The sequence below is a fragment of the Lynx canadensis genome, chromosome C2 (assembly GCF_007474595.2).
Source record: "Lynx canadensis isolate LIC74 chromosome C2, mLynCan4.pri.v2, whole genome shotgun sequence".
NCBI classification, from domain to species: Eukaryota; Metazoa; Chordata; class Mammalia; order Carnivora; family Felidae; genus Lynx; species Lynx canadensis.
In genome coordinates this window covers 156,281,180-156,349,796 of record NC_044311.2, presented here as the reverse complement: position 1 = coordinate 156,349,796, position 68,617 = coordinate 156,281,180, and the positions used below count along the sequence as shown (strand labels likewise).

The following is a 68,617-nucleotide window of genomic DNA, read 5'->3' as shown; positions in this document are numbered from 1 at the left end:
AGTCCGCTCTGATCAGCCATGGCGCCGTGGCGCCAAGGGCACGCCACAGGCTCACAGGTCAAGCGGCACCAGGGAGCGCCCGCCTAAAGCTGCGCCCCGTCCAGAGGTGGGAACATCAGGAGGTGTGGCGACTGTGAGAAGCCTGGCGGATCTTCACGCAGGTCAAGGAGTCACCTACCGCCCGGCCCAGCAATTCCGTCCCTTGGGTACGCACCGAGGAGCGAGAGCGGGTCCCCGCAGAAGCTCGTGCGTGTCTACAGCGGCACTAGCGGTCACAAGCGCCCCGCGCACAAACGGTTAACGGAAATGCGGTGGAGGCATCCTCCGCTTCGCTTTTATGAAACACCTACGTCAGTACCAGTTCTTGCTAATCAGACTCAATCTGAAGACTTCTGCGTGTAGGGAAAAAAAGACAAAAAGCGGGAAGAGCGTCCAGCACTGGTTCCGCAGCGAGCTGTAACAGAGGCGGCGCGAACCCCAGCAGCCGGCGCGGCCCCGCCAACCTCCTTCCCAGGACCCGCGTCAGCCGCCAGCTGCCAGGGCTCTGAGCTGTGTCCGTGAGCACCTGGGCTCGATCACGACTGATTTTGGGTCTCCATTAGCAAAGTAAGTCCCGGGGAGTAGAATCACAAGAGATTTGGGGTCTGGAAACGCCCAAAAAACTTTCCACGTAAATTAACGGTAACTGTTTTGCTTTATGCCGTTTCGGCTGAAGAAAGGTCTCACAGGAACACTGTGCTTTCGGACAGCAGGTGACACTTGGGCATCCACACGGTGGAACGTTACTCGGCCACACAGGGAATGGAGTCCTGGCCCGGGCGACGTGGGACAACACGGATGCACACAGAAAAATCCGCACCAAAAAGCCGCACGCAGAAGACCCACACGGGATGATTCCATCTACATGGAAAGTCCAGAACACGCAGACGGAAAATGGGTGAGGGTTGGCCAGGGGCTGGGGTGGCGGTGGGGGCCGCGAGAGGGCCAGTTCAAGGACACTGGTTTCTTTGACAAAAGGCTGGAATGCGGATGGTTACGTAACTCTGACCCACGGAGCCCTACGCTCGATGGAGGTGACTTATAATGCCTGTGAGTTACAGCTCAGTAAAGTGATTCTAGAAAAAGAATACACAAGTAATAAACACGTCCTCTTCTGGACACAGGCTCTCCTGGGGGCACTGGGTGGCGGTCACCTTCCGTTTCCTCGAGGTTGCCCTGTTTGGCCCAAGGAGAGCCCGTCCTGACAGGGAGGGGCGACCGCAAGCCGCCCACAGCTGGCCAGCGCGCCAACGGTCACATCGTCCACACGACGCGGTTGGTAAGGGAAGGACCACAGCGTGGCCGGAGAACCGCCTGGAAACAGCACTGAGGAAGCCACAGATCCTCTGGTTTGAGGGCTACGATCTGGTCGGATTTTCGTTTCTTCACAAATTCCGCATGTGGCTGTTTCCTTACCTTTTGACCAAAGAAATTTCGGCCGAGACAACAGAGCACAGGCCGTCCCCGCCACACACACAAAACGGCACCAATGGCTAGGGAAGAAACAAGGCCTCAGCAACGTCCGCCTGGCCCCTGCCTGGGCCCGAGCTCTGGGTGGGATGTGCTGCTTTTCCAAATCACTTTGCACAGCAGGAACCGTGCCCTCCAGGGTCCAGGGGCCCGCCCCGTCGGCCCCTGGCTCTGCCCACCCAGCTGAACTGACTGAACGGGGCCACCGGGGGCCACCGGCCCTCGCATGCAGCAGGCTTAAGGAACCGGGGCTCAGTGAGAGACTGTGCGGTCCTCTTGCTGGGCTCACCCACACACCTCAGCTCAGCAGTGACCCGGCGGGCCGACCCAGATGGTGCCCACCTGTCCCCTACGCAGCCCCGAGCCCGGAGGCCACCAGGGACCCACGTGGCACTGACTCACACCTACGGTCCTCCTAATCCGCATTCGTGGGCCAGGGGCTTCTCACAGCACCCTGGTTCTGGTCAGGGTCCCGGTCACGTTCCAGCAACACACGACTGCCTCAGACCCACCAGGATGAGCAGCAGGGCCGACGCTGAATTTAAAGGTGCTGAAGGGAGACGGGGGCACCACGGGTCCACCCACAAGTCAGGGCTGAGGGATGAGCAGAGCCGACCTCCCTGCCTCGGACACACCAACCAAGCAGTAGTCGGCTCTGTGTCAGCCCGGCTGCTGACTGTCAGCTCCAAACACAAGTATGCGAAGAGGTCGTCCAGAAAACCACAATTAACGCTCGGTGTCCTCTCCCAAATTTCGAGACGTGTGTGAACTTTTTCTCCACAAAACGGGTACGAGATACAAACACTACTGGGAACAAGCACCTAGCAGTTTTCCCCACTGGAACCCTTCCTGCACGAATGCACCAGAAGCGGGACTCTGCTGGAAAGAACTGCACAGCATTTTATTCATGGACGCCCCGGGGTGTGGCGGGTCACTGGCCCAGGGAGAGGGTCTGCAGGGCACTTTCACGTCTCGGGGGTTCCTGACCAAGGTCAGCACGGCGCCAGCACTTTCGGGCCTGGGGCACGGCCACCGAGCAAGGGGCCCGACCCTCTGCCGACACAGCAGGTCAGGAGCCGCTGCCATGGGGACACAGTCTTAGGAGCGGGGCCCTGCGGCCCTGATCCCCCGCTCACCTCAGCACGAGACGGAGGGGCCGCAGGGAAGGGCCTCCCCGCACGTGCGGGGCCTGCCGGGGTCACTTCCCGCTCCGTGGCGGCTGCCGCCTCCTCATCCGCAGGTCCTGGCAATCGGTCACCTTCGCTCTGGCCCCCGCCCGAGGCCGCCGCCGCCGCCTCTTCCGAGCCCCTCTCCCAGCAGGGCCCCCGGGCTGCTCCTGGGGCCCGGTGCGCTCAGCCCCCGAGCCCTGCCGCCTCGCCATCCTCTCAGCTCCGGAGCTCAGGTCTGGACACGAGTCCTCCTCGCCGCCTTTCCCTACAACAGCAAGGCCACGTGAACAAGGCGCCGGGGCCTGGTTGCCTCGCTTCCACCCGGACCAAAGACGCTGCGGCCTCCAGGGCCGCACGCGGGCCACACAAAGGGAGCCCACACAGAAGCACCGACGGGCTCAGGAGCGTCCCAGCAGCGTGGAGGTCAAGTGCCACAGCCATCGGGCACCCGCGAGGCTATTTATGGTGGCTCCCGGCCGGGCAGGAGGACCGGAAGCAGACCTCCAGGAAAGCCAGCAGACAGACTCAGGAGAGAGGAGGTGGCGACAAACACGCGACCCGAGGGGTGAGGAGGCCCGGAACGCAGGATGGGGCAGGCTGGGTCCGGGGCCCAGCCTAGCATCGCTGCACGAGCTGGGCCACTGACTGCAGCAAGGGCCCGGGCATAAGCCAACACGGGGGGAGGTGGCCTGGGCACGGGCAGAAGCAGTGGCGACCCAGGACACCCTTCAAAGGGTAGATGCCAGGACCTGAGACGGTGAGCACCGTGGGTGAACACCAAGGTTAGCACCAAGGCACGAATCCTACCTGCCTTGTTCTGTAACGCAGATTTGGGCAGACGCTTCTTCGTCTTCCTCTCCCGCCTGTCTTCCTGCAGGTTCCTGCAGGCTTTCTCCGGAACGTCATCCTCAGGGAAGAGCCCTAGGGACCAAGGCAGGTGATCAGGAGGCAAAAGGCAGGTTGCGATGCTGTCGGTGCGCGTTCAGGACCGCAAACCACCATGCAGGGTCCACCTCCAGGCGCCGCGAGTGGGAAGACCGTGTTCATGCCCCCACAGCCACGACCGGCTCGAAGCCGCGCCAGCAGGAAGTGGGGGGGGGGGGGGTTCCTGCAGCGCTGATGGTGGGTCGTGACCCATTCCCTAAAAACCTCATGCTGAAAGGGAGCCAAGACCGCCCTCCGGGCCAATGGCGATGTTCTCTATGCTGACGGGGACAGCGCCTGTGACACCCAGACGTATGCAACACGCACGCACGTACGTACGTGCATGAATTTTACCTAAAAATACCACACTTCAGCTCACGGTGCGCCCAAAGTAGTTGGGGCTACGGTGGGACGGAGGAAGAGGGAGACATGTGACACAGCAGGGACAGTAAATACTGATGGCAGAACTGGACACCCTCCCGACGTCGCTCTGCGTTTAAAAGTTCTCACAGCGAAATGGACATGCCCGTCTCCAGTCATAGGCCGAGAAAACACCTTTCAGAAGAAGCCTCATTACCAGCCCCCTCAGCCACACACTGAGAAGTGCTACCGTCTGCCACACAGCGTGCCAGCAGCAGGGCAGGCCTGAGAACTCACTAGAAATGCAGGTTCTCGGGCCGCCGCGCCCGGGGGGCCAGCAGAGCGTCACAAGCCCCCGGGGCTCTAGCACACGTGCAGGGCTGACAGCCACAGCATTGGGCTAGGGCGAGCGCAGAACCCCTCGGGCCCCCTCTTCCCCAGACAGAGCCCCGCCTCCGCAGACCAGTCAAGCCGTGAGGGTGACCGCGCGAGCCAGTGCACGCCCAGGAGAAAGGCCGGGGTCCTGGCGCGAGATGCTCACCTTCAGCGAGGTCCTGCAACCTGCAAGGAAAGACAGGCACTCAGCACGGCCACAGCCGCTGCCCGAGGGCGGAGGCCGCGCCCGTCTCTGCACGGGGCCGCCCGCGATGAAGCCCCCCACCCGTGCTCTGAGGTCAGGACGGAGGGAAGGCGCCAGGCCAAAGGAGCGAGGGCAACGCCAAGGACAGAGGGAAGGGCAACTTACTTCCGGATCACTTTGTAGAGGCGCTTCCTGTTCTGGGAAGGGGTGTCCTGCTGACTGGCCGCCGCGAACAGTCTGCTGGCCACAGCCTCATAGTCAAACTGTTGCCCAAAAAGAGACACCAGTCACCTCCCAGCTGCTCTGGGAGCGGAAACCGAGCAGAGAGAGCACGCAGACCACATGCAGACTCTCCGACGGGGTCACAAGGACGGGTCCTGATGACGTCCTCCCGAGTCCCCTCCGCTAACACCACGTACAAGGCATGAGGCAGCGAGCAGGACCCCAGCGCTGCTGACAATGTAAAGGGCCCACCCAGGCCAGCCTCTCTGTGACCCGCCCGCCGCGCCCCGGGCAGCCACATCACGATGAGCAGAAAACACTCGTTCAACTCTGACAGATGCTACTTAGGCCATACACCTAATTCCTACTCCTTTAACAAGAAGTCAACGTTTGAAAAGTTAGTAGGAAGTGTACGTTTCCAATGGGCCTGAAGTCACAGGTCCTATTTGCCGGGTTCTGACCCCGAGCGCAACACAAAAGGTGACCCATCGGCAGTGCTATCTCATGGGTCTAGTGCTCCAAGAGGCGAACAGGGCGCACACCGCTTGCGAGGACTCCGTGACTCGGCACGTGAGGGGCTGGAGCGCCCGCCTTCCTGGAGAGCAGAGGCGGAGCCAGGCCCCGAACACAGGCCACCCACCTGGAGGACGGGGCCCATGCTGTCCTCGCCATCTCCTGCTGGCTCCTCGCTCGTGTCAGGTGCGGCCCCGTGGAGAGAGCCTAGAACAAAAGGGCCTCCGTGAACAGGTGCACATACCCAGCGTGCAGAGGACCCCAACACAAACACCTGGGAACCTGGAGCCCCGTGCACCAGGGCCCAAGACCTGGGCAGAGGTAGGTGCAGGCTGGGGTGGGGGTTCACACCGAGGGGTGAGGTGCCACTGCAGGCCTGGAAACGAAAGCAACGTCCCAAAGGCGGCGGGGCCTGAGCAGTCCTTAGAGCGAAACTAAGAATCACGAGCGGGCGTCTTACACAGCCAACGTAGCGTCAGAAGTTCCAGAGACAAAGAAGAGGGGTGCTAGATGCCACCACGGGAGAGCCCCGGATCAAGGGGCCGCAGAGACAGTGTTCAGATCGCTCGGGGCTATGATGTCACGGCCTACCTACGGCATGGTTCTGGACAGCAGGCAGGCACGCGGGACAGAGAAGGGGGACGGCAGGGCCACAGGCAGGCTCGGGGGGCCCTCCAGGAGACTACTAAACCTGCCTGTGTCGGGGCGACTCGGCTACAGAGGAAAAGGATGGGCAAGATACACAAGATGGCCGGATAAAACGCTGGGGGCACAAACACAGCCACCAGGAGAGCTCCACTGGGGGCGTGAAGAGCTGGCGGGGGGGGGGGGATATTAACCCTTGAATCTACGTGGTCAAATGACCTTCCATAAGGGCTCTAGAACCACTCACTGGGGAAGGACAGGCTCTTCAACACATGGTGCTGGGAAAACTGGACATCCATGTGCAAGGGAACGAAGCTAGGTCCTGACCTCGCACCATAAACAAAAATCAGCTTGAAGTAGGTGAAAGACCCACGCGTAAGAACTCAAACAGTGTAACTCTGAGAAGTAAATAAAGCAAGGCCCTCACGAGACTAGACGCAGCGAGGACTTCTCAGGTGTGGCCCAGAAGACACAGGGAACAGGGCAATTGAATTTTATGAGGATGAAAACTTCCGTGCATCCAAAGCCGCTACCCAGAGGGCAGTGCACAGAGGGAGAAGACATCTGCGAATCACAAACCCGACAAGGCGTGAGTGTCCAAAACACACAGGGAGCCCCTAACACTCAGCGGCACAGGGCACCCTCCCCTGCCCAAAACAAAGGACTAGGGCAGACCCATCTCCGGGAAGACGCGCAGACGGCCACCAAGCGCATAAGGGTGTTCACATCCCCGATCATCAGGGACACACAGACCAAAACCACAGCGAGACACCCCCTCACACCCACGGGGATGCTCCCGCCAGCAAAACAGGACATGGGGCCCCTTGTGCGCTGTTGGCAGGAATGCAAGGCGGTGCAGCTGCTGTGGAAACATCATGGAGGGGGGTCCCCCAAAAATTTTAAAAACAATTATGTATGATCCCACAATCCCACTTCAGGGCATTTGCCCCCACGAACTGAAAGCAGGGACTCCGAGCAATCCCTGTTCACCCATGTTCACTGCAGAGTCCCTCACAGTAGCTACAATGTGCAAGCAACCCAAGGGTCCCTGGATGGGTGACTGGACACCCATAACGTGGTCTATGCACGGTGGTGCACTATTCAACCTTAAGAGAAAGAAAAGGAAAGAAACTGACACGTGCTCGAGGACGTGATGCTGAGTGAAATCAGCCGGCCACAAAAGGACAAATCCCGTGGGACGCACTTATATGAGGCCCAGAGCAGTCAGCGTCACAGAGACAGAGAACGGATGGTGGGCGCCATTGGCTGGGGAGGGAGCGATTGAGGGGAGGGGGTCAGTGTTTAACGGGGACAGAGTTTCAGTATGGAAAGATGGAAAGTTCCAGAAAGATGGTGGGGACAGCTGCACAACAGTGTGAACACGCTTACCACCACCGAACTGAACACTTAACGATGGTTAATGTAGCAAGCTTCAGGTAACGCATATTTTCGCACAAGAAGAGTCAGAGGCAGGCAGAGTCCTAAAGCTGGCGGCAGACGCACGCCTGCAGCCGCAGGCCACAACCGAGGCCACAGGCCACCTGAGATCAACTGACGTCCCACAAGGACCCACATGAGCATCGAGACGGTGAACAGACCCCAAAGCCCTTCCCCGGGACATCCCCCGTGACAGGTTTCCCCGTGGTACGCTCCATCCACTCACTCACCCACCCCGGCTCGTGGGCACCTCGTCTGTGCCAGGTGCCGCTCCCGGCACTGGGGACGCAGCTGTGATCAACAACCCTCGCCGTCCTGGGGGAGCCCACGTCCGGTGGGGAGAAAGGGCCACAAATGACAAACGTCATTTATCTAAGTGATTTATCCCAGAAAATGAGATGTGTTGTGGGGAAACCCAGTGAGCGAGCCAAGGCAGGGGCTGGGAGGCTGTTTAAACAGGGTGGTCCGGGTGGGCCCAGTGATGGAGGGTTGGGACCGGAGAGGAAGGGTGAGCGGGGAGGAACCGTAAGTCAGAAAGGAGCCAGGGAGTCAGGATCGCATCCTGGGAAAGGGAGGCCGGAGGGGAAAGACACACGTGCTTGTTTCTGGAAGTCAACCCGGCTGCCGGGCCACGGATAAAAGCTGGGGGTAAGCTCAGGAACAAGGGGACCAGGCCAGAGGCGAATGCGGGAACCCCGGCAGGCACCGAAGCTTGCCGGGCCAGGACGGGTGCCGGCACACCAGATGCGCTGTGACCCTCACCTCTCCGTGGCTCCTTGGACGGCACGTCCTCCTCCCGCTCGTCCTCCGGCGTCCCCTCCTCCTCCTCTGGTGCCTCCAACTCATTCATAAGGTCCTCGATGGCAAACGGGGCCTGCTCCACGATCGTTTCAAAGACGCCCCGAGTGATGTTATGCAAGACCAGGGAGCTGAGGGGCAGCCGCACAGGAGCAGGCCAGTTAGGTCGCGCCCATCCATCCAGCCCCGCCCACGGCAGCCACCCTCCAGTGGCCCTGTCATGCACCCGGACGGGACTCAGCCTCTCTTCCCGGAGGTGGGCATCCGGGGAATTCGGCGAGAAAGAACCGGCCGGAGGAAGCCCCTGCCACTCACTCCTTAGTCTGAGCGGCGATCGTGCAGAAGGGCTCGATGAACTTGAGGTTCTGGTCCGCCGTCAGCTACGAGGAGAGACGGGCGTGGCCTGAGGCCCTCGTGCCTGAGCACAGGCGAGGGGCTCGGCCGCCACCCTCGGCCCGCCGCCCTCACCTCCGTGGCGCCCACTTTGCTCAGCTCCTCCAGGAAGATCTCAAGGAAGTGGCTCTTGACCCCGCTGGGGGCCTGGCTGTCAGGGTGCAGGATCTCTGTCGTCAGCAGCTCCAGCAGCCGTTCCGCCTGCCTGAGGAGGGAGACGGGCAGGTACAGCAGGCGGCCACAGCCGGCCACGAGCCAGTGAGGTCCCTCTACCTGAAGCGGAACTCTGACGGGGCACGGTGACAGGCAAGCGCCCATCCTCCCAACGTGCCGCTTTCCGCCGGTGCCGATCTGGTGACCCGGGCGGGTCTGTTCCAGCACAAAGGACTCGTCATTACAGACGCGGGACCACTGTCGGCACCAGCACACGTGGCAAGACAATCTCAGCTACGAGGGCCTTCCCTTCCATCACCACGCCGGGGGCCTGGAGTGACAAGAGGCCGCACCACCACGTCTCGCACGGCTCCGTCCTCAAGGGGAAGGAACGCCAGGACAGGGCAAAGAAAGGAGGGGAGGCCAGCGAGGGGGAAGAGCCGCTTCCCCGGTTCCACTGCATGGAGTACGTGGCCCGGGCAGACCACGTCTGCCCTCCCCTAGCATGCTGCTTTCAGTGGTCTGAGGCCTGGGGCTCCAAGGTCAGAGAGCCCTGGCGACCAGCCTTCGATGGTCCCGATGCATCGAGGTGCAGAGTGACGTAGCGTTCCCTTCACCTGAATTGTAAAACGCGCCTTCTTTAACGAGCTCCGCGGCTGAAGCGGACGCTTGGCCGCACGGGGACTCGCTGGCTAGGAAAGGATGCTGTCTGCGGCTCAGCCCCGGGACCCCTCCTCCCAGGCCTGTGCCAGTAACGAACGTTGCCAGGCAACCGGCGCCATCCGGCTGTGCGAGAACGGGGACAGGCTGCAAGGACAGCCGGGGCGGACAGCACTGGTGACCCCAGGCCGATGGGAGGCTACCAGCTTCTTCAAGAGGACCTCTGCATTCAATTCCCCACAACGAGGCTGGAACTACTCTCGCAACGATAAACCGAAGAGTTAACCGAAATAAGACGTCCCTTTAACATGCCCCTCTGCTCAGGCACCAGCCACCTACGGGGACTGAAATCCTGAGTCCCGTCGGGTGGGCGCCTGACCCCGGGCACCCCCCCCCCCCCGGAAGTAAAGGATGAAAATCACTCAAAAGCAGAGGCACCCTTGCCCTAAACAGGAAGTCACGCATAATCAGGGAACTACGGTCCGCTCCTGCCGATCCGTGTTTATTCGGGAAAACGCGGGCCAGAGACAAGGACGTCCCCTCACTCTCCAGAAGACGCGCCGCCTGGGCTGGGACACACGCCTGGTGCAGCAGCCAGGCCAGTGGCACTGGTTTTAGGGTCCGCATGCTTGAAGTGAGCACTTTAGCATACATACGATTCTTAATCACGAAACCACTCAACAGTATGTTGTTTCCGACCCTCCCCGCTCCCTAGACCTTGCAGCAGAACACGGGACACAGGGGGCGTCTTCGATGCATCATCAGTGAAATAAAAAAGCGCTCTGCAAATGTGGTGTTTGCTCCACGCCCCTCTGTGCCCCGCACGACCTTAAAGGTCGTTACCTGTTGCTGTTCAGCATCTTAAATGTGTTCTGAGTTCCTATACAGGGAAGTGTCACTCTCACAATGAGAAAAAAGTGTAAGGAAACAGAGTTTTAATTTTAAAAGCTTTAAAATGGCAGCTCAGAAACCCATCTGGAGCCGCAGACCTCGGCCTGCCTCCTGAAAGTGTAGACAGTGGTGCCATACCTGGGAGGCACGGCCCAGGTGGCCTTGCCGGCCGTGGTCCCGGGGGGCCCAGGAGGGTGGAGGAGGGCTGGGGCTCGGCACAGCCCCCGAGCCCGGAGCCCGGGGGAGCCCGAGGCCGGCCACAGACCGAGGGGGCCTCTTAATGTGGGGGACGCGGACTTCCCTCATCACAAGCACCACTGTCAAAAGTGACAAGTCTGAATGAGTCAAAAATTTCTGTAACTGGAAGCAAATACCACTGATAACAGAGCCAACTATGCCACCCCATATGAAAACAAAACAAAAAACAAAAACAACCACCTTGGCTGTGCGTTAACTATATCGAGAAATGACACTACGTTATTTACAATGAGAGAACTCAATTGGGATTCAGAGTAAGAACTCACCATCGAGGCTGAAAATGTTCACTTCTGAGAACACAAGAACCAACTATGATGTTACAAATGCCTTCCTATGAAGCACCACTGGGTCACCCTTTAACGGGAAGACTGACGTCTCTTTATGACAAACAGCTAAAGAAGAGGCACGTGACCCAACCCCCAGGGAAGGAACGTGGGCTCGCCCCTGAGAAGCACAGCGGCTCTCAGGATGCACCATGAGTACCAACCTTTCTTCCCACCCCTGCATCTTCAGGGCCTTCAAGGACTCGTTCAGGACCATCCGCATGAGCTGTGGCATGAACAGAGACCCCCGTTAGTGGGAGCAAGGCCCCGACTTCCCAGAATCCCCTCCACCCTGGTCGTCTCTGTGGCCCAGAGCGCACAGCAGGCCCCCCAGAGCTGCTGGTGGGCCGGACACCAAGCTTCAGGACCCTGAGTCCAGAGGATACGCCGCTGCCCCCAGGCTGGGATGCTCCCACCTTCCAAGAGCACCCGGAATTCCAGCTCACAGTGGACACATCCGGGGGCACCGGCAGCACCATCAACAAAAGCCAAACGGAAGTGTCCTCGTTTCAGGGGTGGGAGCAGGGAACCAAGCGTGGGTCCCCCCTGGGGAGGCAGAGCGCTTTGGGAAAACCAGGTCTGAAACGGAGAACGGCCCCTCTGGGCCTCCCGAGGGCTGCTGTCCCGACAGAATGGAAGCATTCGCTCGCTCTCTCGTCTTCACATCAGGTCCCGGCCCCCCCCCACAACTCCCCGCTTCCCACTGCAACAGCCTTTCCACCCGGTTTCCCCACCGTCCAGAGGCCGAGCAGCACGCCCGCAGAGGGGTCCGGCAGTGGCAAAGGGACAGAGGGTGCACAGGGCACAGCTGGCAGCCAGAAGACCCGTGCCTAGGAACACGGGGTCTCATGTGACATCACTCCTGGGGCCGGCGGCGCCACCAAGAGGGCTGGCCTCTACAGGGGGCTGTGCTGCTGGGCGCGCTCACACGGGCCCCCACCAAGCAACAGAAGCCATCCTTCCAAGGTCGCGGCAACTGCATCTCAGGGAACGGGGAGCTGACTTACACAGAAGCTCCTCTGTCTTGTAAACCTGCATCTAGTGCACGTGCACAGCTCGGGCCCTGGCCCCACCCCGACTGCCCTAGCGCCCACCCTCCTTCCTACTTGGGCTCCGGGCCTTGCCCGCTAGCTGGTCCTCACCCTGACATCTGAGATACACAGTGTCCACGCAGCCCTGGGCCAAGTCTGAGCTGGCAGCCGATCCCGAGTAACTACAGCCCCACGGGGCCGTCCTCAGTGAGGCCCAGCCAATGCCCTACTGGGTTCCCACTGGGTCCCCTGCTCTCAGACGGCAACACTGCCCCAAGTCCCAGCGGATACCACGGTAGTAACGAGACTGCGGTTCAAATGGGGGGGAGGGGAGTGGACGGCAAGACCCTGAGTGCGTAAAACTCCACTTGTCCTGCATTTCTGAGAGCAGACAAGTAACCGAAGTTCGCAGGAATGCAGCACAGAAAAGAAAAAGGGGATTCTGCACACAACTATCACATGAATCGTCCTCACGCAGAGGAAAACATCACAGGCTGGAGCCCACCGTGGACCCGAGGTCTGTGTCTCGGGCACGAACCCGACGGAGGCTTGCTGGCTCACAGGTCCACGGCCTCTCCAGCAGGGATGCGATGGCTGCACCACCGACTCTCCCCAGACGGGTGACTCTGACACCCCTGCCTGAGACCGAAGCCCGTGCATTACGTTCTGAACCGTCTGCACGCTCACCGACCCTGAGATGGGGCAGACGCTGTGGAATCGCGGGCCCGTGCTCCCCCCGAGGGTCACAGTCCTCAGGGCCACCGCGCTGCCCAGGCAGGGCAGGAAAGGCTCAGAGGCCACATCTCTCGGTGCCGTGCCCCCAGCTCTCCCCCACCTGCCCTCATGCCCACCGCCGCCGGCACGGCGGGGCCCAGAGAAGAACGCAGAGCCTCCTCACCATGTAGAACTTATCCAGGCGCAGTCTGTCAATGCCCGTCCACTCGCGGTTCATGGTTTGCCAGAATGTTTGAAGGAACAGGTGCTCTGAAGGAGAAAGGCCAGAAGAGAATCACAGGGGAACACGGATGCTGCTTTGCAAAGTGGGGTGAGAGAATGTGGAGAAACCCGGTCAGGACGCCACGCGCAACCAACCGCTGGGGTCCTTGCCCCAGGCCGCGGAGCTCACAAGCGGTGTTAGGAAGCGAGCCTAGAAATGGGACCAGGAGGGACCTCAGAAAGCAAGCGCCCAGCTACAACCTCAAACCGCAGCCACGTTCTCTGAAGAACAGGCACAGAAAGCTGGCAAAGCCGGCAGCAGAGAAGCAGCTCCAGCCAGTCCCCCCGCCCCCTCCCCCTCCCCGACACCCACGCCCGGCCCCCACATCCCCTAACCCGCTCAGGCACAGAACCCCACCAATGGCGGGAAGTCACACACAGTGCTACGAGCTGTGTCCCCCAAATTCTCGCCGAACCCTAACCCCAGGACCTCGGAATAACTTTATCTGAAGATCGGGTCTTTAAAGAGGGAACGAAGGTAAAATGAGGCGAGCGATGGGGGCCCTAAGCCAATCTGACTTGAAGAGATCAGGACACAGACACACAGAGGGACGAGCGGGTGAGGACACGGGGAGAGGACGGTGTCTGCACGCCCAGGAGCAAGGCCTCCAGGAACCAGCCCTGCCCACGCCTTGACCCTGGGACACACGTGGGGCCTCCCTGATCTCCTGGGACAAGTCTCTCCAACAGCAAAGGTTGGTCAGGCGCTTCAATAACAGACAAGCCCAAGTCCAACTCGTACGACTATCACCAGGCGACTCCTTCTACTTGGCCTTCTGCAGGCTCTCAGAGAGAACAAGTTAGAAAACACAGACCTCCGCTGTCTGCTCAGATGTAGTTACCTCGACTACCTGTGCACCCCGAACTGCAACTACTGCACCCACGTAAGTGTAACTGAACTAAACCCGCCCGGTCCTCACCAGCAACGGCCACACTATCTACAGGGTGACACCGGGCCACCCTGGCTGTGGCCCACCTGACCACCGTGGGGAGGTCAACACTGCCGGCGCCCGGCCCCAACGCCAGAGCCACATTCATCTGGACCAGGTCTAGACATCAAGATTTGTAAAGAGGCCCCAGTGATCACAGCGGGCAGGCAGCAGGGTTGAGAACGACGCATCTTGGGCAGGACAAAAACAGAAGCGCTGGGGAAACACTGAGGGAACACCCCAACTATCAGGTGACTCAGCCAAGCAATTTGGCAACCCTGCACTAGGTCTCCGTTTTTATTTTAAAACGTTACGATACCGGCCCTTTAGACTCCAGCTGGGTCCGCGGTGGATAAACAGGTTAATACCGTCGGACACCTAGAGCAGGGTTTTGCAGTTAAGCACCAGCAGACGCCAGGAAGAACGGGGCCTCCCTTTTCTCTAGGTCTCAGGACGCAAGCCTCCCACGTCCGGTAGCCAACGCTCAGCCGTTCTGCCCTTACCCCAGGGCAGGGATACTCACGTGCCTCTGTGGTCTGAAAAGCATGGATGAGCTGGGAAATGGTCCTCCCTAGTTCCTCCTGCGTGGTAAACAGTAAAAACCGCTCTCAGACCCTGAAGAAACGTGGTCTTACAACAAGAAGCATCAGCAGAGAGGGGCGCCTGGGTGGCTCGGTAGGTTAAACATCCGACTTCGGCTCAGGTCACGTTCTCGCGGTTCGTGAGTTCAAGCCCCACGTGGGGCTCTGTGCTGACAGCTCGGAGCCTGGAGCCTGCTTCCGATTCTGTGTCTCCCTCTCTCTCTCTGCCCCTCCCCCATTCATGTTCTGTCTCAAAAATAAATAAACGCTAAAAAAATTTTAATATAAAAGGATGTTTATTACAATATTGGGTTTTTTTGGTTTTTTGTCTACTCACTCGTTATTTTTCAATTTACATCCAAGTCAGTTAGCATATAGTGCAACGATGATTTCAGGAGTAGCTTCCTTAATGCCCCTCACCCATTTAGCCCATCCCCCTCCCACAGCCCCCCCAGTAACCCTGTTTGTTCTCTGTATTTAAGAGTCTCTTCTGTTTTGTCCCCCTCCCTGTTGTTTTTATATTATTTTTGTTTCCCTTCCTTTATGTTCACCTGTTTTGTCCCTTAAAGTCCTCATACGGGTCAAGTTACATATTTGTCTTTCTCTAATTTCACTTAGCATAATACCCTCTAGTTCCATCCATGTTGTTGCAAATGGCAAGATTTCATTCTTTTTGATTGCCGAGTAATACTCCATTGTGTGTGTATATGTATATATATATATACATATACATATACACACACACATATAAATATATATATGTAAATATATATATATATATATATATATATATATATATACATATACCACATCTCCTTTATCCATTCATCCCTCGGTGGACATTTGGGCTCTTTTATACTTTGGCTATTGTCAACAGCACTGCTATAAACATGGGGGTGCCTGTGCCCCTTTGAAACAGCACACCTGTATCCCTTGGATAAGTACCTGGTAGTGCAATTGCTGGGTCGTAGGGTAGTTCCATTTTTCATTAAAAAAAAACCAAAAAACACAGTTTTTTGTTTTTTGTTTTTTTAGCAAAAAATAAAAAATACAGCATCGAAGCTGTGAAAGTGCACCCAGTGTCTGAGGCTACCTTAAATGCCCATCTGTCCTCCCACTGGCACAGCTACTCCGGCTTCTCCTGCTACCGCCTCATACGCTCACCTGGAGGAGGGCCTTGTCCTGCATCCACATGCAGTAAAACAGTCCTTTCCAAACCTTCAGCAGCTCGTCATGAGTGAAACCACCTGCACCAGAAACAGCAACACTCGAGGTAAACCAAGATTTTAGTGCCGGGAACAAAGCCAGAGAAATGTGACTGCCCGAATTACATCAAAGCCTCTCACTGTAAAGGTACCTGGCCCTCTCCTCCAGCCCATCCTCTCAACTCAGAACCCGCTGGGACTGGGCCTAGTCTCCCAGGTAACAGCCATTTCATTCATCCGATAAACAAGAATCTACAAGTATCCATATTCCATTTCTGGACTCTCAACACTGCATGCGTCTGTCATAATGCATTCAGCTCTACACTTGGGATTTGTGCATTTTTGTGTTAAGCTTCAAATTTTAAATGAAAAAGTTAATTCATTCAAACTAGTAAGGGAGCTACAGAAAAGCACTTGAAATATTTACAGGGGTCCTAAAAATGTGCCCGGCACTCCGTTCCTGAAGCAATGGTTCTCAGACTTTAGCACTAGGAATGGAATCACTTGGAAGGTTTCTGACTCCTTAGGGCTGGAATGGGACTCAATAATTTGCATTTCTAACACGTGCCCGGGTGACGCGGAAGCTGCTGATAGGGGCCACATTTTCAGAACCAGCGTTAGAGAGATCAGTTCACAAGAAGCACGTTCTCCGCCCCGGCAGAGGCCACACTGCACCTAACTCAGACCACAACCCAGTGACTACACAAAGAGAAAACTACCAACGGCAACAAATGCCGCCCTGAGGGAAAAATACCGAGTGCCCGAACACCGGGTAGCAGAGATACCAGGACACACGGTCTGATGACGACGCCGGTTCCCAGGGGGAGGGAGGTCTGAGCTGGGAAAAGGAGGTAAGGGCTTGGGGGGGGGGGGGTGTCCACGAAGAGGGACACGTGGTCACCACCACCACCTGGAGGAGCCGCAAGGGGCCGGAGAGGAGAGGGGCGCAGGGCGAGAGCTCGCCGGGCAGGACAGGGGGGCCTGCACCACACGGAGGCCGCGCCGGCCCGGCCACGTGGAGGTCCCGCGTGGTTCGGAGGTCCCACCCGGCCCCGCGCCTCCGCAGGCCTCCGGCCGCCCCGCGACCCCCGCCGCGGTCCCACCGCCCGCAGGGCGCCCACGCCCCGCCGGCCCACGCCAACCTGCGGCCCGCTGAGTCCTGGCGACGATGTATTTCCGGAGCCTCTTCACCGCCCGGTCCCGGGTCACCTGCTCGTTCCCGGCCAGGCGCTGGGCCAGCTGGATCTCCGGGGGGAGCGGCACGCGCGGGCCCATGGCGAACGCCCCCGACCGTCGGGCGCCGACGACCACTTCGCTTCGCCGGGGCGCGCGCGCGCGTGACGTCACAGGACCGCGCCGGCCTCTCTGGGGCGTGCGCGTGACGTCATCGGCCCCGCCCGTCTCTCTCGGCGCGCGCGAGTGACGCCTCCCGGCCGCGCGGGCGTCTCTCGGGGCGTGAGCTCCCGCCGCCTGGTGGCGGGTCCGGGATGCCGCTTCGCTGGTTCTGCGGGTGGCCGTTGCCCCTGGACACTCGGGGTTAAAGAGAGACCATTATGGGGCGCCTGGGTGGCTCGGTCGGGTCAGTGTCAGGAGTCTTCATCTAGGCTCAGGTCGTGATCTCACTGTGGGTGAGGTCGAGCCCTGCGTGGGGCGCCATGCTGGCAGTGCGGAGTCGGCTTGCAGTTCTCTGCCTTTCCCTCTCTCTCTCTCTGCCCCTCCCCTGCTTGAGTGCGCGTGGGCTCTGTCTCCCTCTCTAAATAAATAAATAACTTTAAAAAAAAAAGAGGAAGAGGTCGTTAAGCGTGTGCCAGTCTTTGGGGGGGCTGTAGTTCACCCTGTAAGGGTTAAATTGTAGAGTAGGGCTAACGCTTAGCTTGAAAAATAACAGCGTTGTGTTGACACTGAAGGTTAAGCGATAACAGCCTTGCTTTGCTCTTGTAAACTAGCTTCATACTCTTGTAAATTAGGCCTCACCAATTAAGGAAACAAAAGTTCAAAGAAAAGAGCATCGGAGGCAGGGTCAAGGAGACCCACTGGTTGCAACTTAGAGGCAGAAAGTCTAAAATAAACACCTCATTAGGCAACTGTTTCTGACTCATCTGGAAACTTTCTTTGTTCTGTTCCCGGGTGATGATAAAACGATGTGATCGGTTATAAAAACTCTGTACCCCGGCTGTTCGGGGCCGCACTCTTATCAAGCGTGTTGGTCCCGATCGGTCGGCCTTGCCTCTCATTGTAATAAACTTTGTTGTGACTGTCACTGGTGCCCGTAGCATTCTGTTTCAGGAGTCGTGTGGATGCGACAACCCGCCAGGGGGCGAAGGATACCAGAGAGCAAGCATAGGAGTGGTCGAATTGGAGGCAGACCCCGCGAAGCCCCCCATGAACGGTTGGTGCAGGCGAAGGTCATCCGAAAATGCAACAACGGAGGGAAAAAGATGTCACGGGGAGGGGGGTGTCAGCCGCACCCCAAATGTCTGGCACCACCGGGGCACCGTGTACCAGTGTTGCCGAGGGGTCTATCACAGCCAGTAACTCAGAGAAGGAAGGGGAGCCCTGGCGCTGCCCGGTCAACTGCTCCCTCCCAGGAATCGAGGAGCCTGCACAAGTGGAAACACAGCTCAGGGCCGGGTTTGCCAACAGTGTTGTCGAACAAACGTGGATAAACATCTTGCAAGAGAAGCCAAGCACTCAAGAGAGGAGGGTTTGGAAAAGAGAAAGGTAGAAATATACTCTGGGTGCTGGCAACCAGGGGACGCAGCAGGCTCGAGCTTCACCAACCCACCTCTCCACTGCTGGCAAGATGGACACCTAGAGTTTTCTCGAGAGAGGTTCAGGGGGTACGTGCAAGACAGCAGGCAGAGAGTGCGTAATCACGGGTGGGGTTCGGTATGTGCTCAGCCCCTGGTCGTGGGCAGGGAAGGGGACGTGCTGCATGCGGTCCTCTGCAAGCATTCTGTTGCTATTAGGACTTTTCTGGTCAGGCGTTAACGATGGTTTGGTCATTGTCAATGTCTCAAGAGAGTGTAGTAAGAAATAACCGTGGGCCACTACAGTTGAGCAAGAGGGCTCGCTAACACCAGCATCACTTGCAGCCTAAACCTTGACCAGCCTTTAGGTCTGCACCCCTGCTTTCAGGACACAGAGGAAGGCCACCCACAGTGCACGAGAAAACAATCGGGAACCCGGGTCTGGGACAGTTTGCGGGCAGCTGCCCTGATCTCTTCACAAAGTTAATGTCATAAACAAGGAATGAATGAATGAATATATAAAGGATGGGGGGATGAAACATACAAATCTTGATTGGATCCTGGTTCAAAGAAAAAGTTAAAAGGTCATTTGGGAAACAATTGGGACAGCGTGCATACAGACTAGATGTTAGATTATAGTACAGAATAATTGTTTCTTTTTCCAGGTTTATGTAGAATGGGGTTCAGCAGGTTTTTTCTTTTTTTTTTTTAATGTTTATTTTTGAGAGAGAGACAGAGCGTGAGTGGGGGAGGTGCAGAGAGAGAGGGAGACACAGAATCCGAAGCAGGCTCCAGTTTCTGAGCTGTCAGCACAGAGCCTGATGCCGGGCTTAAACCCACAGACCATGAGATCATGACCTGAGCCGAAGTCAGACGCTTAACCGACTGAGTCACCCAGGCGCCCCATCAGCAGCTTTTTTCTTTAAAGGGCTATGTGTCCAGGGACCCCAAGACTACCCCCAGATTCCCTGATTTGCTGGGAGGATTCATGGCTATGACTTATTATGGCAAAAGGATATAAAGCAAAATCAGCACAGGGAAAAGGCTTGTGAAGTGAGTCAAGGAGGAAGCTTCCAGAAGCTTTTCTCAGTGGGGTCACACAGGAGTCACTTAATTCCCCAGCAAAGAGCTGTGACACACACGGGAAATGTCATCTACCAGGGAGCTGGTCAGAGATCAGCACCCAAGGTTTTTACCAGGGGCTAATCACATGGGAACCCTCTGCCTGGCTTGTACCAAAATTCCGACTCCCAGAGGGAGAGCAAGTGTTCAGCGTCAGCCTGTGAAAATTAGCAAAGGGAAACCTCACTCAAATGGAGTCGTGAAGCCAGAAGGGGGATCCCTACCACTCAACTTCGATTACAGGAACAGCTGTCAGTTACAGACCCGACAGGAGAAGATGTACTTGCATATCTCCCACCAGGAATTGGCCACCTGTGCGATTCAGCTAATGAGAAATCACCATCACCATGAACTCGGGCTTTCCTCCAATGGACTTTTGTTCAAAACAGCCCCTTCCCATTTCCTCCTTCTTCCCCATGAAATAAAGTTTCTCTCCTCTGTTGGACTAGCGTGTGGGGTTTTTAGTAGCTTGCTTGTTCCCAATTGTAATTCTCTGCTATTCCTGAATAAACCCATTTTAGCTGGTGACATAATGGTTTTATTTTTAAGGTCAATGAGCCCATCGTTGATACAAATGGTTTTGGCCCAGTGAGGCACTCTCATCACAGGGTGGTAGGAACCCTCTTGACATCCACGTTCCCAGACAGCAGCCAACCATATGAGCAGGAGGTTCTAAGGAAAGCAGTCAAGACTTAAGTCAACTCTTTTCTACACAGTTGTAAGATGGTAAATATTTTCAGAATTATGGGCCAGACCACTGCTACTGTGGTGCAAAAGCAGCCATAGGCAACGTGTAAATGATGAGCATGGCTGTGTTCCAATAAAACTTTATTTTCAAAACCAGGTGATATATGCGGTGCCTGGCTGGCTCAGTCGGTGGAGCGTGCGACTCTTGATCTTGGGGTTGTGAGTTTGAGCCCCACGTTGGGCATAGAGCTTACTTAAAAAAAAAAAACAAACAGGTGGTGTGATGGATTTGGGCCATGAACCATAGTGAAGTGTCGCGATATCTGGAAGTTAATTCAATAAATAAATAAGCATGCGCAGTACGTAAACAAACGTGGCAAAAATGTTAACAAAGGCTGACATTGGCAAAGGAGGGGTCAGGAGTACAGGTGTGTGGTGCTGTATTTTTCCAACTGTCTCTATTTTTGGATATTTCCATGAAAAAAGTTGGGAAATATTTTAGAAACTGGCTTTAGAATCGGAATGTGCTTTTCCACCCGCTGTTTAGGTCCCATTGATAAACAGTGACGCAATGAACAAGACAAGGTTGGTCAATGAAGTCGCACATCCATGCGCTATCCAGACAGAAGGCAGGAGACAGCCAAACCTGAAGAAAAGGACAATTTTTAAAGAAAATTTTTAGCATTCAGTTTTGAAAGACAGAGGGAGACAGAGCACGAGCAGGGGAGCGGCAGAGAGAGAGAGAGGGAGACACAGAATCCGACAGAGTCTGAGCCGTCAGCACAGAGCCTGACGCGGGGCTCGAACCCATGAACCATGAGCTCATGACTTGAACTGAAGCCAGATGCTCAACCGACTGAGCCACCCAGGCACCCCAAAAAGAATAATCTTAATAAACACACAGTGTATTTGTGAGGCAAAATTTCACCAACATCATGCAATGAAGTGCACCAATGTATAATTTTAAAATAGGCTTTACCATATATACAGCTAGTAGATGCTGGCACCTAATGAAAGGTTTGCATCAGTGTACCAGTGTACCAAAAAAATAAATGTGCTCTGTCCTAAATGCAAAATTATCCCTCTTTAGGAAACTTTTCAGTTTGCTGTGCTTTGCAGGCAAGAACCAGCAATGGATACGAAAATTAGAGGCAAAGTATGATAGGGACCATGATATTTGCATGGTCTCATAGGTACTCGGTTACAATAGGAAAGTGGTGACTTTATTCAGGATGGAAGTCAACGTCACCAGCGATGAAACACACAGATACCAGGTACCTTCCCTAAGAGGCACTGAAAGGGCACAGCATCACTTTGGTGGTGATGAGAGAGGAACCCTCTAAGGGCCTGATTTACGAGGGGGGACCAGTTTAGATTTCTCAGTCAGCACGACTGTAGGGAAAGTCTGTTTGGACCCAGAGCCTGATTTTCAGCCCGCCGCCCCTGCACCGGGCGCCTGCTCTGGGAACGACTACGCTAGAGGAAGACCATCTCGTCCTTGACGTACTGATCAACTTTCCTGCTCCCCACGTTCCTTTACGACAAAACCCGTGACTCCTGCCTACACGCTGCTCTACGATCTCCCGAGCTTTCACAGGATGTCAAAAAGGATACAAATGTGGGGGCACCTGGGGGGCTCCATCGGTTAAGCCTCCAACTCTTGATTTCGGCCCAGATCGTGATCCCACAGTTTGTGAGATCGAGCCCCACATCAGGCTCTGTGCTGACAGTGCACAGCCTGCTTGGGATTCTCTCTCTCTCTCCCTCTCTGTGTCTCTCTCCCTCTCCCTCTCTCTCTCTGCCCTACCCTCCCTCAGGTGCTCTCACTCTCTCAGGATAAACATTTTAAAAAAGCATATAATTCTGGTAGAAACTGTTCATTCTCCAGAGCACTTCCTTCCCTGTGAAGACCGTGTTTCCTGGACAGCTGTCCTAACCCTGGTTCAAAGAAAACTCTCTTTCTTTCTTTTAGAGATTCTCAAGTTTTGTTTATCTTGTACCGACAGTGGTATTCCTGCCCAAAATGCATAACCTCAACCTGATCATGAGGAAATGTCCGCCAGGCCCCAATGAGGATCAGTCCTCAAAAAAGGTCATCTATACTCTAAAAGTATCAGGGTCCTGGGGCGCCTGGGTGGCTCAGTCGAGCGTCCAACTTCTGCACAGGTCATGATCTCACAGCTCGTGACTTTGAGTCCTCATCGGGCTCTGTGCTGACAGCTCGGAACCTGGCTCCTGCTTCGGATTCTGTGTCTCCCTCTCTCTCTGCCCCTCCCCCACTCGTGCTCTGTCTCTCTCAAAATAAATCAACATTTAAAACAAATTTTTTAAAGGAAAAAGTATCAAGGTCCCGAAAGACAAAGGTCTAAGAGCTGAGTGCCCCCCCACCCCATGTAGGAGGAACTTGGATCAGAAAGATAACTTCATGGGGACGATGGTGAATGAGTCAACTCTGTGGGTCAGCTTGTTTGCTGTAAACCAACACTCATTTCCTGCTTCTGGTAACTGCTATTTCTGCTTAGGTACAGTGCTAACACTTAGGGAAACTGCATGCGGAGTTTACAGAAACTACACAGCCTTTGGACCCTAAAATTATTTCCGTGTAAAAAGTTTTAAATATTAGAAAAAGAAAAAAAAAAAGAAAGCCTGATGGGAGTTCGGGGCACAGATGTTTTCCAACTTCCATACACAGTACCGCATGAGGTCCGCCCGCAGAGGCAGAGCCCCGTCTGTCTATCTGCCCACACCCAGCACAGGGTCAGGTGGTGACAGTGTGTCAGAAGAGCTGTGAACACCTCACTGGGTACAAATTAGCAACAGAAGGGCGCTTGTGTGTTCCACAAATAATAAGGACCATGACATTGCCATACAATATCACGTGGACCCACTTCTCATCCTTGTCCCGCTTGTGTTTTGTTTTCTAGAACATAGAAAAACCGGTGTTCATGGATCGTGTGTGTTTTCCTAAGTCTTGTCTTTCAACTCCAAGCTCAACTTGATGGAAACAGGCCCTGGAGCGTGTGTGCGACATCTGTGAAGCGTGGCCGTGCGTCTGTGCTAGGACGCGTGTGGATGACGTGCAGGGAAGGTGTATCAGTTCCCCGGGGGCCGCCAGAACGAGGCGCCATAAGCTGGAGTCCAGAAGTCTGAAATCCGGGGGTCGGCAGGGCCATGGCCCCCTGGAAGACTCCAGGGGAGGATCCTTCCTGCCTCTCCCAGGCTCCTGGCGTGGCTCGTCGCTGCACTGCTGCAAGCCCCGCCTTCCGCATCGTGTGGCCCCTCCCCTGTGCAGCTGTTTCTCCCCGTGCTCTTCCTCCCGTCTGTCTCTCTGTGTCTTCTTGTTTTCTTACAAGGACAGTCATTGGGTGTAGGGCCCACCCTCCCTGATCCACTAGGAATCTCTCTTAACTAATGACATCTGGGAAGACCCTATCTCCAAATTAACATCACACTGCCAGTTTCCGGTGCACGTGACTTTCAGGGAGCTGCTAGCCATCCCACCACGAAAGGGGCAAAGAAGATGAGAGAAATAATAGTGGCTGCCATCTAAAGGCCGCTGCTAGGCGCCTAAGACTTTATGCACACCCTTCGTAAACCTTAAAACAATGCTCCTAGGGAGGCGTGATTTTTGCCATGTTACTTGCGAGCAAATTGGCTCGCAAGTTATCCTTCAGCCCAGAGCCTGGAAGAGACAAGGCAAAGGATACGTCCAGGCTGGCCCATGGTGCCCAGCCCGTGAGAGTCTCGCATCCTAGCTGGGACTGCTGCACAGGTGATCCGTGTGTGTGCCCTCCAGGGGACCCACATCCTCAGGAGGGCTGGTGTGGCTCTGTTGCTGCCACCTTGAAATTCTTCATATTTTTTTATGTTTATTTTTGAGAGAGAGAGAGAGAGACAGAATCCAAAGCAGGCTCCAGGCTCTGAGCTGTCAGCACAGAGCCCCATGCAGGGCTCAAACTCACGAACTGTGAGATCATGACCCGAGCTGAAGTCAGATGCTTAACTGACTAGGCCACCCAGGCACCCCAAATTCTTCATATTTTCTGAACGAGGGGCCCAAAGATTCACTTTGCTCTGGGCCTGGCCAGTTGGACAGCAAACTGGCTCTACATACTGTCACAGCCCAGCCCCCTCCTCCCAGACCCCCCCCCCCTCACCGGAGCCCCGCGCCTGCTGCCCACAGACCTTCTCTCCGGACTCAAACTCATTCACCCCTGTTTCATACGAATGCATCTTCCTCCTGTGTATGCTCTCAATTTTTTATTATAGAAAATTAGGGAAATTAAGGTTAGAGGAAGGAGCCAGACATAGTCTCATGATCTAAAGGAACAGCTTTGCACACATCTGCTTATTCTTTTCTGTGCATAAGACTTTTGTTAATTACATATTAATTAATAAAACTTGCTAATTATATTAACTACACTCTATTGACAGTTTTGAAACTGCTTCTCAATAACATACCTAGCATTTTCCCCATGGCATTAGTACTTTCTCAAGAATATGCAGTATTCCAAAACAAAACAATTCGTTTTTTCTAAAAACAAAATTTGTTTAATTAAAACTTTGGAAAAATACAGAAAATCACAGAGAACTAAGTTATTAAATGCTTGTATCCCACCCTCCGAGATGGCTACTGTTCACGGCTCAGAGAACATCCGTCAATCCCACAGCGCCCGGGTGCCACTGAGCCGCCGGGAACCGGGGTTGCCAGAGAGAAGCCTGGGACTGGTACTTCGGCAATCAGCCGGTGGAGCCCAGAGCAGGGAAGTGGGGCCATGCCTTTCTAGAAGCGCTTCCTCCCACCTGCCCAGCCCCTTGCTATAGATGGCGGCTGGACGTTGCATTGCTTCTAAATTCTAGGATGGAGATTTTTATAAATTTTCTGTCCATCCAGGAATTTTCCTTAATGCCTGGCATTGAGTTCTCCAACTCTGGTTTTATTTTTTTTTTTTAATTTACAGAAGTGTATGAGAATCGGTTATTTATTTATTGCCTCCTATGTGACAGGTATGAAGGTGAGGAACAGATCAGTGCTGCCTGTCTGCCTGCCGGGGATCCCACTAGAGACACAGGCGGTTAGTGAGAGAGAGCCTCTCGCGTGCCCAGGGCAGGTGCACTGGGCATACCCCCCACCTGGGTCCCAGCCTTCCCTCTGATTCTGCTGACGCTTCTCCACTTAGGAAACCCCCTGCCTGCATTAGCTTACAGCCAGGCCTTCTAAGATTGTATATCTGTTCCCTCCCTTGACGCGTCTCAATTTCCTGCAGCTCCCTCCATCCCTCCGGAGGGGCTGGGGGCTGGCTCCCTTCAAGGCGCTTGGAAGTAAAGCCACAGTCCACTCAGTTTGTAGCGTCCCCAGGTGGCCAGGCCTGTGATGGGAGGCAGGACAGTGCTGCACCTGTTTTTAGGTTTACCTTCGCTATTATTTCCCTTGTTAGCAAAGATGAATTGGTAGCTGGTAACTGCTTAGTTGAGTAAATGCTACATCTTTCCTTTTCTTTCTGTGATTTCTTTCTTCCTTCTTTCTCTCTCTTTCTTTCTTTTTTCTTTCTTTCTTCTTTCTTTCTTTCTTTCTTTCTCTCTTTCTTAGGATTTCTTGGGCTAGAATTTAATTAGCAATGGATTCTGATGACAAATTTTTGCATGAGGGAACACAAGCAACCGATTAGCTCCAGAAACAGGCGTGTGGATCACCTGCCTGAGAACACCAAGAGGAAGGCAAAGGAGCTGTGTCTTGCTGAGGAAGAAGGAACCCTGAGACGCTGAGAAAAGAACACTTTGGCTTCCTTATGCTGGGAAAGTCAGAAACCTCACAGGCGAGGCCTCACAGATTTCAAGCTGAAGTGATGTCCAAGGCCCTGGAGTGGCTCCAGGACCCTGGGTGAGGAGACCTGCTATTTGGTCTTTTTCTCTGGCTCCAGCAAGAAGGGCACCCAGGGCATCAAGGAATGAGAGATAAATGTCAGCATTTTCCAGGGCCTTTGGATAGAAAAAGTTATGCTAATTATGGGAGAGATTTAAGCTAGTGTACTAATTACAGACAGTAATAGTAAGAACACTATCAACTCGCCCTGGGGCTCAAAACATTTTACACTTATTAACTCATTTAGAACTTTATAAAACTCAACACCCTTGGAGATTGGTCACGAGTATTATTCCCACAGACGGGACAGAGCTGTCAGGAATTAGTCCTATGCCATCCAGCATAGGAGGGGAGAAGGGGGAGGAGGGGGAGGAGGGGAGGAGGGAGAGGAGGAAAGCCCACTGAGCTGCAGGATAGGAAAAGGAAGGAGAACCGTTTTCCATTTTTATGGAGTCAAATCTGACTCATCATACATTCATGCAATTATGAATGAATTGTCAGATCTCCCCTTCCTCTCCCCTTACCGTTCAACCACACCTGACCTTTCACCTTTCCTGAAGTTACAAACAAGGTTCTGCCCCTGGCAGGTGTCAGAAAGGCTTGTCTCCCCCACACACCTGCTTCCAGCCACTCCCGCTGGGGCTCTGTGTTGGGCCTACAAGCAGGCAAGGCTGGGCCTGGTCCTGCACAGTCAGCACCCAGTGATGGGAGAGGCCAGTGTCCACTGAGGGTTGGGCCACAGGGCTGGAGGGCCTGGACTTTTCTAAGAGACCAATCCTGTCCAGTCAGCTCCTAGTATGGCCCCCACCCCTGCCCCAAATAGAGTGTGGGACCCCTCCCTTCCCTGGGTGCTTGAATCTGCCCAATCTGAACCCAAATCCTGCCACAGCCTAGCCCTTTCCTAACGCCCTGGATCTGACCACACCCCCCGCCCAGCCTGAAGCCCTGGCAGCTGTCTCCTCCCCATCCTGGGATGGCTTTGTGCCTCCTCTGCTCACACACACACACACACACACACACACATACACACACGAGCGCTCCATTGTGCCTCTGGGTCACAGGCTGGTGACCTCCAGAGTGGCCGGCACAAGTGGGGTGCTGGGCCAGGCCTTGCAGATGAGGGGTGCAGGATAGTTGACTGCACAGGGGCCTGAGGCCGGGCAGGGTCTGATCTTGGACTCCGGGATGCCCCGGCAGCCTCCTGCCCCGGTCCCCAGCTCCTGCAGGTCCTGGCTGGGTACGAGCTTCTCTCCCCTCTGCCCTTCCGCAGCTGTCATCTCAGGTCCAGGTAACCACCTGCCTGTACCTCCGCTCCCCGCACCCGCCCCCTCCAACGCTGCGTCCTGCCCTGTACAGGGCAGACTCCACACAGTCCCCTACAGAGCCCACCCCAACCCCATGTGGGACCTGCCCCCAACTGCTCCCTGCAGGATAGCCCCCACCCCAACCTGACCGGCCAGAGAAGGACGACACCACACCCACATGGCGGGCAGTGGGGGACCCAGGATGTCGCCCGCGAGACGCGCGCCCTAGGGGCAGGTAGGCGACCGGCCGAGCCCCGCCCTTGCCCCCCGCCCCTCCAGCACCGCTCCGGTCCCCGGCCGTAGGCCCCGCTCCGCCCACACAGCCCCGCCCCCTGCCCCGCCCCCAGGGCCCGCCCCACGCCGCCTCTGCCCCCGGCCCTAGGCCCCGCCCCCGCCCCGCCCCTAGCGTCACGTGACCGTCGCCTGCTTTAAGCGGAGCGGGCTCCTCGGGCCGGGGTTCCCCTCTGGCCGCAGCTCCTCCGCCCGCCGCCAGGATGATGTGCGGGGCGCCCTCCGCCACGCAGCCCGCCACGGCCGAGACCCAGGCCATCGCCGACCAGGTAGGAGGGAGCGGGTGGGGCTCCGGAAGGCGCTCCCGGCCGCGAGGCCTGCGGGTGCGAGCCTGCACCTGGGGTCCCCGGGGCCCCGCCTCGGTTTCCCCTCTGCGGCCGCAGGCAGGTGGTGGGAGGGTGGGCCGAGCGGGCCGGTCGGGGCCAGAACGGGCGGAAGCACCCGAACGGCTCCTTCGGCGCGGCGCCCCTCCCCTGCCGCCAGCCCGCTGCCCCCCGGCCGCCCCGGGCCTCGCTCGGGTGGCTCCACCGCCCGACCGCAGTGCGGGCTGGTGACTCAGCCCCACGAGACCCGTGAAATGAGGAATTCGCAGGGACTGCTGCGCGAGCCCCGCCTGGGCCGCGGCTCCCGGCCCTGCCCCCGCAGCCCCTCCTCGCCGGGACCGGAGGGTCCTCTCTGGTCAGGGGAGTTGGAGCGGGTGTGAGGTCATTTGCTCCTGAATTTGGTGTGAAAGTGACCTGTGGCGGAGGTGTTGCTGCTGGCAGGCACCGAGGCGGCCAGCCGGTCTGCTGGAGGTGTCTAAGAGGACAGGGGCGGGGAGAATCCCCACCTCTGCACCTGGTGCTGCCTCCTTTCTGGAGCACTCTGGGGCACGCAAAGGGAGCGTCTGTGACTGACCCCGGGTCAGAAGACATTCTGCGCCGGCCCCCGCCCCGTGAGCAGCGCCACCAGCCCTGGGCGCTTGGGCCTTGGGCCTCTGTGCCCCCTTGGCTGCAGCCCAGCCCGTCTTTCTCCTGGTCAGTTCTGGGACGATGAGCTCCCACTCTGTAGGGAGGGGCCGGGCCTGGCAGTCGAGGCTGCCGCGTTACCTGTTCTGCCACCTGGCGCCTGGGTTTTCTTTCCATTCTTTGCCAGCGGCCTGGGGCTTTCGGCCCCTCCTGAAGCAGACAGAGAGAGGTGAATCCCTCCCAAAGCCCTGGGCCGTTGTGGGGGTGGCACTCACCCCCCAGAACCACCCCCCCCCCCCCCCCCCCCCCCCCCCCCCGTTTCGTAAACTGTCAGCAGAGTCCATTCCCTGCAGACCTAGCGTGGCGTTTTGCACAAAGAAGGGGGCTCCAGGAAGTATTTAGACACAGGTAAGCCCCACCCTGGAGAAAGGCACTTGGCGCAATGAACACCGTGAGTTGCACAGATAAGATAAGGATCAACTTCTGCCCAAAAGCTCTACATCTTTTTTTTTTTTTAACGTTTATTTATTTTTGAGAGAAAGAGACAGAGCATGAGGGAAAGAGGGACCGAGAGCCAGGGAGTTACAGAATCCAAAGCAGGCTCCAGGCTCCGAGCTGTCAGCACAGAGCCCGATGCGGGGCTTGAATTCACGGACCGCGAGACCATGACCTGAGCTGAAGTCGGACGCTCAACCGACTGAGCCACCCAGGCGCCCCACCAAAGGCTCTACATCTTAAGACTCAGTAGGGGCACCTGGGTGACTTCCGACTTCAGCTCAGGTCATGATCTCGCTGTTGGAGAGCTTGAGCCCCGCATCGGACTCGCTGCTGTCAGCTCAGAGCCGGCTTTGGAGCCTCTGCCCCCTCCCCCCGCCCCTTCTCCACTCACGCTCTCTCTCTCTCTCTTTCTCAGAAATGAATAAACATTTAAGAATAAAATAAACATGCAGTCAAGTGCATTTTACCTGCGAAGCCCTGTGCCTGCCACCTCCGGTGTCTGGGGACACATTTGGAGGCTGTAATGCCCTCCGGAGAGGAGCCGCAAAGACACTCATGACCTCTCTAGACTAGAAGGGGAAATTTAAATCTATGACTGAACTTAGTTTAAAATTTCGAATTTTAAGAGGGAATAATTACAGGGGCGCCTGGGTGGCGCAGTCGGTTAAGCGTCCGACTTCAGCCAGGTCACGATCTCGCGGTCCGTGAGTTCGAGCCCCGCGTCGGGCTCTGGGCTGATGGCTCAGAGCCTGGAGCCTGTTTCCAATTCTGTGTCTCCCTCTCTCTCTGCCCCTCCCCCGTTCATGCTCTGTCTCTCTCTGTCCCAAAAATAAATAAACGTTGAAAAAAAAAATTAAAAAAAAAAAAGAGGGAATAATTACATACAGCCTCTTCGTCAAACTGTTCGGCTGTGAACTGGAAAGGAAAACGGGGCGTCAACTCGTACATAGTTGTCATGATGGAAATTTAAAAATCACCCATGCCTAGAACACGAAGGGCCAATGACTTGCTCCAGCACTATCGCGGGAGCCGGTAGACTTAAGGAGCTTTCCGCACTCTATCGGTAGAGCTGACCGTGTAGAGAATGCCCCTCTCCGCTCTCAAGAACGCTCTTGCTGGAGAAGATCTGGAACGGGCAGGCGCAGGAATCCCGTTTGTAACGTTCCGTAGGAGAACTAGGCTGTGTGAGGAGGGAAGCCACTAAGTTCTCCGTTCTGTCCCCTCCCCTAGGTGAAGCCCCAGCTAGAGGAGCAGGAGAATAAGAAGTACACTACCTTTAAGGCGGTGGAGTTCAGGAGCCAGGTGGTCGCAGGGAGGAACTACTTCATCAAGGTGAGGGTCAGCCGTGGGCGGGGGTGGGGGGGTGGGGGGGGTTGGGGGGGCAGGGCCCCGCCCCTATCCGGGGCCCTCCTCATGCAGGCTGGTCCAGCAGGGGCACTTGGGGTCAGAGGTCCTCCGGCCTGCCCCTCACTGGCCTCTCTCCTCTCTGTCCGTCTCCAGGTTCAAGTCGATGATGATGAGTTTGTGCACATTCGAGTGTTTCAGAGTCTCCCGCACGAAAACAAACCCTTGGCCTTGTCCAGCTATCAGACCCACAAAGCCAGGCACGACGAACTGGCGTATTTCTAGTTCCCGCTCTGAACATGGCCCGTCCGTGTGGTTCTGTCCTCTGTGGACACGTCTGGGGTCATAAACGGGTGCCATTTCTTCACTGGGGGTGGGGGGGGGGGTGTCGCGCAGCTCTTCTGACTTGCATTGGGAGAGACAAAGTCAACCCAACCAGCAATCTTAATTACTTTCAAAGAAGGCTTATATTCTCTTTTAAATACATATTTTTAAGTCTTGGCAAATTTATTCCTTCGTTTTGGATTTTTTTGGCTTCGTCGGAAACCACAGTCCCGTATAGAAGCGTCAGGAAGCGTGAGAGTGGCGTGCTAATATGGTTGTTTGACGGCCACGTGACCGCTGTGCCACGTGGCGCCCCTCCTGGGTCACGTACTGGCCTGAGCTGGCCGGATACCTCTTCTACCTACAGAGCTGCCTCCCGGGGGAGTCGCTCAAGGTCCCCCGCAAGTGGATGGTAGACCCAGGACTCCAGGAGCCTGTGCTCCAACCACAGCTCCCCACGCTCAGCTTTGACTGTGTCCTGTCTCCAGGCCTTAGTCTCCCCCATAAAATAAAAGGCTTTGGGCAAATCTGATTCTAGAGCATTAGCTCTGGATGTACTTAGACGCGCTCACACACCACCCTTACGCCCCAGTAGCAACACACACGCGTGTGCAGAGGACGCCATAGGTGTACGTGTAAGTGTAGAATAGTTGTGAGGCCTCACTGAGCACCATCCACCTGGAAGGTTCTTGAACTTAGCCTCTGAGCATCTGGGCAACGGCACATCTCCGGTTTTCGACACAGGGTCCCCCCCGCCATGAGCGAAGGCAGTACAGTGGTTTGCCCTGTGTCTGTTTTGCAAATAAAGAGCACGCGCATCGTTGCAAGAGTAGGGGCTGAGACGTCTGTGTGGTTCAGGTCATGGCAGAAAACCGTCCCCGAGGGTTCGAGTCGGTCTCAAATCACCACACCGCTCTGCATCGGCGGCGTGTGGCGCTTGGTGCCGGGTCGGCAGTGCAAGGCGCGGGCTGTCCAGATGGCGAGGGAAGGAAGAGCACACCAGGGCCGCAGGGTGAGCAAGCAGCTTGAAAGCGGCAAGAAGAGGGGCGCCCGGGGGGCTCGGTCGGTTGGGCGTCCGACTTCGGCTCAAGTCGTGATCTCACGGTTCGTGGGTTCGAGCCCCGCGTCGGGCTCTGCGCCGCCCGCTCGGAGCCTGGAGCCTGCTTCGGATTCTGTGTCTCCCTCTCTCTGCCCCTCCTTCTGCTCTCAAAAATAAATAAACATTAAAAAAAAATTTAAGTGGCAAGAAGAACACCTTAATGCCAGCTGTGTGTGTCCCAATCTCCGTTCTTGAACTAGAAGAATGAAGAGCTTTCCCAACAGGCTCTTGTTCTTGGTAGTGAAGCAATCTGGGGTTGAAATGAAGACCTAACGGAGAGGAGAGAGAACCCCAAGCAGGCTCCACAGTGTCAGCACAGAGCCCGACGAGGAGCTCAATCCCATGAACCTTGAGATCACGACCTGATCCAAAAATTGAGAGTCTTGAGGCTTAACCAGCTGAGCCACCCAGGTGCCCCTCCCCCCACTTCTAAGAGTTATTGACACATTAGCAATGTCTGCCTCAGTAAGTCACAAATATCTTCTCCAAGTTGTAATTTGTTTTGAGTCCTAGATTAAAAGCCCGTCTCCAGACCCAGACTGTAGAGAAACTCACCCGTTCCTCTAGAATTTTAATTTTTTTTTAATTTTTTCTTATGGATTTGGAGAGAAATAGCAAGTGGGGAGGGGCAGAGAGAGAGAGAACCCCAAGCAGGCCCCAGTGCGGGGCTCGAACTCCACGAACCATGAGATCATGATCTGGGCTGAAGTCAAGAGTCGGACGCCGTCCGAGCCACCAAGGCGCCCCTAGAATTCTAGTTTTTTTTTTTTTCAGCCCTTGTATGCTGGAGCCACGGCCCTGCTTCTGCAAGGACAGAAAATGTGCATTAATGCCATTTCCGGGCAGCTCCGTTAGGGCCTCCGAGGCACCCCGCCTGGTAATGACGGATTAGTGACACCAACGATTGTGTCCAGTGCACAAGTTACATCAGTTATCTGATCCTCTATCTCTAGGCCAACGTGCGTCTGCTCCCTTGTGAGCCGGCTGGCTGGATCTGTGCCGGCACCGGGTTCTGGGAGCACTCCGAGACCGGGTGCTGCGGGGTGTGGTCCGAGCTGGGGAGGCTCTGCCAGGGCAGAAGCAGGGCATGCACGGCGCACTGACCTGTTCAGCCTGAGTGGGGGCGTGGGGTCAGGCCTTGGGAAGAGTGACATTCGCCGAGAATCCCAGGCGGAGAGGAGGAGCCTCAGCTGAGGGCGGGGGGGGGGGGGGGGGGGGGGGGAGGGAAGGTGCCCCCCTGCTGGCCCGGGGAGAGGGTGCTTGGTCCCACCCTGGGAGCATGAGGACTGGGGTCTGACTCCCAGCGGTGGGACCGGTCCCTGTAGCAGCCTTCTTGGTCCTGGAGAAACACAACACTCGGGAGTGAGTGGAAGAGGAGGGCTTAGTAAGGGCCCCCCTCCCCCGCTCCTGTGCGCACACTCGCTCGCTCTCTCGCTCTCAAAAAAAAAAGCGGGGCAAAGGATGAAAAATTCTATAGTGAAATGGGCAAAGACCTGAACAGCCACGACAATCTGTAACACGTCCACACAATGAGAAGAGCAGAGTGAAACCACAGTGGGTGCCGGTCTCTGTCCTGCCCCACAGGCAAACGTCCGGACCTGCTAACCCCACTGCGGGCCGGGAATGCAAACAGGTACAAGCCCTTCGCAGACACCCGGGTGACCTCTCGGGACTACACGGCACGCGCCCTTCCCGCTGGCGCTCCCCCGCACGTTGGTCTGTGAGCCCGGATTACTGGTGCGGATATTTTGGTCATTCACTCCCCTGACTTGGCCACGGGCACGGAGTCCCCAGTGGCTGGCACCGGGCAGGCAGTTGACAAAGTGACCAGATAACGCAGGAGGCTGTACTTCTTCTCTAACTCGGGGCTTTCTCGGCTCACCTCTGCAGGGCCTGGGACTGGGCCCCCCTCGCCTGTCCGTCCCGACCTGCCCTGGCCTCTGCCGTAGCGGCTCTGCTCCAGCGTCCAACCCAGTGGGGCCCACACCTGCCCGAGGCCAGGCAGCACACCTCAAAAACCCAGGGGTGCCCGCCCCAGTGGGGTGAACTTCGACCAATTGGAGAAGACGGGAGGGATGCCCCCGCTTGACCACCTGGCCAGCTAGGTCACACGCTGCCATGCATCTTCTCCCCCTCTCCCTGCCTTGTCCCTTTTCCTGTTCTTACCTGCCCCTTGAGAGGGCACCCCCTCCCCCCGTACCACTTAGTGCAAGGGTGGGGCCCGGGCTCCCTTCCAGGAACTCGGCCTGAGGGAGCCCCGGCCAGTGTGGTCTCCAGGGTGGGGCCTGCACCTGAGGCCAGGCTTCCCGCCCTCCCCAGGGGACGTCTGCGGCAGGAATCCTCCTGATGGTTGAGGTTCAAGGCCGTGCGTGTCCTCTGCTGGACATCTCATGCGGAGTATCAGAGAGGGAAAGGTGACCGTGTCGGGACTCACTGGGCTTCACCCCCATCCCCATCACAGGAGGCAGTGGGATGAATAATGTCCCCCCGGGATATCGGGATATCCCTGGCCCAGTGCCCGGAGCCTGTGGATGTTATCTCACAGGGCAAGGGGACTTGTCAGATGTGATTAAGCTAAGGGTCTTGAGCTGGAGAGGTGATCCCGGACTCTCCGGGGCCCCAATGTCATCCCGGGGTCCTCAGAAGAAGAGGCAGGGGTCGGGGTCAGACTGAAGCCACACCACGGCTGTGAAGTCATGAGGGCCCCTCTAAAGTCTGGAAGAGGCTGGGCACGTTCTCCCTGGAACCTTCCAGAGGACCCAGCCCCGCCCACCTATTTGTACAAGTCTGATCTCCAGAGTCGCTTTAAGCCACTGCATTTGTGGAAGTGTGCCACAGCAGCCACCAAGGGTCGTCCACCAGGAGGGCCTTGCGGGCCAGCTACGGGGCACAGGAGTCAGCAGGGGGGTGGAGAGGCGGAGTTCAAGGTGTTCCAGACATGAAGCAGATCCCTCGTTCTCTCCCACCCTTCTCCTGCTTTTCCTTCCAGGGCAAGGGGCCTGGCATTCTGGAGACTGCCTGGGGAGCTACTCACAAAGGTGTGGGTGAATCACAGCGGGAGCACAGTACCTGCCCGGCCTGTAGGACCGGCTGTCACCACCCAGGTGTGAAGGGATTGAAACCCAGGAGCAGTGACATTCATCAGGGATGAGGCTGGTCCTTGGACTCTAGTGGGGGCTGGGGGCGGGGCCTGAGAAAGGGAACCCACCCTCCTGGGATCCCTGCCCGCAAGAGGAGCTTAGAGGCCAGCCCCCAGGGCACAGAACAGAGTGGGCGGGACGACAGGACCTGGGCCACCGTGGGTGGGTTGGGCAATCTCTTTCCCTTAAGACATACATGTTTACGGCCTCAGCTCCCATGCTTTTCAGCTCCCATGCTGGGCTGGCTGGCTGGTGGCAGGGGCTTCGGGTACCAGGGGATAATTAACGGGGGGTTCCTGAGGCGGGAGGAATCATTGCACTTCAACACCATGGCCAGAAAAAGATTTATTTACGGATAATCATAAGTCAGTAGGACCAGCACACAGACACGGCCTCTACAGCGCTGACAGGGACTTTACAAACACGTGCACAGGACGGAGGGCTGGAGACCCCAGCACTGGAGAAACCACCCCCTGGCCCTCCCCCGCAGCCGGGCCCCAGGGGCAACGTGCTCCGACCCGAGGGGGGTCACACAGCCTCCACAGTCTGAGTTAATTTCCAGGAAGGCCCAGGCCAGCACCCGCTGGGCTCTGAGTCAGCACCTCAACCCTCCTGTCCGCCCAGTCGTGCAGTCATTGGCTGGAATCCCAACTAAAATTCGACATCACAAAGTATGCAGCCATAAAGTCAAAAGCACTCAAAACACCATCCACACACTCTTCATCTTGGAGCCTACACGTTGTACGTTAGGAATTCACTTTCAGTTCCCCAAACAGGAACATCTGTGCTACCCGTCAGGACAACAGGCCCACACACTTTGCAGGGTGCACCAAGGCACCTTTCGCTCCCCACCTGTGCTCTTCGGGATGTCCTGAAGGCCGCTGCCAAGCCCGCCAATTCTCCCTTTCTGCCCCTCTCTCCCGCCCCGCCGCACTCACCCCCTCATGCCGGGAGCCGAGTCCCGCACGAGAAACGAAATGTAGTGGCTCTCTGGAGCCAGAGGCCCTGTCCCACAGCTCGGAACAGTGTGGGGGTGGGGTGCGCCCCGCTCCCTCCCCAGACCGCCGGGCTCCGCGGAGCAGACAGAGGGTGGTAGGCCTTCCTCACCATCAGCCCCATTCTGCTGCACCCTGGCCATCCGGCTCCCCAGGACACCTGCAGGGCAACGAGGGACGGCCGGGACAGGGAGTGGTCAGGGGCTTCAGGAAGTATCTTCCCACCACAATGGGCTTCCGGAGGCAGAAGGTGGAAACTTGCCCACCGTGGTGTGGGGGCTGCCCCACCCAGGGCTCATCTGCAGCCAGGGTTCAGCAACTGAACCTCTGCTCTCCTGGGACAGCAGGAAAGCTTCTAGAACAGCTGTTTACTCTGCCAGAATTTAAAGAGAAAATTCTAGGAAGAACTTAACATTCATACAAAGCTTGGAAATATTCTCGAAGTCAGAACTAAAGTTAACTCGTTAAACTCCGTCTTAAGCAAAGGAACATGTGGTGGGTGGTGTCTGTGAGCACGACCTCTTAAGACAGGCAGGAATGTGGTTTGTAAGACCCTGTGCTTTGGTCAGAGTCTCCCCTCAGTAAGACAGGAAACGTCCTGCACCGAGAATCACCTGCAGAAGTCCACGGGGAGACTCATGCACCGGAAGCCCGGGATTTTAGGAACCTGGCCACCATGGGGCAGCACTGAGGCCAGCCTGGGACACAGTGCCTGTCACTAGCACTAGAGCCCCGTGCACTACGCCACGGGGTGGCGATGTGTGCAAGCTCCAGGCTGGGGCCTGCCCCGCCCCCTGCCGGCAGAGGGTGGAAGTGCAGGGCTGGATTCTGCAACCTGGGGGGGGGGGGGGGGGGGGTTGGAGGGGGCTCTATAAACAAGCACTCAAGGTTCTTGACACTTTTCACCCTCAAAGGCCCCCCGACCACCCGACCGCCCCTGCCACAAAGAGACTGCAGCACACACACACACACACACGCAACACCAGCTCCCTGGCCACAAGTGTGCACTTGGGTCACTGTGCTTTGAGGGTCCAGCCTGACCAGCACCCTCGGGGCAGAAATGAAGTGGGAGGTCTCCTGGGCTCCCAGAGCTGCCCTCCCAGGGATGGGGGTCCTTCTGAGTGCCACCCGGCACAGGCATCTAACGTGTTCCCTCTGAGCACACGGGACCCGGCTCTGAAGGAAGTCCTAATGTAAACAGTTCACGGAGTGACGGGATGAGAGAAATCACCTGCAGCCGGTCGGCAGGAGCTGGTGTGGAATGAACACGGGTGGGCTTGGTGGCCACGCCCCTCTGGGGGCAGAGTGGCGTCTGGGGGCCCCGCGGCTCCCATGAGACTCAGACAGCCAGGACCCCACTCGCAGCATCCTGGCCTGCACACTCGCCCCTCTGCCCATTCAAACTTCCTTCCCCGCCTTCCGGCCCCGGCAGGTGCTAGGGTGGGCGGTTCCTACAGAAACCCTGTCCCATGGGGACCCCAGCAACCTGCTGGGGGGCAGAGAAGAAAGACAGAGATTCTGGCTATTCTGGTGCCGGAATCCAGAGTGCTCACAGGTGCCTGTGATTCAGGCAGACGCAGCCCCGATGCCCTGGGGCAGGTGGTCCCATCAAAGGGCAGGAGGGATAAAGGAGGGGGCGTGCTCACAGCGCAGGTCCAACAGCTAGAACGCTGTCACCTCCTTTACTGTACATTTCAACTAGCAGTGAACGTGAGGTCCAGCAAGGAGGGAATGGCAGTCAGGAGTGGCCTTGGGACACCCAGTGAGGCCAGGGCCCCGCCCGCCTGGCCCTGCCCCACCTGCCTGCTCCCCAGAGGCAAGGATTCACCCTTCGGGGGCTCCATCACACAGCATTACTTTCCTGGACGATGAAGGTGGGGAGGAGGGGGATTTTGCATCGACACGGGGACTCAGGCATCATGTTGCTGGCGGGGCGCCCTGGCCTCCGTTCTGAACACGAAAAGCACGCCAAACCAGGCTCAGTCCATTGTAAAGTTACACGACATTTAAAAAATTGGTTCCGACAAGGTCAAGAACAGCACAACAAAGCATCATTTTTACCATCGCTGACATACATTAAAAAATAACGCAGATTACCACGATGACCTTAGCAAGACTTGGCAATAATTTGAAAATGGTTTTAAAAAAAGAGTAGTTTGTAATTCATCTTTAAGGCCTACAGAAGCTTTGAAAAACCATATTGAAATCTGTACTCTGGTAATAAGCAGGCGACTTAGGACTGATACACTTCTCATTTTAAAATATATAATTATTACTTTGCATGTTACTAAACTATGGGAAGTAAACACAAAGATTTACTCTAATTTGGACCCAACCTATGTAAAAAAAAAAAAAAAAAGAAAGAAAGAAAGAAAAACCCGCTGCTAGTGACCACGGCTGACCTCTGGGTGGGAAATTCTAAGCACAGACAAGCCAGGGCCTGCGTGTCTGCGCAGGACCCGGCCCAGGATGGCAGTGGGCTCAGCAGCAGCACGCGGCCAGCGCAGCTCGCTGGGAGAAGCTGCTGCGGTTTCTACGGGAGCCCCGCGCCCTGCAGGGGCTCTTGGGATGCCGGGGTCCCGCTGCTGGGGGCAGAGGGCTCAAGACCCCACCACTCCCGGCGGTCGGGGCTTCTCGGTCGGAGGAACTTGGGACGAGAACGTCCGAGATCCAGCCAGAAAGCTCACAGTTTCACAGGAAGTTTAGGGGCGGAATAACTATCGTTCTATGTACAGTTGGGGGAGGTAAAAGTATCAAGTGTAACACGAAGCCTGAGCCCCTGAAATAAAACTTAAAGAACAGAGGATCGGCGTCTGCAGTGTTCCCAAGGCCATGGTACACACAGAGTAAGCCCCTACGCCCTACACGGTATCCTCACGGTGGGTTTTCCAGCATCTCGTCGCAGAGAGATACCATGGCCCGTGCACGGGCTGCCGGGTGCTAACGCACGAGAGCGGACACTCAGGACGTGGACAGACTGGGGAGAAAGAAGAGCAGGTGGAACGGCACGGACGCTGGTATTTCTTTGTTTCGGGGAGTTTGCAACAGAGTGAACACCGCCCTGCCCAGGAGGTGGCAGTGGATCCTGGGGGGATCCTGGGGACACTGGCCCTGCTGCAGAGGAGAGCGCGGGCTGCAGGAGAGGACCCGCCTGCGGGACGGGGAGGGGGCCCCCCCACTCTGCAGGCTCTGTCCCCTCCCGGCCGCAGGCTCCTGGGGGAGGCAGACCTCTGCTCTCCCCAGGGTGGCGCGGAGAGGGGCACCCTGGCTTGCAGCCACGCCTGGGGGTGCCCCGGGCAGTAGACGCCTGGCCTGGTGTCGCAGCCCGAGGCGTCTGAGAGCTGCTAGCCCGGCGCTCTGCCCCGGCCCCTCCCCCGATCTGCCAACACCCTCTCCTCGGAGAAGGGGCTCAAGCTGCGGCTGCCTTTCAGGGGGCCTCGCGCACCCCGGCTTCCGGTGGCACGGAAGGCAGGACTGAGCGGGCAGGGGCGAGCGCACAGGGTGACTGGCTCGTGGGGTTAAATATGCCAATGGTATCCACGGCCCTCTACCCGTCTCTGCACGACCACGTGGCACGAGGCATCTGTCGCCAGCCAAGGGTGGCGAGCTTGCAGACGTAACCCGGCATGCCACAGACCAGGTGAGGTTTCCGGCAGGAACACAACGGGCCAGTCTCGCCACGGACTGTTCCAGCCTCGGGAGCCCTTCCTCATCCCCGGTGCGCGTCCGGGCCAGCTGGTCTCGACCTGTTCCCGCAGTGACGCAGTCCCCGGCGACCTACCCCACAGCTAGGTGACAAACGAGACTTCTCAAGCAGGAACAAAGGGGGTCGGGTCACAACGACAACAGAGGCATTTGGCAGGATTCGCCCAGACGCAGATGGTTAAAACCCAACCCTTCCTCAGGGACGCACAGACTCCAGGACTTTCCCCGGCCCTCGCCCGCCAGGGATGGGACGCCGCCGGGGGGCCCACGGGGAGCGGGGTTCCCAGAATTACAGATTTCTGTGATCGCTTTGTGACTTTTAAAAAGCACGACCAGCACGTTTTCACAATTAAGACCGGTTGAGGCTGGACACTCACGAAAGAAAAAAATATCAAGTTTCGGTCACGGCTCTAAGGCAGATGCTACGTTTTCACAGGGACGACGATGGAGACACCGACACGCTGTGCGTTGGGAGGTGGCGCGCGGGCCCTCACAGCACCGCGGCCTGGACCACGATCTCCGGGTTCTCGATGTCCTTCTTGCTCTGGACCATCCTCAGCTCCAGCTGCGACGGGCTGGGCTTCAGTCCTCCCCCTGCCTGGGCTGCAAGACGAAGCGTGGGTGACAGGGACAGACCAGAAGGCACTCCAGTTTCGTGCCCCCTTCCCTCGCCTGAGCCCTGACGGTCCACGTCCCCTCTGGGGCTCCCGTGTGGGGCCCGAGCTCCGCAGGCTAGCAGAGGTGGAGGGAGCCTCGGGACCCCGCCGTCGGCTCCCTCCCTCCCGCCTCCCCCCTCCGCTCTCATTGCCGTCTCCTCCCCGCTCTGCTCTCAGTGCAGTCCCCCTGCCCCCTCCGCGGGTGGGCTCGGGGGCCCAGCCAGGAGGTACCTTTTGCACACGCGATGGTCCGCTGCAGAACGTGATGCATGGCCGACAAGGTCTTCTCACAGGCCACCTGCAGGGCGGGAGACGCGCGCACGTGGTCGGCGCTGCCCAGGGCCTGGATGGGATTCTCCGTTCACCCAGACCCTGCCTCTGCCCCGAGACAGCGGGGCACTGGCGTTACCGTCACATGCTCCCCACCAACCTTCCCTGGAGAGCTGAGCAGATGCCTGCATACTAAAACTAATCACCTTCCTCCAGACCGTGCCCTCTAGGGGAGGGCTGGGCTCTAGCACTCGTCGGTACTGACGCTTAATAGGTGTTTCTGGAAGGAATCAGTTGTAAAGAGTCTTCGTCAAAAATGACTCCCACCCCAAAGTCGGCCAAGGTCACTGCTTACTGGCACCTCAAAGCCAAAGACCCGGGGCTTAGCAGGAGCCGGGGAAGCGAGTGGACCCCCCTCCCGCCCGACCCGGGGATGTGCCGAACCCGGTTTGGCCTCAGGTGGCCCAGCAACAAGGTCTCCACTGCGCACCAGATGGCCAAGGTGCCCGGTACCAGAGGAAGAGCCCACGGCTGCCAACGGCAACAGCAGGTCTGTGCTCCCCCTGGTCCCTGGGGGGCGGGGGGGGCAGGCAAGGACACAGCAGGTCTGCGCTCCCCCTGGTCCCTGGGGGGGGGGGGGGGAGGTAAGGACACAGCAGGTCTGCGCTCCCCCTGGTCCCTGGGGGGGGGGGGGCAGGTAAGAGGGGCAGGGCTCCGGTCCAGCCCTGCGTCTCACAGACAAGCTAACTGATGGGATGGGAGGGGCGTGCCAGCCTCCAGCAGGCAGAGGCAGCTTTAGGGGCATCCACTTCCAGATCCCGACCTGGGGCTCCTCCTTCCCTCGGTGGACCCAGCACAGACAGGGGCGTGGCTCCTCTCTAACCACCCTGCACGGCTGCCCTTCCCGAGCACGTTCTAGAGACGGGAGGCAGGCCCTGACGGCCACCAAGTAAGTGGAGAAGGAAATAACAGAGGGGCCGGGGACAGCCTCGTGCACAGCTGTCCACTTGCGTGGTTCCAACAACGTTGAAGGAGGCCACGGCACGATCTGACGTCACGAAGGAACTTTCCCGCACGCCGTGCAGAACGCAGCCATCACTCCGGAGCTTAACCACGGGGGCACGCGGCCCCCGCCACCCCACACCCCCATTGACAGAATCGGTAGCAAGGTATCTGCTCACCCAGCAGAGCCCGCACACAATGGCTTTATCTCCGTACAAACGCATCTGTGGACGTTTACACACAAAGCAAGGGATGGGGGAGGGACGGACAGACGCGCAGACAGTGCCTGACAAGAGCTGAGCCCCTCTGCAAGTCTGACTTCGGAGCCCTGTCCCTCACGCCCCCGAGGGGGCTCCCAGCCTCTGAGTCTCTCGACTCACCGGGGCGATGACATCTTAGGACCAACTTACACCGGGCTGCTCTCTGGGAGACGTTCCTAGTTCCGGACCTACCGAGGCTGCGGTAACCCCTCCCAGGCTCCGCCTTCCCGGGGCTCACACCTGCTCCGCGGCCCGACAGGCCGACTCCAGCGTGTGGTACACGGGTGGCCTGTTTGAGCCCCCGCAGAACCCAGATGGTCCCCGATGGGGGCAGGGCGGGGGCGCATCCTGCTGACCTTGAGATTGTTGGGGTGCTTGTGTGTCCATGCCAGGAGCATGGCGGCAAAGAGGTCCCCGGTGCCCACGAAGACCGCGTCGACCTTGTGCATCTCCATCCGGATGCGTTCCGTCACCACAGAGCCATCGGGGTTCCCTGGAGGAGAGCACAGCCGATGGGCCCCGAGACCCTGGGCCAGCAGAGAACGAGCCCCTCGTCTGGGAGCCAGCCTGCCCTCCTCCCCGCTCCTCCCCCGCATGGTGGCAGGGAGGGCTAGTGTCGCCTGTCACAAGGGAGGGAGTAGACGCCAGAACCCCTAGCAGGATGGCCCGGGGGGAGAAGAACCGCACAGCTGGGCGTGAGGGACCAGCACGTGTGACCGGGTGCGGAGGGAGCCCCAGTCCGGCACAGTAACAAGGACACCGACAGCCGTGGGGGCCGTGAGCTTAATGAAATGGTATGGGAGCGCACAGGGGCATGCACGGGGGTACACGGGTATGCACAGGGGCACATGGGTATGCACGTACGAGGGTACGTAGGTGTGCATGTAGGTGTGTGCATGGGTTTGTGCACAGGGGCATGCTCTCCCGAAGACACAGAGGGAGTGGTGAGAGAGCTCCGTGCTCTCTGGCGCAGCGGGTGTGACCCCAGCCTCCTGTGTCATTTCAGCACCCCGCAGAAAACACCAACCCAGGCGGTATTTACGTGAACCGACAGTCGACAGGTGAGGCCGCACAGGCGCCCCCGGCTCTGTGCGAGGGGACGGTGTGGACGCCTGGTTCCCCGAGCCCCGGGCCCTAGCCGGGCCATCCACGTGACCCTGAGCCCGTAAGACAGACGCTCTCCTCGAGCCGACGGCCTGTCATGGGTACGGAGAGCTCGCCGCTCGGTGACCGCGGGGAGGCCTCCCACACCTCGACTCACAGAACCCTCTCTCGGTTTCTGTTCTCAGTGTGTTTAGGGGGTGACAGGAGTTCGGGACACCGACCGCCTGCTGAGTGAGGCCCGAATTCTCTTCCCTACGGAGCCTAAAGCCAGGGAGGCCTCCAGGAAGCCGCGGCGAAGAGGCAGGAGGGAGCCAGGGTCGCAGGACTTACGGATCCTCTGGCTCCCCAGCGCGATCAGGTAGTCGCTGCCCCTCGGGGAGGGCAGGTCAGAGCTGGTGATGACCACCGTGTCGGGGCCCATGGCGTGCAGCACGTCCATCACCTGCCGGAGCACAGGACCGCGTCAGCCACGCCGCGGACCCCTGCGCCAGGGCTCCCAGCAGCCCGAGCAGTCGGGTCCGACCGGCGGGAGGACGCCCTGCTACGGGGTCTGACTTGACGGAGTGGACGCCAGAGGCCGAGAACACGAGGAATGGCGCCCGGGTCCCGCCTGCCCCCCGCCAGCCCGGGCGTGCCGAGTGGCAGCTTTGGCCGCGTAGAGCCACCACCCCGATTCCCTCCCACGAGCACACCTGCCGGGCCCCACGCTCTTCCTGTGCCCACATTCCAGAGGAAGGCGTCAACCGGGCCCCAGACTGGCTGTCCTTTCTCATCTGGCTCCAGGGCGGCAAAACCAGGCCCACCATCAGGCTGTCACGTCCTGTCCACTCTGGGAAGCCACTTGTTCGCTCACTTGTTCGTTCAGTGAAGCTCTCCCGCTGTGTGCCCGGCAACACGCTGGCGGCTGGAGGCTCCCCGGCCTCCCACAACACACACGTCGGGACAAAATACCCGCTGGGCAAACCGGGGGCTCGGGAGAGCACCAGCTACACCGGAGAGGGGTGCTCCTCTCGCCTCCATGGGGGCAACGCCAGCTAAGCCCCTCGGGCCTCCCGCCCCACACGGCTCACTGTGGGAAGCCGGGAAGGCTCGCGTATGGACCCCGAAGCGTGCGTAGGCGTTCAGAGCGTCTGATCTTGGCCCAGTGTGGACCCCGAGTCAGGCTCCCCGGCCCAGGAGAAGCCTCCCGAGTCCTAGCACGTGGCTACGTCCCCCCCTCGTCAGCCCGGGGCCTGCGGGCTGGGGAGAAGACAGGCCAGGGGGTCATGTGACGAGGAACAAGCTTTCTGCAAGTGGCTTTTCCTTCCCTCCTTGTACAAGGGCCTCAGAGCTGGGCTGGTGACCGTGCCGGCAGGCACCCTCCGCTCCAGAGTCTGGGGCAGGCTGCGGGAAACGTGTCCCTGCCACACGCGTGGAGCGTGTCTCCTACTCGGCCCCCACCCTGCACGGGGCACCACACAGGCACACACCGGGAATGCCCTGCAGTCCTCGGAGCACACGGGCGCACAGCAGAGGAGGGTCACCTGTGACCCCAGACCGCCTGCTCTCCTGTCCCGGTGTCACCTGACTCTGAGGCCCCCGGGTACTGTGCCAGCTCAGAGCGAGACCCTCGGAGCAGAGAGGAGGGCACCCTCCTCCCCTTGCCACAGTGAGCCCTCTGCACATTGGGGAAACAGAGGCCCCACAGACCCTCGGGCCCGGGTGTGGCCAGGACCAGACCTGGCGCTCGGATTTGTTTCCTGGATGATGGAGAGAGCGTGCGCGCCTGATGAGGCCTCGCCATGACGGGGCGAGGGCCCTGGTGTGCGGGACCCGGGTCTGCTGCTGGGACACGTGGCCCAGGACTCCATGTGAGAGGTTAAACGACAGGCAGGCAACAAGTTCTACAGGGGAAAGTTGAAGAGCTTTGGAGAGGAAACCTTGCCTACCTCACTTCCAGCCGCCCCTCCCGTCAGCGGGCCCTGTGGCTTCCAGACGTGCCCAGCCAACCCCCAAAGGTGTGAGCCAGCTCCTGGCCATAAATCTCTTCATGCACGCATGCACGCGCACAGGCGTTTGCACACGTGTGCCCAGACACGCACACCACCCCACATATGGGCACACGCGCACTCCCTCTCGCTGGTGTCGGACGGACCCTGACTGGCCGTTTCTGATCCCTGCTTCTCTGACCGTGCATGGGCTGGGGTGGTGGTGAGCGCGTCTGGAGGGCCGGCCCCTGCTGCCCGTGGAGGCCGGCCCCCGCCTCTCCGCAGACACACAGGTCATGGGTGCGCGGGAGAGCCGCACCCGGCAAGCTGGATTCACGGTACCTGGCACACAGCAAGCACTCACTAAATGCCGTGACCGCCACGGGCTGAACTGTGTCCCCCCGAGACGGACGCTGGAACCCTAAGCCCAGAACCTCCGAGCGTTTCTGATTTCCTCGAAAGGAAACACGGTCCATGCAGATTCGAGCTGAGACGAGGTCACTAGCGTGGGCCTGGGTCCTATCTGCCTGGCGCCCTTAGCAAGAAAGACGAGGACACAGACACACACCGCGGGGGCCCCTTGAAGACACAGACAAAGGCTGGTGACGGGTCTACAAACCCAGGGGCGCCAAGGATGGCCAGTGGCTGCCGGAAGCTGGGAGGCTGGCAAGCAATGGGTGCCTCCCTGCAGGTTTTGGGCCGAAGACAGTCCCACCGACACCCCGATCTTGGCCTTCCGGCCCCCAGAACCGGACAGAACGCACTTGTGTTGTTGTCAGCCACCCGGTCTGTGGCACTTTGTCACGGACGCCCCGGGAAGCTCCCACGGGGACAGCCGCTGTGCGCAGAGCAGGCGGGGGGTTACGCGGACCCAGACAAGCACTGTGGCTGCAGCTGCCCGACCCAGTGGCTAAGACAGAATCTACAGCACGTCCCTCAGGCCCCATCGGGCGGCTGGCTGGGAGCCGGGGTGCTGCCCACCTGGGGTGCCCATCTCCCCTCCCCGAGGGCTTGTGGCTGTCCCCTCCCCACCACGAGCGGTGCACCTGTCCCACACCAGGCCTCAGAAGGTCTCCTTACCGCTAACGCTTCTTCTTGACTGTGGATCTTTCTGCCGCTCAGTAACCTGGAAGGCAGATGAAGCGCGGTGAGACCTTGCTTCTCTGGGTCCTGCTGGAAACATCCCCGAAGCTCCGGTGGCTCCGGGGACCCCCTCCCATCCCCACAGGAACTCACTGTCTGCTGGCCCCGTGATGCCCCCAAGGACCAGTCAGGGGTAACATTTAATAGCAGCAAGGGACAGCAGCACACAGCCCCACTTAGTGGCCAGTGAGGGTGACCGACATCCACGTGGGTTTTGGAGCTCCAGGTGGCCGCCTGCGTCAGGTGGCGTGGGATCCCCATCCCATGGCCGGTGTCACCCACATATGCCCTCAGCCCCTCCCCTTTCTGTCCCCAAAGGCTTGTGCTGCTTGGGGAAAACGGCTGGGGGTCAGCACGACCACAGGAAGTCAGGGTGAAAATAACCACCCCCACCGTCATTGGCGGGCCAGGGCACCGGGTTGGCCCCCCACCCCCTGAGGCAGGACTTCAGGAGGAGGGCCTCAGTGGCCTGACCGGCTCCGGAACAGCCCTCCCCATGGGGAGATATGAAAGCTTCCGTGGTTTCAAGTTACTTACTCAGCCTCGAACTGGTTGGGGGTTATGATGTCTGCTACCGGCACAACCTTCTCTTTGTAAACCGGAAGGAGGTCCTCCGGAACGTACTAGAGGGCGACAGGGACACAGGCTGACGCGTACAGCAGAGGGAATGAGGCCAGCGAGCGTTTGCTGAGAGCCCCGCGGTCCAGGCTGGAGACCCGCCATGAGCCCCACCGCGGGTACGAGACGCTGGTGCCCTGCGGCCAGGCCGGCACGCGCTCACCCAAAGGCCCCGGGGTCCTGGGGTAGGGCCGGGGCCAGCGCCCTCCCTGCCCCACACGCCAAGCTCCCCTGCTGGCCACGGGGTGACTCCTACCAGCGGACTGACGGCACCCCGCCCTACACTAGTCAGGGGGGGTAAGCTATGGCCCGTCTGCTAAGACACGGCTAAGGGGGAAACAGGAAAGAAAGAACATTTGTGACACACAGAAACTACAGGAAATTCAAATTTCAGGGTCCGTGTGCAGGATTTTATTAGGAAACAGCCGTGTCTGTTTGTCTGCAAACTGTGACTACTTTTTTCTTGAGATTTTATATTTTATTTTTTCAACATGTGAAGTTTATTGTCAAACTGGTTTCCATACAACACCCAGTGCTCATCCCAAAAGGTGCCCTCCTCAATACCCATCACCCACCCTCCCCTCCCTCCCACCCCCAAGATTTTATTTTTAAGTCATCTCTGCACCCAGCGTGGGGCTCAAACACACAACCCTGAGATCGAGAGTCGCAGGCTCCACCAGGAGCCTGAACCAGGAGACATATGGCCCCAAACATCTACTCTCTGGCCCTTTACAGAAAACCTCGTCTGCCGACCCCGCTTCCCGGCAAGGATGATGTGCACCCCCAGAGCGGTGTCTCGCCCAGCGAGACGTGTGCACTTGGATTAACGTGCCTGAAATCACTAACCATGGAGCCTTCGCCGTTCCATTTGTCGCCCATCACGGGGTCGCACACTGCGGAGGCAGAAAGGGCATCTGTTAGCACAGGGTGAGGCTCCCGAGAGGAGGACGCTTAACGTTTATTTCTGCTGTTAAATTTCGCGTGTGCGGCCGATCCTCGTTTCCTGGATTCCACGTTTGTGGTCCGAGGCCAACTACTCTGATCGATTTCTGACAATCGTTTGCGCCTTTCTCGAGAGTGTGGCACAGAACAGCATCCCCTTTCCCTCCGGCCCCCGCACAAGCACGTTCCCTTCCCGCGACGGTCCACATGCCGTGTGGGACCTGCCGTGAGGCCAGCTGAGGGTGGGGACCGGCGCGGACACCTGGGAAGCCCGTGCCTCAGGGAAGGCCCCCGAGTCTGCGCGGCTGAGGCAGCAAGGACGCACCGGTACCGCAGGGGTCCCCGAACCCAGCTACCGTTCGCGACGGGGGGACCCACACGTCAGGACACTGGGGTTCCCGCCAGGATGGAAGAAGTGTCACACGTGGTCGGACCCTGCAGAGGCCTGAATGTGCACGTCTGAGTCCCAGAGGGGAAAGAGTAACCGAAGCGTCCCACATGTGTCTTGCCCGGAGAGGCCTCTGTGTGGGACACGCTCAGGGCTGGCGCCACAGCCCCGGGGGGTGGGACGGACAGGCCCGGCGTGCGCCTCAGCTCTGTCCCAGCTGGGTGTCCACCATCACCCCACCCCCACCCCTCACTGGCCAGGAGCCGCCCACGACATGCACATCCACCCCATCCTCTCAGGGGTCAAGTGTGGCCACCCAGCCCCCCCCCCCCAACACACTGCACACACGGGCACACGTGGACACGGATGACAGCACGTATATAACCCACTTCTCTGCCAGGGTCACCGTGAGGACGTTCTGACCCCTTCCCAGAGCTCTGAGCTTTCGGACCGGGAGAGGCAGGACGTGAAGGAGGGGCGTCCGGGAGGAAGGAGGTCGAGCCCCCGCTCCCCGGGTCAACCCCACCGGACAAGGTGGCGCCCCAGCGTGCACGCGGGAAAGCCCGGCACCTACCGTACACGAGCCCCGAGTTCTGCCGCTTCAGCTCCCGCACGATGTCCACCACCGAGGCCAGGAAGGACTTGTCTCTCGTGTAGCCTGGGGGGGGGGGGACGCACGGGCCACCCTCATCAGAAGGCTCCCATCCTGGCCGCGGCCCAAGGAGAAAAAGCGCCACCAAAACCACCTGCTGCAGGGGCGCCCGGGGGGGCTCGGTTGGCTAAGTGTCCGACTCCTGATCTCAACTCAGGTCGTGACCTTGCCGTCGTGGGATGGAGCCCCACGTGAGGCTCCACACAGAGCAGAGAGCCTGCTTGGGATTGATTCTCTCTCTGCCCCTCCCTTGCTCACAAGCAAGCGCACGCTCTCTCTCAAATAAACTTAAAAAACAAACGAAAAAACCCCATTCTGCTCTTGAGAAGGGCAGGCAGTTCTCAGATCCTGTGACCAGGGTTAAGACAAAGTGTCCTCAATATCTATAGTCCCTGAGGGGACACTACGCATTTCCCAAAAGTAAAGTCAAGTTTCATTTTATTTTTTTTAGAATCTTTTTTTTTTTTTTTTTTTTGAGAAAGAGTGCATACACACGCACAAGTGGGGCAGAGAGAGAGACAGAGAGAATCCCACACTCAGTATGGAGCCCGATGAGGGGTCTCAATCTCACAAACCGTGAGATCATGACCTGAGCCGAAATCAAGAGTCAGATGCTCAACTGACTGAGTCACCCAGGTGCCCCATCAAGTTTTAAACGAAGGGAAAAAGCCATGAGTGATAGGTGTACAAAGAACATTTTCTTTTGTCTTTTCCATTTTATTTAGAAAAATCGTTTTTAATGTTTTTTTATTTTTGAGAAAGACATAGTGTGAGCGGGCGAGGGGCAGAGAGAGAGGGAGACATGGAATCCGAAGCAGGCTCCAGGTTCCGAGCTGTCGGCACAGAGCCCGACGCGGGGCCCGAACTCACGAACCGTGAGATCACGACCTGAGTCGAAGTCAGATGCTCAACCGATTGAGCCACCCGGACGCCTCTTTTCTGTTTTCAATAGTAAGTACATTCACTTCTAACTACGTATATAAATGCAAATAAATATTTTTACCGTTACGGTGACTCACGAACCAATGTGCCAAGTGGCTGCAAGTTGCTTACCTGGGTGTTTTCACTGCCAACCCCCCGCGTATCCTCCGACCCTACACGGGTCCCAGAAGCCCAACACGGCTCATCTGAGACAGCACCATGGGCCTCGGGCATCCAAGGCCACGCGACTGGGGCACGGCCGTCATCAGGGCACCACCAAGTTCTCGGCGGCACAGCCCATCTGTCCTCAAAGGAGGCAGGGGCCAGGGTGGAGCCCGGGGGCGGGGGGGGATCCCTCCCCAAGCCCAAGCCCCACCGGATCGAGGCCCACGGGTCCAGCACCCAGCTCCCCCTGACACTTACCCGTGAGCACATAGTCATATTTATTCACGTTGTTCAGCTTCAGGCCTTCGTACAGCTCCTGGAGTTCATTGGAGTTCAGCACTTGACCTTTCCAGTGTGGGTAGCCTGGGGGGAGAGCAGGACAGTCGGGGCCTTGACACCAGGGCACACGCGTGAAACACGGCCTTCCCCGACGGCCGGCCGCGGCCCAGACGCTCCCTCACCGGCCCTCGATGGTGCCGTGCTTTGGTGGGTCCCCCGGACACCGTGCACCTCAAAGCCCCCCACAAACACCGCCGGCTCTCGTGCTGCCCCAGCTCCAGGCCCCCTCCCGCTGCCAGCCCCTCCGGAGTCAACCCGATGCAGCGAGGCCAGTCAGCTTTCCACGCTGGCCTGAGCAGCCTGTGTCGAGCGGACACGCAGACACGCGCACAGCTGCGCACCTTCTCCCGGGGGCGCCCCCGCCCCAGGTCACGGCGGCTGGCTCCGCCGGCCCCCCCGTGCGTGTTTCCCCCAGCCAGGCCGCGTCGCGTCCTGCCAACCCAGCCCTACAAGACTGAGGCGGCCACCAAGGCCAGCCCCAGGTCAAGGCGTGACCAAGGGCAAAACGTGAAGTAGGAGGAGGCTCCGACGCGGGCTCTCGGCCCTCACGGGTGCCCCAGGTGAAGTCCTCGCTCCAGGCTCGTGAGCCGGCAGGACCGCCGGCCTCCCAGGGGACCGTCCCGCCATGCAGGAGGACCCCTGTCCACCGTGGGCCCCCTGCAGCTGACCCATGAAAACCTGGTCCTGGCGGCTCTGGACTGTGTTCCTGATGCCCGGCTTCTCCCCACAGGCCTTTACCCTGGGCTGTGTTAGCTCTTTGTGCTGAGTCCTGGGAGGTCCCCTGGCACACGGGGGTCCATCCCTAAGCCCTAGGAATGAGCCTCCGACCCCTTGGGCTCCAAAGCATCCCTCCCCCAAAGCACACCCACCTTTTGTGGGTCTCCACGCTTCCCATCCCCAGTGGGGTCTCTGACGTTAGCGGCACCCACACCCCTGGCGGCTTGTCTGAAATGCAGATTCTCAGGCCCTGCCCAGCCCGTGAGTCACAGTGTTTGGGGGCGGGCCCGGCACTCGGTTTCAGCAAGGCCTCAGGAGGTTCTTACGCACACACGCATCTGAGAGGCACAGACCCAGGGCAGGGGGTCCACAAACGAGGGCCCGTGGGCCAAGTCTGGCCCGCTGCACGCCTCTGCACAGCCAGGTTTTGCATTTTTATTTTTTTTTAATTTTTTTTTTTTTAACGTTTATTCATTTTTTTTTTTTTTTTTTATTTTTTTTTTTTCAACGTTTATTTATTTTTCGGACAGAGAGAGACAGAGCATGAACGGGGGAGGGGCAGAGAGAGAGGGAGACACAGAATGGGAAACAGGCTCCAGGCTCTGAGCCATCAGCCCAGAGCCCGACGCGGGGCTCGAACTCCCGGACCACGAGATCGTGACCTGGCTGAAGTCGGTCGCTTAACCGACTGCGCCACCCAGGCGCCCCAACGTTTATTCATTTTTGAGACAGAGAGAAACAGAGCACGAATGGGGGAAGGTCAGAGAGAGAGGGAGACACAGAATCTGAAACAGGCTCCAGGCTCCGAGCCATCAGCCCAGAGCCCGACGCGGGGCTCGAGCTCACAGACTGCGAGATCGTGACCTGAGCCGAAGTCGGACGCCCAACAGACTGAGCCGCCCGGGCGCCCCGGTTTTGCATTTTTAAATGGTTGGGGCAAAGAGAGGAGTGATACGTTATGACCTGTGAAAATTGCATGAAATCCCATTTTCCGTGTCCACGAAGGAAGCTGAAGTTTGGCCGAAGCTCAGCCGCGCCCAGCCCTGCACATGGGGTCCCTCGCGGCTCTCACGCTACAAGGGCGCCGAGGCTGCCAAGCCTCCATTATTCACTATCTGCCCGTAACAGGGTAAGTGTGCCAGCCCTGCTCACCCAGGACGGGGGGTCTGTGGCCTCCATGTTAAGAGTCATCTCTGAGTCGAACCATAACGAGCTCTGTTGAAGAAAAACAGGCCCGAAATGGGGTGTCTTCCATTAACGCCCCACGTCAGTACACCAAGACCTAATACCTCACTGCACTTTCCACCCTGGAGTGGAGCCTTCAGCCGGCCAGCGTGGAATTTCCTGGCCAATGTTGGGAAACTTACCGATGGACCCATTCTGTTCCCCTCAGAAGGGCAACCTTGCCTAAACCCAAGGCATTCGCTGCTGACAAATTCCTCTCTCTCTTTTTTTTTTTTTTTATGCTCTCTCTCTGTCTTTAAAAGCCTTTTTTTCTCCTTCAGCTTGGCAGAGCCCCCTCTACTTTCCAGATGGGATGCCGCCCAATTCACGAGTCATTTAACAAAACCAAGTAGGCCTTCCAGTGTACTCAGTTGAATTTCGTTTTTTTAACAGATCCCGCGTCACACCCACCAGGACGGTTAGGATGAAAAAAGCAGACGCGTCAGACGACACGTGCTGATGAGCATGCGAAGAAAGGGGAGCCCTCCCACCCCGCTGGCAGGGACAGGACGGCGTAGCCACCGTGGAAAACAGACTGGTGGCCGTTCACGTGGTCAGAGTTACTCTCCGATCGAGCGATTGTGCCTCTGGGGGGATCTGTCTGGGAAAAACGGGCAAATGGTCCCCAGAAGTACGTGCAGACAGATGCTCACAGCCTCAACCTTCGTGACAGCCACGACTCACAAACCTGCGTCCATCAGTGAACGGACGCACGAGCGAGGCGTGGTGTATCCCTACGCCAGCCTTAAAGCGGGGCACGGACACCTGTCGCCTCACGGACGAGCCTGGAGAACACGAACAGTCACCTACCCCAGGGTTCTGCGTGTAGGAGACCTCCAGAAGGGGCACATCCACAGACAGAAAGTGGGACAGCGGTCCAGCCGCCAGGAGGAGGGGGCAAGGGTGAGGGACAGGTACGGCTCCCGCTGGAGCGGTGCAAACCTCTGGGAGTGTGCTTGTATTCAGCGAGCGATACACGTAAATAGGTGACCTGATTCCACGGCACATAAATACCGGACAGAGACGTTATTTAAGAAAGGAAGAGCTTTCTGGGGCCGCCTGGGCGGCTCAGTCGGTTAAGCATCCAACTCTTTAGTTAGGCTCAGTCGTGATCCCAGGGTCGACGGGATCAAGCCCTGCACTGGGCTCCCAGCTGAACGTGCAGCCTGCTTGGGATTCTCTCTCTGCCCCTCCCCTGCTCACTCACACGCTCTCTCTTGCTCAAAAAAAAAAAAAAAAAAAGAAAAAAAAGAGAGAGAGAAAGAGAAACACTTTGAAAAGAGGTGAAAACAAAAAACAAAAAACACCCCAAGTACTTCCGGGTACAAAGCCCAGGACTGAACCCACGACAGCCCCGTGTGTCCAAGTACGGGGTGTTCCGAGTCACTCCCAGGCCCCGGGGGTCCCCTCGCCAGGCAGGCGCCGCACGGCATCTGGAGGCTGGGGTGGGGGCCCCGCCAGGGACCACAGGAGGTGAAGCCCCCCATCCCTCTCCTGGCCCGACCACACCCTGCAGCGACGTGGGCTCCCAGCACCCCAGGGTCTGGCCTCCATCCGCCCCTCAGTCTTGGACCCCTCGGGATGGGCAGTCCGCCAGCACCTGAAGAGTTGTATGGGGGCCCAGAAGGCAGCCACTGGCCACGGAGGCCCCAGAAGCCCCCTCCCCTCTGCCGGGGTCTGTGCAAAGGGCGAAGTTTCTGAGCCAGGTCTGTGCTTATGTTGAACTAATGCTGCTTATGTCACAATGCTACGTGCAGCAAGAAATTCAGTTCCAACGTTCAGTGTCCAAGGCAGTTGGCTCGTTTACTTAAATAAACAAACAAAAGGGAAGGTGGTTACAACGGCCAATAAAGCACGTGGGATTCAGGGAAGCTCACTGAGTCGACTTAAACGTTTTGGAGGCTTCTCCATAGCCACAGGACCCAGAGCGGTCAGCAAAGCCGCAACGGAAGGGCTGTCCATAAGAGCCACAGGCTCCTTCCGAATCCCGAACGTCATTCTTCCCCTCGATACGTGACTCACGATACCCCACCCCTTCCAAGAAAAGCCACACCAGGAGAATTGCAGGCAACCTTTCCTAAGAGCGTGGGCGGAGGCCCAGGTGCCCACCCGCATACCCTGCCGGCGCACTGCCAGGCTGCTTCTGGGACGTTCCGTACTCCTGAGCTTCCATCCGGGTTCAGAGTAACTTCAGAAGAGGCGACACTGGGATGTTTCCAGGAAGGGAGTGGCCTCGTTCCCCTGCTGCGACGGCACTGCGGGGTCACAGGACAGGCCCTCCCCCTCATGGAGCCAGGGGCGTGGGGAGCGGGTTCAGGAAGCCTTTCTGAGGGCCGCGACCCTCGCGTGCCCTTGAATCGGCGATTCTGCTTCAAGGCCTCTGTGCAGAAGTGCTTGGGGTCCCCTCTGTGCTGACACAGACGACACACGGGCCCCCGAGGCGTGGGTTCGTAACAGAGAAAATCAGGATCCACCTACGCACCCGCAAGCGGCACGCGCACACGCGGGGCCCCGCTCGCGGCCCGTGGCGTCACGTCACTGGAAGAGGCCAGGGCCCCGCAGCAGGTGCCAGGATCCCAACCTCGTCTCAGAGGAGACCGAGGGGCTGAGCGGCTACACCAGCCCGCCCCAGGTCCCGGGTGGCTCGGCTGCACGCAGCCGGGCCGAGGTTCTAATGGTGTCCACACCCGGACAGGCCAACCCAGCCCCTCCGACCCTCACGTGCTGGGCGGCCCCTCCGGCTCCAGCTCCCAACCATCACGTGAGGAGTGGGGGCCCTGGATCTCTGAAGGCCACGTCTCATGCCCACACGCCCTCTGCGGCGACTGCTGGGGCCAACGCCTTACCTGTGTGGTTTGAAAACTGGACGGAGTTCAACGCATCGATCTCGAATCCCAAAACCTGCAAGACAGAGAAGGCCCAGGTGTGAGAGAGCCAGGACCCCGGGGGCGGGCGGCAGTGCCTCCCTGAGTGGGGCTCCACGCCCACACTTTGGTGCCGTGCGTGTCTGGTGAGGGGCTTCGTCTGGAAGTATGTCGGCGGCAAGCAGCCCGGAGAGCCGAGCCTCTGAGCCGCTGCCCACCCGTGGGAACTCACTTCCGGAAATCCCGCCAAGCAAAAATGCTTGAAAGTGCGAGGCGACAAGGCGTCCGTCCGTTCAGACGCTGAAAGGGAGAGGTGAGGCCGTCTCGGTTTCCAGAACGTGGGTTTGAAGCCCCGACCCCTCTGGGGAGGCAGGGCCTAGGGGCTCCCCACTGGACGGCACAGCCAGCCGGCCCCTCCCCCCCACCCCCCGAGCCTCCACTGAAGTATCAGCCCCGCCCGCTCACTGCAAGCGGGGAGCCCACCGCAGAGCCACACCGGCCTGGGGTCGTGTGGCCACCCTGTGGCTGCAACACAGTTTCGTCACGCACCTCTCAGCACAGAGAGTCCCAGGTGCCACTGAGTCAGGGACCAAGTTTATAAAGAACAGGAGCTCCTTTTTCGATGAAGGGGAAGAAAGCTTCTACCTAAAATAGCCCAGGGGCGCCTGGGTGGCTCAGTCGGTTAGGTGTCGGGACTCTTGATTTTGGCTCAGGTCATGACCTCACAGTTCGTGGGCTCGGGCCCCGAGTCAGGCTGTCTGCTGGCAGCACGGAGCGTGCTGGGGATTCTCTCTCTCCCTCTCTCTCTGCCCCATCCCCACTCACGTGCTCACTCTTTCAAGATAAACAAACGTTAAAAAGAAATTAAAAATGAAATCAGATGGGCGAGGTCTACACCAGCCGGCGTGGACAGCTGTTTGCCTGTGGAAGAAGGGGGATCTTTCCTTCTGCTCATCTTTCCCGTTTTTCCTCATGTAACAGGTAGGCGAGATTCACTCAGGCAACATGACCTACAGAACGCTGCAGAGCCCTCCGGAGACGAGCCACATTCTCGGCGGGGCCCTGCCCACGCCCCTTGGAGGTCAGAGGTGGCAGGCATCGGGGCACTTCCCTGCCCGTCCCTCAGCCTTCGTGCCCTCCCCTGACCCTGGGTCCCTGCCAGGCCCCACGGGCCACCTCCACCCGTCCTTCCGGGCTGGCCCTGGCCGGCATCACCCCAGGCAGCGCAGGCCCACGGCCCTGCCACGTGGTCCTCGCCGTCTCTTGGAGCATCCTCGGGGTGGCTCTGCACAGCCGGCCGCCTGAGGAAACCTGCCCGGGGCCGCACAGAGGCCTCTGGCGCTGGGGGGGGGAGGGTACGGCCAGAACCGCCACCCGCCGCAAGGTGAGGCCCGAACGCCCGGAAGCAAGCCAAAGCCAAGTCGGTGTGAACAGCACGCCAGGGCCCGGCCAAGTCCTGTGGGGTGTTAACATCCCACAGACCACAGACGTCTGGCTCTTGGAGTCCCACTGACCTTTGGACCCTCTCCCTCCGCAGCCCCAGGAAAATGACAAAGAACAAAGGAGCTTTTTATGGCCCTGGTCCACAAGTGGGTGAGCGACTCCGACGTACTTTGGGGACACAGAAACAGATGCTCCACGGGGACCAGGCAGTCCCCCAACAAGAGCATGGGACGAGGCCTCGGGGACATTCCATGGGGGGACGTCACTCGGGCCTTCCTTTGTGTCCCCCCACCCCTGTGTGACTGACACAGCCGGGGGAGGTCACACATGGGCTCCGACCACAACCTGTCCTCTGGACGCTCGGGTCCAAGCGGGCTCGCGGCCAGCCTGGACTCTGGAGCCATGTGAGACCATGTCATGAGGACAGGTGTTCAACCCGGATTCCCCCCCTGCTGAGAGCTGGGCTGTCCCGCTGGCCCCTGCCACTGGGGGAGGCTCCTCATCTTTCCGTTTGGAGATTCTGGCTCTGCCCACAGCTGGGACTCAGGACTGAACTGAGAGTCCCGTCCTCACCCCAGGCCGGACCAGGAAAAGGACCAGCCCGGAAACCCAGAGCCCCCCCCCCACCTCCCCAACGCCAGCACCTCTGCCTCCCCGTCTCCCTATTTCACGCCACCCCTGCCCTGTCCTTCCCTTCCGAGGGAAGCGCGGCCCTCGGTGACTCCTCCCACCCCTGCACGCTGCTCCCTCCGGGGTTGACGCCAGGCCCACGCCACCGGCCAGCACCTGCACGAGGCCACCGTGGGGCCAGCCTGTCAGCCCGGAAGGTCCTCTCTCCTCCCCTCTCCTCGGTGGCTCCCAGCTCTGTGACGCCCCGCCCCACGCCGACCCCCAGCCGCACCGTGACCGCGCCGTGGCACAGGGTGGGTCAGTCACTGCTGCCCTCAGTGACGGCCAGGACCCCCAGGAGGGCTAGCCCTGTTCTTTGGCACACGTGGGGACAGGGCGTGACCTTATGAGTATCTGTTGATTCGACGTGCCCACCACATTCGTCCTGGTGTCCGTCCCGCTGGTGCCCTGCTCCAGACCCCGGGCCCGGCCCCCAGCCACCCCTGTGGGCACAGTGTCTTCCCTCCATCCCCTCCTCCCTCCCCTCCAAGTCTCGGTTCACATCCACAGCTGAGGCCATCTGCGGACCCCGGCCACAGGAGCCACACGCAAGCAGTGAGATGCCAGGAGGCACCAGCAGAAGTGCCAAGACAGTGGCCCTGGGGGGGCCGGGTGCGGGAGGTCGGAGGTCGGAGCCCGGCTGCCGGGGCAGGAGCAGGTGCGACACCAGGGCAGGGAGGCCACGGGGTGTTAATGCCCCACGGAGCGTCTGGCTCTTGGAGTCCCACTGACCTTTGGACCCTCTCCCTCCGCAGCCCCAGGAAAATGACAAAGAACAAAGGAGCTTTTTATGGCCCGGGTCCACAAGGCCGGGAAGAGGGCCCCAGTGGATGAGACTCCGACGAACTTTGGGGACACAGAAACAGATACCCCACAGGGCACGGGGACACTAAAACCTCAGTTCCCACAGAGGGGCTGGGCCAGTGCCCCGTGGAATGTGGCTGAGGAGGAGGCAGCGAAAGGGATGGGGGGATGGAAGGAGAGGGGCGGGTGGGCAGGTGAGAGACAGAGGACAGGGACCTAGAGCAATGAGCACACAGTCCCCGGCCGTCCCTCTGTGTCCTACTCACCCGAACACCACTGACCACGCTTCAAGTCTCCCCTGCAGGCTCAGAGATAGGCAGAAGTACGTGTGGGGGTCAGGAGTGGCTGCCTCCAGCAGCTGGGGGGGTGGGGGGAGTGGGCGCTGCTCACCCTCGCCGTGGCCCACCGGTGGCCTTCCCTCTGTGACGGTTCACGGTGCTATATACACTTAAGATTGACATCTAACAAGTCTCTCCAAAATAATTAAGTGGGTATTACCCAAACTCAAAGAAATAAAATAAAAATCGCCAGTCTTATTAAACCCAACAGTTAAAACGGGCCCTTTGCAAGTCTGCCTGCCAGATGCACGGCCTCCTACTCCCACATCCAGCTTGCGCGGCTTCGAATCCCTTAGAATTCTAATCAAGGCTCAAGAAACAGGCTTGGAGCGGCCGTGACACAAATCTGGAAACCCCTGCCAAGATATCCCGCTCCATTGCTTCCGGATGTATAGATAATTAATCCTTTGAAGCTGGCGAACTGATCCGGGAACGAAGCCCCTACTTGGTGCTTCTGAATGATGGCGAGCTCAGCCACAGGCTGCCTGCCCCTCAAAGGCGGCAGTCGATGCGGCTCATTCCTCGGTGCACGTGCCGTGTGCAGGGCACGCACGACCGCGGGCACTCCACTGTGCAGGCGCGGGCTCCCGCCCAGCCAGGGGACACCGAGGAGGCTCTGCCCTCACGCCCTCCATGGCCCCCCTCCTGGGGCACAGAGCACCTGCCGCCCCCCCCACCCCCCGCTGCTTGGGACCCAGTACCCCGCACCCCTCCCAGTTCCTTGCTGGCCCACAGCTGCTAAGGCAGGTGCCTGGGGGGGGGGGGGGCGCAGGTGCCTCCTCGAGGGCGTGGCTCCGACCCAGGATTTCAGAAAGCAGGAAGCCTTTGCAAACCAACCTTGCCTAAGCCAAAACAGCAGTGGAAAGCGGGCGCTCCCCTGCTTCCCACAGGTTCACGCTGCTCCACTCTGCAAGGAACTGCATTAGTACGGTAACCGTTTTCTCGCAACAGCAAAATTCCTCTCCGGTTTCCTCCGTTAGCACAAACAGGTACTAGCGAACGTCTTGAGTAAAAGCGAAGTGGCTAACGTGAGCTTCTGGAAAGCAGGGGACACCGGGACCTGGATAACACCGAATGAATTCCCTGTAGAAATAACTGCTCTGGTCCCCATTTCTGGACTGGACCCCGCTGGTCACACCTCGCCTCCCCCCTACCCCCCGCCGAGGGAGCCGGACACACTCTGACCCTTGGTCTGGGACTCAGTGCAGTGTTCAGGACACACATCATGGGCAGCTGGGTTCTCCCCGGCCATGCTCACCTCCCGCTCAGCATGTGGCACATGTCCAAATTCCCATCCCTCGACAGGCTGTGCACAAGTCACATTACCTGGGAAGAAACCCTCGAGTTGCACGGACACGACCTCCCCGTACCGGGCTAACTTCCGGGACAGTACTGGTGGTCTGTGTATTCTTGTGGGTGAGAATCATGTCGTTCTACAGTGAACCTTGGAGCCCACGGGGCCCCAGAAGCCCTCGCTCACCCTGCACCACCGTGTCCGAGTGTGGGTGGCTCCCGGGAGGGGGTCTCTCTCCCACGGTCACCATCTTGTGGCACAAGGGACCCTACCCAGCCGAGTCCACTCTTGTTACAGCGTGCGTTAGAAGCGGGTGTCTGGGCTGAGCTCCAGAAGGGGGGCCAGCACCCTGAATGAGGGAAGGACTCAGCAGCAATGCAGTTGTGCAAGACCGTCTCACATGGAGCCATTGCAGCTGTTACTAAACACGCTTACGTAGGAAAACCAGAGCCACCAGCCAGCCTGGCCTCACCACCCCCCGGGGACTTCCCTACATTCTACCTTCAGCAACGCTCCCTACCGATGGCTCTGGCAGAATCCCACGTAATGGAGGCCACGGTGTGCGCACCTCTTCCACCCACGCTGGAAGTGTGCGGTCACCACGGAAACGGGCACACACAGGAATCGGCCTCCCCCACCCCCGGGTCACTTTTTAAACATCTACCAGCACAGCTGCAGCACACGGTGAAAGACGCAAAAGACACCGTGAGAACAAGAGGGAGAAATGACGCTCAGCCCAGGGAGGACGGCTGAAGCGAGGCCTCGCCACGGAAGGGGGACCACCACCTCCACCGACTCTCACCGGCACACACAGGGACAGAGTCCCCTCTCCCCAGCCCCGCCAGGCTGGCGGCCACCGGCCTTCAGTGTGCCCCCATCTCTGCGGACAGCCCCGTGCAGGCGTGTTTGGCCGTCCTCACTACCATCCCCGTGACTCTCCATTGTCCTCACCCCCCGGCCCCCAGATATACCCATGAAACCCCAACCTATGGGGGCCTGCCCCTGCGCACGGAATGAGGTCCGGACCCCCGGGATGCGTGTCCCAACATTCCACCAATTCCACATTGTGGCCACAGAGCTGCTGACCACTTTCTGACCCCCCCCCCCAAAATCTCTGAAACCCCTATGCCTGCGAGCAAATCTCCTGAATGCAGAACATCAGGACCTTGTTGTAAACCTTGTCTTCTCAGCCTCTGCCACAGCGCCGGGACTCGGTGGGGTTTCTGGGCCCTGGGACCCCCCCCCACCAACCGTGAGCCCCTAGGACGCGCCCACCACCCTGTGCACCTCTGAATGAAGGCTGGTGTGGCCAAAGCCCGGCCCCGGGCCACATGAGGAGAGCCACACCCATTTCAGAAAACACAAGGAGCCTTGGCCAAGAAGTCCCACGACAAAGCACGCCCCTCTCCCCAGCGAGCCCCTGCACCTCCACGAGGCTGCGGAGGAAAACCCGGCTGCTCGATGACCACGGAAGCACAACCAAGCCCAGGCGACAAGAGTCTCAGGATGGAGAGGACCACTGAGGTTCACGGCCAGCCCAAACCGGAGGCACTTCTGACAAGGTCCCAGCATTGGACACACTGCCGGTGGGAGCGGCCCCTCGGCCTGCCGGGGGACGGGGGGTGCAGACGTGTGCATGGCGTACAGGAAGCACCCCACCTCCTGCCAAGAGAAGGGCGGTCAAAACGAGCCCAGGTGGGAGGGGCAGCTTGGAGATGGCTCCCGCTTTCCGTGCCTCTCTGCGCGTTCTGTGCACTCAGTGTGCAGGACGGGGGAGGGGTGGTGCACGTGACACCTGCGGTGACTATGGCGGGAGGGGGCTCTCAAACACTTAGTCACAGCCATCCGGCCACCAAGAACGAGCGAGGACGGCAGGGACGCCGGCACGCACTCCAGCTCGGTGGCCCGACTCCCACGGCTGTCATCTCCCGCCCCACGCAGACCTGTGGCCTTTCCCGAAGGAGGGAGGAGGGGCCTTGGGCGGGTGACGCATGTTCTCCGAGGCCAGATCCCCCTCATTGCTGCAATCATCACCCACTCTGCTGACAGCCAGCAAGACACGGTCGTTAACTCAGCAGCTGGGCGGGCAGCCCGCCCTCGCGGGGAATAGCAGGAGAGGGGAAGCTCTGGAACATTCCAGCGCAGCTCCCCCACCCTGTCTGGACCACCCGGGCTCCTCTGCGGGAGAGGCTCGTGTTGGGCAGGGAGGGGTCACAGTCTCCAAGAACCCTCACTATGGCTTGTTCTGCAAGACCATTAGTTGCTTCCACAGGAAATCAGGATTAGGAAAGAGGGGACGCAAGATGTCAAGGGACTGCTGGCATCCTCGGGGCTCGGTGCCCAGTGTCCTGCCCACCACCTGTGACCGGTCAGCTCTACCCACGTCCACTGTTCCCTGACCTCCAACGGGAACCTCTGCTGGAAATAGCCCCGCATCCCCGAAGGAGCCCGTAGCTCGCTTTTGGTCCCAAGGCCACCTTGGCCCGTGTGTGTGCACCCTTGCCTCAGCCGTCACCACCCTGGACCCCAGTGACCCTGGCCCTGGTCCCGGGACAGCCCACTCCCCAACTTCCAGGCTAGAAGTGCTCAGTGGCAGGACCCTGGCCCCCTGCCAGGCCCCGCCCAGGGGCCATACACTAGCAAAGGGGCTGGGCTGCACTGCAGAGCCCTAGGAGAAGGGGGTCTCACCCCAAGACCCGGCAGCACCTGGATATGCACGGGGAACAGGGCACTGCCCCCCTCGGCCCCGCAGGATTCTACCACATGGCCCGGGGCCCCACACCTGCTTCCTCTCCTTGACAAACTCCATTTGTTCTGTTTCTTGGTGTCACTCTTCCAGATCACTCTATGAGCAGAACTGGCTGGTTCTACATCAAAAGCTCCACGCAGGCATATGCACCAGGGGATGATCAAGCCCATGAGCCACAAGGCCAACGGCTCCCGCGTCACGTAAGCGCCCTGCTCACAGACGCACCCTCGCCCTTCCAGAGAGCACGGTGCCACCCCAGGCCTCCGGGGGGAGCACTTAAACAGAAGAGAGGGCCCCACTCGGAGCACGGCAACAACACGCAACACCCGTGTACGCACGCACGCACACAGTGAGAAAAAGGTCAGAGAACAGGACCAAGCAAGCTCTTGCTTTCTCCACGACACGCGCAGAGGAACGACAGAGGGGGCGCCTCCGTGGCTCGGTAGGTTAAGCGTCCGACTTCGGCTCAGGTCATGATCTTGTGGTTTGTGAGTTCGAGCCCCGCGTTAGGCTCTGTGCTGATGGCTCAAAGAGCCTGGATGGAACCTGCTTCGGATTCTGTGTCTCCCTCTCTCTCTGCCCCTCCCATCCTCATGTGCATGCTCTGTCTTAAAAATAAATAAACACTAAAAACAATTTTTAAAAGGGGCGCCTGGGTGGCCCAGTCAGTTAAGTCTGACTCTTACTTTTGACTCAAGTCTTAATCTCACAGTTTGTGGGTTCAAGCCCCGTGTCAGGCACAGAACTTGCTTGGGATTCTGTCTTCCTTTCTCTCTCTGCCCCTCTCCTGCTCACTCTCTGTCTCTCTCTCTCACTCAATAAATAAACATTAAAAAAACTAAAAAGAAAAAACAACAGAACCCCCAGTCCCAACCAAAAAAGAGAGTTAGGAAATCAAGAAATTAAGCAATTCTGGACCTTCCTGGGGAAAGAGCTAAAACACCACCTACGTCCCAGGACTGGAACGAACACAAGCTGGATCAGACCGGGGACTTCCAGAGGCCGGGAAAACGGGAATCATCTCAAATGGAGGAAGGGAAGAGAGCAGACGCGTGCGTCCCGGAGCACGAGGGAAAGTCCGGAAGAGGCTCAGAAGAGTTCCAAACCCCGCGCACCACACGGACTTGAACCTCCAAGGACTTGAACGTCCACACCAGGCAGGAGGGGCGGGCACTGTTTGATGCCAGGTCTCTTGTGCTGTTTGCCAACATACGTGTCCCCAGGAGAGACATTAAGGCAAAGGCCACATCTTTTAAAGGGCAGGCTGACATTCTTCCGGTATCTTCCAAATGCAGTTATGCTGCAGAAGGGCCCTTTCTATCCCAGGACTACTAAGGAGAAAAAGTAAAGCACTTCCTCTGAAGGCAGCCACCTTGAGGCCCCAGGGGTTCTTAAAGATGAGAGGCTGAATCGAAAGGACCCCCCCGCCACTCCCACCCCCGCCCCGTCACGCGTCTCTAGGAGATCCTGACGCGTCCGGGGCCCCGCCGCCCTGCGGCTTAGTGGTGGGCCCGCCATCCCTCTGCCCCAGCCCACGTCGCTCGGCAGGTAGGGGTCTCAATCCACGTCGCAGGCCAGCGGCCTCCCAATGCACCCGCTGCCCACCCACTGCCCTCCTCCCGAGGGGTGTCTGAGCCAGTCCACGGTGGCAAACGCGTCCCTGCACAAAAGAGTACGATCTCCACCGGCCACCAGACACGTCACAGGTCTCAGGTCTGCTTCTGCACCGACGGGCCCGGAGAGTCCAAGAACGAGGCTGCCTTCTGCAGCAGGCCCCGCAGGCAGCCATCTCCCCAGGATCTGCCAGGACCCCCCAGGGCCCTGCCTTCCCGGCTCAGCAGCCACAAGGTGTTTAAACGGGTTCTGAGCGAAGGCCCAAGTCACATCCTCCAAGCTGCTGGAATTCAGGAATCTCGTGTCTCCCTGCCACCGGGACCCTTCAGGGCCGCACCTCTCCACGGTGACCCTCCAGTGCTACTCCCCCTCCCAGGACAGAGGTCACATGTGTGTGATGCAAGCTCCTCCCCGGGAGCCTGCACGCGGCCCCGCCGGCACCCTGACATCAGCTTCTGGCCCCCAGCACGGCGAGGGAGTAAATCTCTGTGGTTTCAACCCCCCCCGGCTTGCAGCACGAGGGAGAGCGACCCCAGGACACGCACACGCCACCCTAAGCCTCGGGACCTTCTGGACCTTCGACACGGCGGCACAGAAGCGGGCTGCGGAGCTGCCTGGGGGATCCCAGGGTCCCCCCTCCCCCAGGGGGTGACGCAGATGCGGGAGTGGCTGCCGAACGGACACGCGCGCACACACGGACGCCGTGGGGCTGGAAGCGACTGGACCTCCCAGCTTGGGGGAATTTTAAGTTTCCAACTTCCAAAAGGAGGCGACCCCAGCAGCGTCTGGTGCGTGAGGCGGCCGGCGGCAGGCTGCACACCGTCTCTCCTCACCACATCCTTCCCTTCGCTTTCCCACCCCTAGAACGGAAGGTCAGAGCAGCGGGAAGGCCCAGCCCCGCCCTGGGAGGCACCCCAGGCGCGCCCCTGGCCTGTGTGACCTTGACCTGGCGGCCCTCCCTCCGTGGATGGGGTCACGGAGTCCACGAGCCTGCCCTCACTCCCGTCACTCTGCAAACATGGGGTCACCCCGCCTGACACTCGACCTCCTCTGCGGCTGGTCACTAAAACGTACTTGGGACCCTGGCCTGGAAGCAAATCCAAAACCAGGGCCAGGTTCTGGCCCTTTCTCTCCCGTGCGACGCTTTCCTCTGCCTGGGGAAGGCGGCTGCAAGCGCTGGGCTCTGCGGACCCGGCAAAAAGCAGGCTGGGAACCGTGGCCCCTGACGCCCGGGATTCGCAGGCCTGCGCCACCCTCACCCCGGAGCGGCGGGAGCTCCCCGGGCACGGGCCCTCGCCATGCCAGCACCACGGGCCGAGCTCCGTCCGGGCGGTGCCCCCGGGAGCCCTGGCCCCATCTGACTGCCAAGAGGATTGTTCTCGCTTTGCTCGTGAGGCTTGGAGAGGCTCCACAGGCGGGGCCCCGTCCCTGAGCCAGAAGTCCAGGACAAAGGGACACTGCAGTCAGTCCCCACCGGGGCTTCTCCAGTCTCTCCAAACCCGTGGGGTCCAGCCAGAGTCCACCTTCTGCCACCCTCTGCAAGTTCTCCTCCCGTGAGAACAGTCGGGCGCTGTGTGAACCAGTGCACCAGACTCTAGCTGTATGGCGTCGGCCAGAATTGAGCATCTACACCCCATCCCCCCGCCCCGACTAAGCACAGCTCTGGGCGTTGCGGGACGCGTCCCCTCGGAATCCCTGCTGGAATCTGCAAGTGTGTGGCTTCGCGGCTATCCCGGGCTCTGCCCAACCCCGCCCATGCTGTGCCAAGGCTGGTCCGAGGTCAGTCAGCAGGCCGTCCCACCCCTCCGTGCCCCAGCGGGGCGCAGAGGTGGGGGGTGGGAGGGCTGCAAGATGCCAGCGTGGGACCCTGTGGAGCACCCTGCAGGATTAACAGATTGATCCTACCGGAGCTAAGCAGTCCAGCCTTGGCAAGTGTTTGCAGGCTGATAAGGAATCTAGACTCTCGTCAAGGAAGCACTAAGTAGCTGCGGGGAGAAAGTGCCCCACGGACTAAGAAATTTCCGGAAATTGTTCTTGTTATGAGCTGAATTGTGTTCCCCAAATTCCTCTGCTGAAACCCTGGCCCCCAGCACCTCAGAATGTGACTGTATTTAGAGACAGCATCTTGAAAGAGGTAATTAAGGTAAAATGAGGTCAGTAGGGTGGGCCTGATGCAATCTGACTGGTGTCCCCACCTGACACGCACAGGGGGACCAAGTGAAGGCAGCCACCTACACGCCACGGAGAGACAGACATCTCAGGAGGACACGGCCTTGCTGACACCTCGATCTTGGACTTCCAGAACCAAGAGAGAACACACTATCGTCTACACAGCCTGATCTGCAGTACTTTGTTATGGCTGCCTGAAATCACACCGATACTGCCCTGTTTGGGGTCCAGCTTGGGGGGGAGCATGTTTGGAGGACCCCCATCCCTGGTTTTCTCCCCTCCATTCCCTGAGACTGCATCTTATTTCTGTAATTAGGAAGAAGGTGATTAAGCCCAAAAAAACATACACAAGTAAGTACCTGAGGCCCCAGCCCCCACCCACTGCTGGCAGAGGTCCCAGCCTCTACGAGACGCCCCAGGCACACGACCAGGCCATCTGGCCCTGCTCTCCTCACCGGTCTTCCTGTACGGTGGGGGAGAACACAGCACCCCTGGGCACTGCTGGCCCACCTCATTCAGCAGCCTCTAAGACAGACCCCATTCACGCACCGCATCTCCCCTAAAACAACCTGGGAAGCAGGCATCGTGACTATTCTACAGACAAAGGAACTGAGCTCAGTGTGGAAGGTGGCCTCTTCAAGTTCAGGGACCTAACAAATATCCCCTGCCTTCAGAGACACCCCTCCCCCACCAGGCTTTTCCTGGGCCTCACCACCCCGGAAGGAAGTGCCAGGATGAGTCAAATCAGAGGCAGAGCCTCTGACCCCCAGCACACAGGTGAAGGATGCTGGGCACTGGGGAAAGCCCAGGTTAGAATCGCAGTTCTGACCTTCAGAACCACTTCCCCGGGTGGGTGGTCTAGCCCCATCCCTAGAGTCCCCGGTGTGGAAGTTGAGAGCACGCGCCTGGAAGGGAAGGGCATCACTGCAGGACCCAGGTGAGCCGAGGAGGCGAACGGGTGCCCAGTGCAGGGAGAAAGGAGGAGTGTAGACAGACACGGAGGAGGGACTGTGCACAGGACACAAGGAAGCCAGCGGGGGGCCGCACACCCCTGCCAACGACAAAGCTCCCACGGCTGTGTGGCCAAGAAGGGGTGTCCCTCCTGGGACAGCAGGCTGAAGTTGTTCTTGAGCCCTTCCTGCTTCTGATTGACAGGTGTGCCCCTGCACCTTTCTCCCAAGCACAGTGCCACCCCAGCGGCCCTGCCCACATAATCCACCTACATGTAACCAAGCTTCCCCTTCCCCAGAGAGCTAGGAGCAGGCAATCCACGGGCCATACCTGCTTCTTGCTGGGGGGTGTCGGTGTGGGGGTGTGTGTGTGCAGGCCAGGGACAACGGGCCAAAGGTGGGCAGTCCAGGGGAGCCATGACCTTGTCATGACCACCCAGCCCTCCTGCCGGGCAGACAAGGGAAGGAAGCGCCCATCACCGGTGCTGCCTCCAGCCTGGCATGAGAGCCCACGCCACCCGGGCCTCCTTCTGCACCTCCAAGAGCCACCCAGCCATAACCTTGCGGCTGGAATAGGAAGCAGTGGGTGCCCGGCCAGTGAGGCCCCAACAGGGACAGGCGCGGGAGGTCTGTCATTAAGTAAAGGCTACGGTACTTGAAAAGCAGCTTCTAAAGCCAAAAAGGCAGGCGCCCGAGTCGCTCTCTGGGCTTTTCTTCAACAACACCTGCAGGTAGGCCACCTCTGCCCTGTCCGCCTCTCTGGCCACCACCTCCCCCAAGAACCAGCCGCAAGGTGGGACCCAACCCGGCCGGCAGAAGCCGGGGTCCGCGAGCTCGCTCCTCCTCCCGGCAGGTGGACGCGCCAAACACCTGCCTTCCCTCCCTCGCCCTGCGCCTCCCCCCTCCCCCTCGGCCAGGGTCCGGAGGCCCCGCGCCGCATTCTCCCGCCTCCAGGGAGTCGCCGGCCCCCCGCCGCCGCAGGCAGGGGTGCGGGTGGCGAGTGCGCCACAGCCTGCGCGCGGGGGCCTGGCCCTCGGCTGGCGCGCGCCCAGCGCAGCCCCCCCCGCCCCGCCCCAGCCCAGTGCTTCCGCCCCCGCAGAACGCGGGCCCGGCGGCCGAGCCAAGGTCACGGAGCCCGCACGCCCGGCGCGGGGACCCCCGGCCGGTTACGTAAGCCGCGCCGGCTGGCGGCGCGTACCTGCAGCGGGAACGTGGCCGCCCGGTTGCCCACGTAGCCGCGGACGACGTGGCTCTGGATGGAGAGCACCCGGCACTCCTCCTCCATGCCGGGCCTGCCGCGGCGGCGCGGGGCCGGGCGGGCGTCCGCGTGTGCGCCGCTCGCTGGGCTCCGCTCGGCTCCGCTCGGCTCCGCTCGGCGCAGGCGCTCGGCTCGCGCGCCAGGCCGCCTCCCTGTGACCTCAGCGCGGCCGGCAACCGCGGGTCCCGCTCGGCGCGGGGGTGGGCGGGGGCGGGGCTTCCGCGCAGCACCGCCCAACGGCCCGCCCGTGCGGGGACCGGGACAGCGGGAGCCGCGCCCCGCCGGGCCCGGGGGGCGGCGCCACGGCGGCTCCCGGCGCGTGGGCGGGCGCAGCCACCCTGCGAGACGCCGGGGTAGCTCTCTCCGGTCCGGCGGGCGAGGGCGCTGCCGCGTCGCCCCTTCCTGGCACGAGGTCCGCGGGCCTCGCCTCTGACCTCCGGGCCGCCCACCC

General features: G+C 59.1%; 3 protein-coding genes across 5 annotated transcripts in view; 1 reads left to right on the top strand and 2 right to left on the bottom strand.

The window, feature by feature from the left end:
• Positions 1 to 16,911, bottom strand: part of RRP1 (ribosomal RNA processing 1) — an 18,313-nt gene extending 1,402 nt beyond the window's left edge. The window contains exons 1-14 of one of the 3 annotated variants that reach the window (XR_003971642.1): positions 16,720 to 16,911; positions 15,537 to 15,619; positions 14,315 to 14,372; positions 12,765 to 12,850; positions 11,000 to 11,061; positions 8,626 to 8,755; positions 8,473 to 8,537; positions 8,122 to 8,288; positions 5,405 to 5,484; positions 4,708 to 4,805; positions 4,504 to 4,523; positions 3,486 to 3,599; positions 2,646 to 2,943; positions 1 to 900 (exon numbers count right to left, since the gene is read on the bottom strand). The exon at positions 1 to 900 is cut by the window's left edge and continues 1,402 nt beyond it. Coding sequence is in view for 2 of the 3 variants with exons in the window: in XM_030328791.1 (XP_030184651.1) it covers positions 2,708 to 2,943; positions 3,486 to 3,599; positions 4,504 to 4,523; positions 4,708 to 4,805; positions 5,405 to 5,484; positions 8,122 to 8,288; positions 8,473 to 8,537; positions 8,626 to 8,755; positions 11,000 to 11,061; positions 12,765 to 12,850; positions 14,315 to 14,372; positions 15,537 to 15,619; positions 16,720 to 16,852 (1,332 nt within the window). In the remaining variant the exon portion in view is untranslated. Of the gene's footprint in view, positions 901 to 1,438; positions 2,944 to 3,485; positions 3,600 to 4,503; positions 4,524 to 4,707; positions 4,806 to 5,404; positions 5,485 to 8,121; positions 8,289 to 8,472; positions 8,538 to 8,625; positions 8,756 to 10,999; positions 11,062 to 12,764; positions 12,851 to 14,314; positions 14,373 to 15,536; positions 15,620 to 16,719 lie in introns of those variants that run through there. The other 2 variants (XM_030328791.1, XM_030328792.1) reach the window with 2 other exon arrangements.
• Positions 16,912 to 27,746: 10,835 nt separating this feature from the next.
• Positions 27,747 to 30,893, top strand: CSTB (cystatin B). The gene is made up of 3 exons (XM_030328821.1): positions 27,747 to 27,863; positions 30,270 to 30,371; positions 30,540 to 30,893. The coding sequence occupies exons 1-3, from the start codon at positions 27,798 to 27,800 to the stop codon at positions 30,666 to 30,668; spliced, it is 297 nt and encodes a 98-aa protein (XP_030184681.1). The 5' UTR covers positions 27,747 to 27,797; the 3' UTR covers positions 30,669 to 30,893.
• A 9,055-nt stretch (positions 30,894 to 39,948) lies between these two features.
• On the bottom strand, positions 39,949 to 68,253 carry PDXK (pyridoxal kinase). Its single transcript, XM_030328810.1, has 11 exons — positions 68,107 to 68,253; positions 54,861 to 54,915; positions 49,993 to 50,097; positions 48,571 to 48,654; positions 47,513 to 47,559; positions 46,586 to 46,671; positions 45,986 to 46,031; positions 43,269 to 43,380; positions 42,191 to 42,327; positions 40,534 to 40,600; positions 39,949 to 40,249 (listed from the first exon to the last, which is right to left on the bottom strand). The coding sequence occupies exons 1-11, from the start codon at positions 68,191 to 68,193 to the stop codon at positions 40,137 to 40,139; spliced, it is 939 nt and encodes a 312-aa protein (XP_030184670.1). The 5' UTR covers positions 68,194 to 68,253; the 3' UTR covers positions 39,949 to 40,136.
• Positions 68,254 to 68,617: the final 364 nt, after the last annotated feature.

Excerpts from the sequence above, each read along its gene's own strand:
- CSTB (XM_030328821.1), top strand. The coding sequence starts at position 27,798 with ATGATGTGCGGGGCGCCCTCCGCCACGCAGCCCGCCACGGCCGAGACC. Across the intron at positions 27,864-30,269 it reads CCCAGGCCATCGCCGACCAG|GTGAAGCCCCAGCTAGAGGA; the intron begins GTAGGAGGGAGC and ends CCCCTCCCCTAG. Across the intron at positions 30,372-30,539 it reads GGAGGAACTACTTCATCAAG|GTTCAAGTCGATGATGATGA; the intron begins GTGAGGGTCAGC and ends GTCCGTCTCCAG.
- PDXK (XM_030328810.1), bottom strand. The coding sequence starts at position 68,193 with ATGGAGGAGGAGTGCCGGGTGCTCTCCATCCAGAGCCACGTCGTCCGC. Across the intron at positions 43,381-45,985 it reads GTCAAGAAGAAGCGTTAGCG|GTGATGGACGTGCTGCACGC; the intron begins GTAAGGAGACCT and ends GTGCTCCGGCAG. Across the intron at positions 40,601-42,190 it reads AGCACCCCAACAATCTCAAG|GTGGCCTGTGAGAAGACCTT; the intron begins GTCAGCAGGATG and ends CCCGCCCTGCAG.